Here is a 72,089-nt window from a genome sequence, read left to right as displayed (position 1 = left end):
ACAGATTAGTATTTCACCTCATCTATGATCACATGTTTTGTAGTGGACCAAGATAACCTCGACTGGGTCTTTTGAGTCAAGTGATTGAGAATTAGTCACTATCTAGTATTTAAAGATACATATTCTTTAGTATTTAGTCAGAAATTTATACTTGCCACAGGAAATTCACTTTAGAGTTAACAGTAAACATTTAATAAATGTTTTTATTCATTCAAACATAAACAGAAGCCTTATATATTATAAATTAATATTATGATAATTTCATCCTATATCTCTATCCACTCATTTCCTCCCCTAAAATAAAATAATCCCCATTGCTGAAAACTATTTGGTGGTAATGATCAGAATGTAAGCTCTCTGAAGATAGGAATGGTCTCTTAGTAGTACATTTGGTACAGGAAATATTTATGTATTGAATGATTTATAGGCTCGGAGGGAAAGGAAGGGGGCTTTTTATTAGTCAAAACTGCCGTTATGTGATAAGGAGCTAAATTTTATATCAGTATAGTAATAGTAAGAAAAAAAATAAATCCCACAGAACAAAAGAGAAGAATTTCAAGAGAAATCATAGTGGGGAGGAAGAGGACTTAGCAATAACAGATCTAAAAGTAGTAAATTATTTGAAACACGTCTATATCTTTCCCATTCCCCTTGATCAGAGGAAGACTTTGTGACTTTGGAAGGTCAAAGGATTTAGTCTTCTTCTTACATGCTAGTAATATCCCTATGATGATAGCAGCTAGCTACAATGTCCTTATCAGGCACCAAGGACAAAATTAGACACATTGAGGAAAGACAGCATTGAGTGTTCCTACAGAGAGCCCAGCAGAAAATTAAGGGGAATTTCATGAAAGCCTCACAAGTAGAAAAAAATTTCTTCTAGCTAATGGACTCTCCAGGGCTGGGAGTCACATCCTTTGCTCTAAATTTGAGCCCAATTTCCCTCAGATTCTATAAGTAATTGTAGGAAAAGTACATCACAGACTTCCAATAAGGGAAATATTTATACCAACTCTTAATACTAAGCCATCTTACTAAAAAAAAAAAAAGTCCTTTCTAAAGCTAATTAACTTTATCTAAGTAATGATATCAACTACTAATCATTGGGCAAGTACAACAGTTAGAGTTTATGAGCTATAATATTAGGAAACAACTCCTAGTGGGGCCAGAACCAGATTAAAATGTAATTGGGAAATATTTTTTAAAAATACAATAGAATACAGGTATGTTGATAGATGGTTTTTCTAGGTTAATATGTGTCTCAAAAGCATCCTTGGTAATGATTTAATGACCCTGTGTCTATTTGAGTTTCACCCCTAGAATATTACACAAGTTCCAACTGATTATTTACCTCAAGTGTCTCCCTCCTCCAATCCACCCTCCAAACAGTTGTCAAAGTAATTTTCCTAAAACCAGGGTCTGACCCCCCCCCATACATAAACACACTAAATCTTAATGACTCTCTACTACCTCATCATCACATATAAAATCTCCTGGCATTTGAAGTCTTTCTTGTTATAGCCTCTTTCTAGTCTTTTGCCAAGCTCAAATCACATTTTTTGCAAGAAGCCTTTATGTGAAGTAATGCAGAGTCAAAAGAAAAATTCATACACTGACTATAATTGTCTGAAAATTTTGAACAGCAATACTTTTGCCTTCAAAAGACAAAAAAATGGGCAGTTAGATGGCACAGTAGTTAGAGCACCAGAACTGAAGTCAGAAGGACCTGAGTTCAAATCTTGTCTCAGACACTTAACACTTCCTAGCTGTGTGACCCTAGGCAAGTCACTTAACTCCTATTGCTTCAGCAAAAATAAATAAATAAATAAATAAAATAAAAAATAAACATGGACACACAGATAAGAATAAAGACATTAAAGTTTTTGAAGGGCTTTATATGCAAAAAAATGAATCTAGTAAAGTGGTACTACATATTCAAATACTATTCAAAGTCGTAATTATGTAAAATATGATCATTTGTTCCTGACCAATGGAAATATACCATTCAAATTCAAACAATGCCATTAACTACTTCATGTAATTAACTATTCATCCTTATCAGAATCTAACTGTATTACATTTACTCCTCATTATAAACTTTCAAAGTATGCACTAATGTTATTATCACTTCCATTTTCAAAATAAAGCAACTGAGGCTAAGAAAAGTTAGGTGACATCACAGGATCATAAAATTATAATATCATAGATTCAGACCTAGAAGAGACCTTATTGACTATATAGTCCACTTCCCTTGCTTTATAGATGAGGAAGTGTGAGGACTTTATATATAGATAGGAAGGTGAGATATTTAATGACTTGTCCAAGATCACATGTCTACTAAGTGACAGGAATAGAACTTAAGGCCAGGCCATCACTACTACCTAGTCAAGTGCTTTTCCATGGCACAATATTGGCTACTATCATATTAAAGACAACATGTCCACCTTTGAGATTTGTTTAACTTTTGGATTCTTCTCTTCAGATGACTTAAGAATTAAAAACCATCTAGAAGAAGAAGACATGGATAGATTGAAACATATACTATAGTAAAATATAACATTGATAGGCTCACAGGTCTATTAAAATGCTGATTGTGTTCATTTACTTAAATTCTTCCATTTGTTAATAGAAATTTAAAAATTATATATTAAAAATAATGTTTAAACATTTCCTACAACTTCAAGGAATAAACACATATTATCTGACTTCATATCCTATTTTTATAGATAAAAGTGACATATAAGAGATTTTATGACCCCTGCCTGACTTTCAGGATAAAGGAGTAGCAGAGTTGAACGTGAACATTTAAATCATGGTTCATCTAATAACTAGAAAGATACTACAAAACTGTCTTTCATTTTTCTACTTAAAATAATAGCAGAAGCAGATGGATAGACTGTGCAGTGGATAAACTGCTGGACCTGGAGTCAGAAATCCCTGGTTTTGAATCCTGTTTCAGAAACTTATTACCTTTGTGACTCTGATAGAGTTACTTCGTATCTGGCTACCTCCATTTCCTTATCTGTAAAATAAGAATATTAGAACCTACCTCCCAGGTTATTGTGAAAATAAGGAAATATTTATTTAAAAACCTTTTCAAACCTTAAAATGCTATATAAATGCTAGATGTTATTATTATTACATTACTTCAGAGAAATTACTGGTTATTATTAGGATACTATACTATATTAATTTTCTCTTTAATGCCATTAAGTATGCCATTTACTTTTTCCACATCTTATCCGTCATACTGTTTTCTGACATTTTTAACAGTTAAAAAAGGTAAACTTATGCAATTGGATGAGATTAATATAAGAAGAACCCTGAATTACTCTCACTTGGGTGATTTTAGTATCTAAGTGTGAAAGTGGATTTCCTATACAGCACTACAATTAGTAGCTTCATATTTTCTTGGAGTAATCCAATCAGGTAACTTCTTCTATTCTAAACATCTCATTAATAATAAGATAAAGACCTGAACTAGCATATTACCAAACTAGGCTATATGGTCTACTTGGAGGGTGCTTTTATATCCCAATATCACTTAATAAAATACTAATTGCATAATAGGTACATAATTATATAGTAGATACAAAAATAGATCCATTCTCTGATACTAATTCAAGGAATTGGTTGTTGTGGGTTTTTTTTTTTAACATCTTATGATTTGTCATATATATATATATATATATATATATATATATATATATAAAGGGCTGAAACTCTGAAAAAGGTGTGCTTGAATCAGACAACCAAGCACTTAAGGCTAATTATCTATTCAATATAAGACAATGACTCTATTAGCATATGTTTGGGAAAATGGCCCTTCTCACTGTTTGGTGCTGGCTCAATGTTTGGGGTTAAAATAATCATAGGCAATAAAAAGCTATTTTAAAAAGTAAAAAAATATTTAGATAATAAAAAAAAAGAAGATTAAAAAAAAAAGATAATAGTAGGCAAGGATTAGAGGGTGGGGTGACAGAGGCTAGAGACTCACTTGAGAGGATGAGGAGGAGAAAGGTGGAGATTCTGGACTCCAGAATGAAGAGAAGATCTTTGGCCAAACTCTTGGCAGTTTGCCTGCTTCTCCCCCTAAAGACCAAGGAATTTTACTTATCCTGACGCTGGCTGATCCTGAGGCCTCCAAGGAGCTAGTCTGGACTTAATATATATAATGCCTGGAGCACTGAATGGGTAGTTAAATTACTAATATTGACCAGAGTTAGGACTTAGATCCAGGTTGACCAGAGCAGGTATCCAGATTCCCAGATCAGGTTCTATAGACACTAGTTTGGGATCACTCTATTTAATGAGTGTATATCCTCAGCAAAAAAATAAATAATACACTGTCTAGAGCATTGAGCCTAGAATATGAAATTCAAATTGAATTAAAATCCAGCCTCAGACACTTACTGTGTGCCCCTGAGCAGTCACCTAATCTCTGCCTCAGTTTCCTCTTCTATAAAGTAGAGAATAATAATAGCACCTACTTCACAAGGTTGTTGTGAGAATAAAATGAATTGATGTTTGCACAATATGCACTATGATATTTGTACAACATGTGAGGATTATACTCTTTAAATTCACTCCTGGGCTCAGTTTTGAAATACATTCTAATATTTGGCAGAATAGGATTTGTCAGGTTAGCCAAATACTCTGTTAAATACACCATTTTGTTGGCTTATACTCTTCCAATTTGAGAATTTAGCTCCTAGAAAATATTTGTTTGAAACTAATCCAAATAATTTGAACTTCACAAGGAAACTCATTTTTCCTAATAAATGGCAAAATCTCTAAATAAAGAATGAGATTTCTTCACATAAGAATCTCTTTTGGGAATTCTGGCAGCACTAAATTTTTAAATCTGATGAATTACTAATGTGGAACATATTAAATTGGTAGGAGTTGGATAAGATTTCTTGTCCTAGAAAAGGGAAGGCAGGGGAGCCCTGTGCTATTTCTGATGCCATCTTAGGCTAATTTAGTTATCATTAGAATTTTTAAAAGAGCTGCTAGCACAAAGCCTCAGTTGACAATTAAATCTTGAAGTAAACAAATTCATTTCCTAGAATCCAGGATAGTTGTGTCTTTTCAATTACATTTTTCCAATAACTCTCAAATCTTTGTTCCTTTGGCCTTTCTATTTTTCATTCACTGAGGACATTTGAATGTTTACCATTTTTATTAAAATCTTCCTTCCTTCTCGAAGAGGACCAGTGACATCATGAGGGTGATGTCTTCACTTGCACATGGACTGGATTTAAGTGAGGCAGCTGTACAGAGCTGTGTCATCAAAGTACAGCAGCAAATTTTCTTATAAAAGTACTGGTGCCCAGGATGCAATGGTTGACTTTGGCCTTTCTAAGTTAAGGTCTTTCCCAGATCTCAGTTTGTCTGAGGCAATGTCCATTCAATGAATAAGGGGTAGGTAAGAAATGAGACAAGATGGCCTTCACAAAAATATCAGTCTGGGCAGGAAGGACTCTCAGAGTTTCTGAGTAGAATAGAATTCTAAATTTTTGTATTCTAAAATAAAAAAAAAATTACTGGTACCTTCATGCAATATTGTGTGTGCAAGTATGATTATCCCACCCTCCCTACCCTGAAACTATCCCTGAAGTCACATTCGTAACAAATGATTTGTATACTGTCTTTTGGAAAAATGATTAGAATGTAGCAGCTATGTCCTTTGATGTGTCAATTCAGAAGAATTCTGCAACTTTAAACAACTAATATGGAAGTCAATTTCTTTTACAGGTTGTTCCCACTTTCCAGTGGGGGGGAATACCTTCATCCTTTGAATGCCTAACTGCTAAGAGATCTTAATTGTTATTTAAATTAAATATTAAATTAGTGAAACTATTGCAGGTAGTATCTATAGATATGTAATCTGGGTGTTCATTCCAATATTAAAGTATTTGTTTATATCAGACAGCATTCTAAGTTTGTAAAATATTTAATATTCATAGATTCACAAGCAAAGAAAAGGAAGAGAGCTCAGAGATAACATTGTACAGATTTCTTATTTTACAGATAAAGAAACCCAGAAAGAACCAAAAAAGTCAAACAACTTTTGTCCAAAGTCATCCAGATGGTCAATGACAAAGCTATAACATTTTCTCACTTTATCCAAACCACAACCAAATAAGATAATATGAGCATTATTAACCATGTTCAGAGAACTTAAAGGACTTGCCCAAAGTCACTTGACTAATTGAATAGCAGAATTCTGAATCCAAAGTCTTCTGAAGATATATTCACCAGGTTTCATTGTTTTTTTTCCCAAAGATGGCATATTGGCTCTCATCTGTAAGCTCTCTTCCCACAGTACAGATTGCAAAAACTGACAAAAGGAAATTTGGAGCTTGTGACATAAAAATTTCAAGAGACATAGTTTCTGGGTAATTAATAATTTTATTAATCATGCTAGCAGATAATTAATAAAAGGGGTCAGTGGTACTCTTGAATACCAAATACCCATCATGAAACCTCCTCACACCTCATATGCCCTTGGAAAAGTGAGTATTCCTGAAGGTAGAGATCAACTCTGGTTAACAATTAATGAGAGAATGAATATTATAATAAAAGATGATGAGATTCTAGGGGACATGACTCTGATCACTTAGTCTTAGCCAAAGAGACTTATTATTGCCCTGCCTAGGGTAATATAGACAAAATGGTGAATTCACTTTTATCTACGTGTATCTGACTAAAACACAATAGGCTGGAATCCCTCAATTCACCTAAACTAAAACTTCTTTATCTTTTGAACAGATTTGAGATCTGTTTAGTAGGATTAGTCCAAATTTATCTTTTCATCAGTCTTGCCCTTCAAAAGCTGAGTCTACAAGGAATGAGGAAATAGAAGGGGGCACGTATATATTGGGGGGTGAAATGAGGAATCTTTAGCCAAAATCCAATAATTGGCTGTTAATATAAGAGAAAAACCATCATTTCTTTCAAGCTAAATAGAATTCTTGAATTCTTGGTTAGGCCTGTTTTCATATCTCTGATTATGCCAGGCCAAGTCCCAGTCTTAGATTATTCACACTATTCATCACCTTTTTTGCTAAGCTCTTGCTGCTGAAAAAGAAAGTAAAGAAAACCACTCAAACATTCTGACTGACTCTATTGCAAATTTATGTTTTATACCATCAAATGTGCCCCTACTGTTAGCAAGCAATCCTCCTATATCTCCTTTATCAACTCACTATTTCACTCTTTACTGAGGCACTTCTAAAAGTCTCAGGTGACATCCTTTTCTCATATTTTACAGAAAAAAAATTTGAGCCTATTTGCCATAAATTTCATCTTCTCCCTCTTTCTCATCTCCTATTTCAAAAACCCCTCTTTCCTTCTTCACCTCTAACTCACATGAAGAAATGGCTTTACTCCTTACCATAGTTTACTTGTTCAAGTGATACCACTCTATCTCCTTCAACAGAAATCCTACCTCTATAATCTCCAGTCTTTCATTTATTTTCAATCTCTCTTTTCCTCTCTCTTTCTCTACTTCCTTCCTTCCTTCCCTCTTTCTCCCCCTCTTGCTCTCTTGCTCTTTTTCTCTTTCTCCATGTCCACATACATGCCCATGTCTCCTCTATTATGAAAAAAAAAATCTTGATCCTTCCATCCTTGCTAAAAATCATTCTATATCTCTTCTTTCTCTTTGTAGCTACATTCTTCAAAAAGTCCTCTACAAAAAATGTCTCCACTTTCTTTTCTGACTTCTGACCTTATCATTCCACTGAAACTGCTCTTTCTAAAGTTACTAATGATCTTTTAGTTGCTAAATCCAATGGTCTTTTCTCGATCCTCATTCTCCTTGACTCCTCTGCAGGCTTTGATATTGTGGATTACCTTTTCCCCTTTAATATTCTCTTTTCTCTGTTTCCAAGACAGAACTTTCTCTTGGTTTTCTGTTTACCTGTCTTCTTTGCTGGATCCTCCTCTAGCTTACACCTTTTGACCATGGGTAGCCCTTGAGATTTTGTCTTGGGCTGCCCTTCTCTTTTCCCTCTATACTATTTCAGTTGGAGACCTCATCAGCTCCCTTAAAGTGTAGCATCTCTATGCTGATGATTCTCAAATTTACCTGTCCTGCTCCAGTCTCTCCACTGACCTCTTATCTCACATCTCCAACTACCTTTCAGATATCTTGAATTGGATGTTTAGTGGACATCTTAAACTCAGTGTGCCCAAAACTGAATTCATTACATTTCCCCTAGACCCTACCCTTATATTATTATAAAAGGCAGTGTTATCCTCCCAGTCCCTCAGGCTCACACCCTAAGTGTCATCTTAAGATGCTTTACCATCTCTCATCCCTCATCTTCAATCTGTTGTCAAGGTCTGTGATTTCACCTTTATAACATCTCTGGAATACATTCCCTTCTCTCCTCTGGCACTGCTACCACTCCTTTGCAGGCCCAGTCTGCTTGCCTCAAATCTCTTCCCACTTTAATTCATCTTCCATTTGGCTACTACTGAAATGATTTTCCACTCCAGCAGTTTCCTATTGCTTCCAGAACCAAATATAAAATGTTCTGTTTGGCATTGTGATAGATGGGCCCCAGGATGGGGAAAAAAAATAGTTTGTTTTCCACAGAGAGCTAGAATTCTGAGAATTATGATAACAATCAACAAAGTTGCTAAATAGTGGCTCCAACCAATCAGAAATGGGTCCCTGTATCCTTTTCAACCATAGTCGTACCACAAACCCTGATCAGGCTCAAACTAGTTGGGGTCAATGACTTGGCAAAGACAATGGGGAATGAGCGTGCTTAATAGGCTAATTGCATTAATTAACCAACACATGCCATGTTTGAACATGGGATGTATGACAAGGAAGGGGAAACATCTAGGAGGGCATGAAGAAGGCAGAGAAGGAAGCACTGTTTGTTGGTCAGCAGAATATTGACAAATCAGGAACACTGGGAGGAGACTGAATGGCACATGAGAGAGATTTGATTAATATGTGTGTTCTCTTCTGTACCAGTAGGCTCCTTCACTTTAAGGACATGCCTTCTTCCTGCAGGAATGCAATAAATGCTCAGAGGGTTAGGTGTGAATTGAGAATAGTTAATCTAAAAAAGAAAGAAGTAGGATCATCAGTTCATTGGGACAGCAGGATGATGTAGATGGGATTCATAGCATAGTTTCCAAGAAAGTCAGAGTTTCAAGGAATATAGAAGTAATGTATTAAGAAATACATCTGCCCTTTTCAGATCTCCTCTGGAGTATTGTGCCCAGTCTCTACAAGCTATGGTTTAAGAAAGATATTGATAATCTGGAAAATGTCCAGTTGATAGGTAGTGAAGGGCCTTGAGTGCATACCATGTAAAATAGGTTGAAGGAATTGGATATGTTTAGTTTGGAAAAGAGAAGACTCAGGGAGGATGTGATGGATGCCTTGCCCCTTACTGTCAATGGATTCCACCACCATACCAATACACAGCCACTAACTTAATTCAGGCTTTCATTACCTTTCATACAGATTAATGAAACAGTCTTCAAACAGGTCATTTGTAATATTCTCTCTAAAATGTAATGTTCTCTTCGGTTCGGTTTTCTTGGGGTCTCTGGAGGAAGCCTTCATTTTAGTTCAGTAATCACCACACAAGTAGCCAGAAGTTAAAGTCCAAATCCTTTATTGTCTCCTTCAAAGTCTTGTCTCCTTCACTTGGGGCTCGGCTAGTTTTCTGGGGGCCTTCCGGAGTCTTGGTTTCAGTGGAGAAGCAAAGGAGGAGAGCCTGCCACCACTTCTCGGATTCTGGCTGAGTTTGTCTGAGCTTATATGCTCTCTTATCAAAGGTTTGAATCTTGTGGAACTATAATATTAAGTACATGTACTGAAATAGAGGATTGTTAAGCACCATGCTAAATTAGGTAACTGTTGTCTCTATCAATTCCACTGACTTTGTACCTTGTAAGAATCCTTTGTTTTAAGTTCAGAGTTCTGGTCCGTAACAGTCACTTCAAAGTATGCTTTACTCAGCTACAAAGGTACCTGTTTATAAGTATAGGTCCAACTATGTCACCCCCATCCTCAATGAGTTCCAATGCTGCCTCCAGAATCAAATATAAACTTCTGTTTGGCATTTAAATCTCATTATTATGTGGCACCTTTCTATCTTTCCAATTTTATTACATTCTCCTCTCTTTGAGGCAGTTAAGTGATACAGTTGCTGGAGTAAAGACCTTCCTGAGTTCAAATCTGGCCTCAGATACTTACTAGCAAGTCACTTAATCCTGTTTGCCTTGGTTTCCTCATCTGTAAAAATAAGTTGAAAAAGGAAATGTAAACTATTCCAGTAACTCTTCCAATAAAAGCCCAAATAGGGTCTCAAAGTCACACAATTAAACAACAGAGATTAGTTGGGGTGAGTAAAGGGGGGAAAGGGGAAATAATGAGGATAAAATTTACTCATCCTCATCTAAATGTAGAGGGAGCTTAGAATAATTATTGAAGAGAGGAGCTTAATTGGAATAAAAAGATCTTGTTCTAAAGCTCCATTTTCTATGTTGTCCAGATGTGATTCAGCATAAGGAATAAAAAGACTAAAATTTTGTTGATTAGTCCTAGATATGGTAGCAGAGCAATTTCATAAAAGTTACATAACATCCCCTTTGAGAAAGAAGCCCCAGCAGCAAAACACTGCTCTGGCAAAAAAAACAAAACAGGGAGAGATGTAACTAGTTCAGCAGAAAAGAAAAAATTCAGCAGCAGATGACCACAGATACATTTCAGAGAAGCAAAAATATATTGCAGCTACAAGGGTGCTTGAACCATAAATGCATCTAGGAAAATGAATTAATCGTTCAGGGAATCAATCAATACATATTAATTAAATTACTATTGGGAAGCATTGTGCTAAGTGCTGGGGATGATACAAAAAGAGGCAAAAGACTCTCGTCTCAAGGAGTTTCCAATTTAACACATACAAACATATACAAAGCAAGCTATATCACAGGATAACTAGAAAATAATTAACAGAGGGAAAGCACTAGACTTAAGAGGAATAGATGTACTGGGGGAGTGGGTGGGGAGAAGGAGGTGAAAAATTGGAACAAGAGGTTTGGCAATTGTTAATGCTGTAAAGTTACCCATACATATAACCTGTAAATAAAAGGCTATTAAATTAAAAAAAAAAAAAAAAAAGAGGAATAGATGTACTGGGGGAGGGGAAAGGGGAAAAATTGGAACAAGAGGTTTGGCAATTGTCAATGTTGTAAAGTTACCCATGTATATATCCTGTAAATAAAAGGCTATTAAATTAAAAAAAAAAAAAAAAGAGGAATAGATGTACTGGGGGAGGGGAAAGGGAAAAATTGGAACAAGAGGTTTGGCAATTGTTAATGTTGTAAAGTTACCCATACATATAACCTGTAAATAAAAGGCTATTAAATTAAAAAAAAAAAAAAAAAAGAGGAATAGATGTACTGGGGGAGGGGAAAGGGGAAAAATTGGAACAAGAGGTTTGGCAACTGTTAATGCTGTAAAGTTACCCATACATATAACCTGCAAATAAAAGGCTATTAAATTAAAAAAAAAAAAAAAAGAGGAATAGATGTAGGATACTTAAGAGATTTGTTACTTTCTTATAACTCATAACTGTTTTCCAGCAAAACTTCAACTTTTAATACATATGAGGTCTAATATTGTAGAGGAAATTAAATACACTGCCCTTCAGTGAAAGTTAACGTCTGTTCAACTGAGTCAAAATGAGCCAATTAAATATCTACTTCTGCAATGGAAGGTTGTTTAACTGGAATCAAACTGCAGAATTTCTTCAAGGAATTACAAAAATTGAGAACGGAATGATTTGTTTTATTCTAAATTCACTCAAGAAAATTTCACTATTCATATATTGTTCTAACTAATCTTTTTTGCAAAACCCCGTGGACCGTTATCTATCTGGTCACAACAGGAGCGGGTCACAGACATAAATCCTTTTAATAGTGGGGAGAAAACCGTCACGTGAAAGAGACAAACTACAGCCACGCAAAGGTTACACTTCCGGGGCAAGGAAGTGACGTCAGACGCAAGCACGCCGATGCCGCACGCCGAAAGAAGGAAATGCTTAGGGCGTCCTTTTGCGCATCTCGGCGTTCTCCCGCCGGAAGTCTCCGGTTGGAAAAGATAGTGGCTGTAGACAAATAGACCGGGGGTAATTTAGTTCCGGGACAGATGGCGAGTCGGTAGGGACTCCGCGGTTCGGAGAAGGGTTGGGGGCCGGAGGGAAGGTTCGGCCTTCCTTCCCGGCTGCCGCTGCCATGATCCCGATTCCGCTAGTGGTGCTGGTGATGGGGGGTTGGTGCGCTGTTTACCTGGCCGACACCTTGCTGAAGGTGAGGGCTCGGGCCCCTCCCCCTCCGGCTTCTCAGCCCAGGAATCCTGCAGCTCAGGCTGTGAAAGGGGAGGCGGAGGGTGGCGGGAAGGGAGAAGGGTGGTGGGAAATGAAGGTTTAAGAGAAGCCTGACCCTCTAGGACTGCTCCTTTCTTCCTCCTTCCTTATCCCTAGGAGTCCTCCTTCAATCTGAGTCTTTATTTGTCCCTCCTATCAGTCCTTCTTTTCCTTCCCCAGTAGTCCTCCCTTTTCCTTCCCCAGTAGTCCTCCTTTTCCTTCCCCAGTAGTCCTCCCTTTTCCTTCCCCAGTAGTCCTCCTTTTCCTTCCCCAGTAGTCCTCCTTTTCCTTCCCCAGTAGTCCTCCCTTTTCCTTCCCCAGTTGTCCTCCTTTTCCTTCCCCAGTAGTCCTCCTTTTCCTTCCCCAGTAGTCCTCCCTTTTCCTTCGCCAGTTGTCCTCCTTTTCCTTCCCCAGTAGTCCTCCCTTTTCCTTCCCCAGTTGTCCTCCTTTTCCTTCCCCAGTAGTCCTCCTTTTCCTTCCCCAGTAGTCCTCCTTTCTTCCCCAGTTGTCCTCCCTTTTCCTTCCCCAGTAGTCCTCCTTTTCCTTCCTCAGTAGTCCTCCTTTTCCTTCCCCAGTAGTCCTCCTTTTCCTTCCTCAGTAGTCCTCCCTTTCCTTCCTCAGTAGTCCTCCTTTTCCTTCCCCAGTAGTCCTCCCTTTTCCTTCCCCAGTAGTCCTCCCTTTTCCTTCCCCAGTAGTCCTCCCTTTTCCTTCCCCAGTAGTCCTCCCTTTTCTTTCCCCAGTAGTCATCCTTTTCCTTCCCCAGTAGTCCTCCTTTTCCTTCCCCAGTAGTCCTCCCTTTTCCTTTTCCTCCTCCTCCTGCTCTTCCTTGGCAGTCCTCCCACCTCCTTGTTAGTCCTGTTAGTTCCCTCCTTTCTCCCTCCCAATCCTTCCCTCCTCCCTTCTGCTCTCTCCCTCTTCCCGCATGTCCCAATCCTTCCCTCCTCCCTTCTGTTCTCTCCCTCTTCCCGCATGTGGGCTCACTTAATTGCCCCAGTATGGAAATTCATGTAACCTTCCTCTAGTTGGGTGGGGAGGGGGAGGATGCTGCAAGGTTTGTGGTCAAGCTCCGTGGGAGTTTGTTTTATTTGTCCTTTTGTCAGTTCTCTAAGAAACGTCCTTGCTAGTTCTATTTCTTAGCTTTGTAATGATTTTGATCAAGCTATTTAACTCCATTCTCCTCTTCTCCTTTCCTTTCCTTCTCCCAGTCCCCCCTCCTAGTGTATACATGGACTTTGAGTCAGTAAGATCTGAGATCAAGTCCTACATTTAAAGTAATTGCAGGGGCAGCTAGGTGGTGCAGTGGATAGAACATCAGCCCTAAAGTCAAAAGGATCTGAGTTCAAATCTGGTCTCAGACACTTAACACTCCCTAGCTATGTGACCCTGGGCAAGTCACTTAATCCCAATTGCCTCAGCAAAAAAAAAAGAAAGAAAGAAAGAAAGAAAGAAAATAAAAAGTAATTGCAGACCCTGCCCAGAAGCAACTATACATCTCTCGGCTTCAGTTTCCCCATCTGTAAAATGAGGACATTACTGTAGAACTCAATTGCTATGTACCCTGCACTGTGTTGAGTGGTTTTTAATTATGTCATGTAGCCCTCACAACCATTCTAGGAGGTAGATGCTATTATTGTCCTCATTTTGCAGATGAGTAAACTGCCCAACAGAAGTTAAATGACTTGTCAAAACTCACACAGCTAGCCACAACTTCATGGAGTTGTGAGGATCAAGTGAATTAACATATAGAATACTGTATAAACCTTAAAGCATTTATGTAAATCCTAATTTTTGTTATTAGGTTATTTTATGCATTTTTGAATTATTATTCTAAGATACAATCCATAGGCTTCACCAAATTGTCAAGAGGGAGTCCATAGGACACACATAAATACATGTACCCCCAAAGGTTAAGAATCCCTTTTCTGGTCCAGTGCTTTATTTTATAGAAGAAGAAATAACTTAGATGTGGCAATAGTACATGGGCAGTTAGCAGCAAATCAAAAAGCCAAGTTAGTTAATTTCCAATCAGTTTTTTTTTTCCTGATACATTAATCCCCTTTCTCAGTCCCCTAACAATGAAGGAAGAAAATTAGATCCTAATTTACATAAAGAAAATTCCATAAATAAATGCCATGATTGGATAGTCAGAGATCCAGTAGTCCTGGTGTTTATTGATGAGGAAACTGAGGCAAAGAATTTGAACAATTTGCCCAAGTTCACAGACCTATACTATATCGGGTTTTAAATGGAATATGATAGTTTTTATTTAGCCACATTAATAAAAATGAAATGGAAGATTGATACAATAGAAAGAGGCCTGACTTTGGAGTAAAAGGGCCTGGGTTTAAATACTGTCTCTCCTTTTTACACCATGTGTGACCTTAGAGATATTCCCTCACTCCTCTAGATCTCAGTTCCTCGTCTGTAAGTGAGAAGGTTGCTCTAGAGCAAAGTTTTTTCAAATAAGGATTGTGACCCTCTGTGGGGTCTTGTAACTGAATGTGGTCAGGAATTATGATTTGTTATCAGCAAATGTTTGATTTGTATATTTTGGGGTTGAGAGTGGGAAAATTTTAAGCCCTGCTCTAAGTGCCTCTTCTCACTTCTCAAGTGCCTATGAACAGCAACAAACACTTTCACTATGGTTATAGATTTTTAAAAAAACAACAAAACAATGCAGCATCTTTCCTTCACATGTCACAAAATGATCAGTACACTGGATTTAGGTTTACAAGCCCTGGGTTCAAATCCTCTTACTTCCTAATTGATTATTGACAATGCATGTAAGTTTTCTGTGTCTTAGTTCCTTTCATCTCTAAAAAAGAAAAATGTTATATATGATAACATTAATATTCCATACATCATAGAGTTATTGTGAGGAAAATCTAAACCTTCAGGTAGGTTATTAAACTTTAAGAAACCAAAGATAATCATTTAGTTGAATCATTTTTGCTTTGGAGCGTGTCAGTCTAACTCAGAGCATCAGAAAAACAAAATGCTGGATTGAAGTCAGGGGACTTATGTGTTGTTTACTCATCTCTAAAATAAATAGAGTTGGACTAAGAGATAACTAAGGTTCTTGCCAGCCTCAAATCTATTTTCCTGATTCTGATAATACCTAGGAAATGCTCTATTTATTTTCCTTAAAAAGTTGGTCTTCAAAATCACAGTCATTTCTTTCTCTTAGGCATCAGATTCTTTGAAGACTTCTTATGAAGAGTGGTTGACATCTTACGGATTGAGCATCTCCCCTTTTCACATACGATGGCAAACCTCTGTCTTCAATCGTCTCTTTTATGATTGGGGACGTTGGAAACCCAGGCTGCTTTACCAGTGGTATTCTTTGTGTGCTATTTTGGCTTTAATTGATGAAAGGGACAATAATATTATTTGTTACTTGAGTTAACACTAACATTTGTTAACCTTATAATTTTGAATGGCGATTTAAAAGCAGAATACCCAATTAACAAATGTAGTACAACTTCCTACAAATAACTGTACTGAACACTTGTATACTTATTATATTCAGGTAAAGTATGTACACATACATTACCAATATTCAGTAAAACAAATGAAATTAATGTATAAATAAATCCAATAATATTGTTTGATTTAGTGTCAAGCACTAATTGTTTTTTGTGCTTAAATTATAAAAGTTAGGTAGACTTGTCAATGGTACCCTTTTCAACAAAACATAAATTTTTTTGGTATAATTTATTTAGCAGATTGATCAGTTTCTTCTAATTCAGTAGACATATCTGAGGTTAATGCAGCAGAAATGTAACTACATTTCTTTTACTTGTCATTATTTTAAGTTAGTAAGTAAAATATATGACATCATTGAACCTTATGATGTTTGAGGTGTAAAGTACTCCATATTAATCTAAATTTCATTGTGACAGGTTCAATTTAGGAATGGTCTTTGGAATAATTGCCATGTTCAGTTCTATTCTCCTCCTTGGGAAAACCCTGATACAGACTTTGTCACAAATGCTAACTGAAGCTCCTTCAGCTCAGAATGATCGGATGCTACAAGTTGTGGTTAGTGGCTTTTCTTTTTCTTTTTTTTGCACTTACTTTCTTGAAATGTATATTGAAAATGGTTCCCATAGCTGTTTTTCACAACTACTCCTCCAAAGATAGATGGGAAAATAGAAGTCTCATAACTTTCCAAATACTGTAACTTTGCCAGAGTATATGTAGAGCTCTTTTTGAAAATGAGAGAAATTAATGTGAAAGTTTTTGGATTTAAGAGAAATAATTAATGGCTAGTGAAGACTAATAGTAATCATAATATTAGATTAATAAAGATAAAAATACTAGGAAAATTACACACTTGCATTTTTGTGCACCATTGCTGCTAAAGGTAGAAATTTTCTTTTACTCTTCAAACTTACCAAGAAGTTGAGTTAATACTTTGGGGAAAACACATTTCATTTATGTTGCTGTTTAAAAAATATTTTTGAAAGTGTTATAGTCATTTCAACAACAAGAGAATATTATTGTTCTATAAGAAATGACCAGCAGGATGAATATAGAGAGGTTTGGAGAGAATTACATGAACTGATGTTAAGTGAAATGAGTAGAACCAAGAGATCATTATACATTTCAACAACAATACTGTATGAGGATGTATTCTGATGGACATGGCTCTCTTCAACAATGAGAGGATCCAAATCAGTTCCAGTTGATCAGTGATGAGCAGAATCAGATACACCCAGTGAAAGAACACTGGGAAATGAGTGTGGACCACAACATAGTATTTACACTCTTTCTGTTTTTGTTTGCTTGCATTTTTGTTTTTCTTCCCAAGTTATTTTTACCTTCTTTCTAAATCCTATTTTTCTTGTGTAGCAAGACAGCTGTATAAATATGTATACATATATTGTATTTAACATATACTTTAACATATTTAACATGTATGGGACTACCTGCCACCAAGGGGAAGGGTTGGAGGGAAGGAGGGGAAAAGTTGGAACAGAAGTTTTTTCATGCATACGTTTTGTCAATAAAAAGCTATTTAAAAAAAAAAAAAAAGAAAGAAAGAAAAAAAGCAAGTGGTATAGTTTAGGGGAAGCTAGGGGGCACAGTGGATAGAGCAGCAGCCCTGAAGTCAGGAGAACCTTAGTTCAAATCTGGTCTCATATACTTAACACTTTCCAGCTGTGAGACCTTGGGCAAGTCACTTAATCCCAATTGCCTCAGCAAAAAAAGAAAGTGGTATAGGTTAAAAAAAAAAGTAGCATAATAATGGGACAATAGAGTTAGCTTCAGATCACTATACAGGAAAGTTACAATTTCATTCTTGATAAAATTTTATATCTCCCCAGTCCTTAGAATACATTTAATTTTTGTGAATAATGCCCCTTTTATTCATGTTAAAATGCTTTTCTGAACAAACATTGTTGTTTGTTAAGAGTCTCTCAGTGACATCTATTCACACTTTTCGAATATTTGAAAACACTTTTCTCAAAAGTTGCCTTTTGAAAGTAGATATTCCAAGTTTTATCTTCTCCATTTTACAGATGAAAGGTCTTAGGGATAGAAAGTGAATTGACTCTGCCATGCAACTATTAAATATCAGAGCTAAGACTTGAATTCTGACCTTCTAAAACTCAGATTATTACTCTTTCCATTGTACTCTTTTCTGAAGTCATATTCTGTCTTTTAAAGTATCTGTTTTTACATTTATGGATCATGTAAGTAGTAGCAGTGACACAACCTTACATTTCTCCTGTGTAAATAGCCTCTTCCCTGTTGATTTGCTTGTGTCAATTGATTTTTGTTAGAAATGTTTACATTTGTCATCTAAATTTCAATTATGGATTTTTGCCTTATTGATAAGATCCACATTAACTGAAAAATGTCTTTAATTTTTAGTAGCAGGTCTTTTTTTTTTTTAAACCTAGCAACTTGATCCTAATCTTAACTTGTTACTTATAATCACTAATAGATTATTACAGTTTAGTAGCAGTGAGAATGAATTTAGAAATTAGTTGCAGAAAGTGGAGGCAGTACAACTGGTAGATCATTTTATACCAAAATATTGTAATGATAATTAACTGAAAGACTTAGCTATTCTGATCACAACAATGTTCCAAAATAGTTCCAAAAGATTAATGTTGAAAAATGCAATTCCTCTCCAGATAAAGAACTGAGGATCTTTGCAAATTGAAATATAATTTTCTCACTTTATTTTTCTTGCTTTTTTTATATTTTCTGATATGGGTAATATATTTTGCTTGATTTCATGTATATAATTGCTATATTGCTTGCCTTCTCAGTTTTGGGGGACATAAGGAAGAAAGAATTTGGAACTCAAAAAATTTTTTTTCTCAATATTTTAATTTGTCAAATACATGTTAAAGATAGTTCTCAACATTCATTTTTGTAAAACTTTGTGTTCCAAATTTTTCTTCCTCTGTCCTTTAGTTCCCCCTCCCCAGTATAGCAAACAATCTGATAAAGGTTAAATATGTACAATCCTTGAAAAAAAATTTTAAAATGTAAAAATAAATAATAATTAAAATTTTAAAAAGAAATTAGTTGCAGAGAACTACAGAGAATTAGTAGTATCTAGTCAGTGGCTTATCTGGATGAGGGGATCCAGGAAAGATATTTGATTTTCTCTCATCTTCACATTATTCATGTGGAGAATAAGTTGTTTCCAAGGTTGGCCTCTCATTTTATTGAGTTAGCTAAAACATTTCCTTGTATTGCTAGATCTATATTTGGACAACTTCTAGGCTGACCTGAGATCCCTGTGTATTTTTATTTTTTTTATTGATATATTTAAATGTCTTATCTGCAGAATTAGATTAAATTTCTGAAACTGCAAGAATATGTTTTCTACTTACTTTCTAATGCTTTGTGGAATTAGACTAGTTTTATTACTGAATAAGCATTTGGGGTTCTAACTTGTTTAGAGATTAGTAATCTAGTACAACTAATACCTAGTGTGCTCCTGGCACAGACAGACCATAGGAAGGGTCAAATTAGGTGCTGGGCAGCTAAATATTATGACTTGCCAGCTGTTGTTTTTATATTGTCACAAGTGTATGCTTATCTCTCAGTAAAAGAAAATATGGCCTAGTTGATCCAGAAAGAAAGTTTGAGAACATTCATCTTCCTGCCTTCCCTTATCAATCTTTTTCTTAGAGTCGTTATCCCCAGGCACCCAATGTCATGGTACTACTTCAAGGTTGCTAATGTAGCCCAGGTTTTTCCTAGCCCTCTAAACTTTGTAATTAGCTTCTTTTCCGTCTTGCCAATCAAAAATCTTCATTCTTTAGCCATATTTGATCTTAGCCAAATGTTAATATTAAAGAAACTTAATTGAACTAATTTATAGTGATAAATGAATGACAGAGCCCATTAATCCTTCCATGGGTATTAACATGTCTAAAAGGATGCCATGGAATCAGGAGAATAATACACACACAGACAGAACTCTGGCAATGAAAATGGAAAGAACAGTAACAACAAACCAAATGTACATTTTGTACCATGGAAAAGGTATCTGGATTTGGACCTAGAAAACCTGGGATTAGATTTTTGGCTATACTTTCAGTAGTTGGGTGACCTTGGGCAAGTAATTTAATCTCATTGAGCCTCAATTCCTCCATTTAATCAAGAGGCTGGATTAAATGACCTTTGTTGTCCTTTTCAGTTCTAATGCTGTAATCATAAATATAATGATCAAGCTTGACCAAAAGAGGAGATTAAAGAAGGACTATTGTTGTAGAATATTACATATCTTGACTGATGTTTTGGATTAGGAGAAGGTAGAAAGTGGGAGAGAGATGCAGGGCATCTCACAAATCTTAGTGCAATTTTAAATTCTTACAGCATTTTTTGTATCATCTTCACCTATCATCTTTCTGTTTTGTTTTGTTTTGTTTTTTAACATCTTCTTTCTAGATACTTTAAGCTTTAATAATAAAACTGCACCAAGACTTTTGGGATAGCTTGATTTTGGAAATGGAGGTGATATAAAAAAGATACATCACTAATATTCTTTTCAAATAATTCATTAAAAGAATCTCCAATTGATAAGATTTTAGGCTTTACAACAAAGTAGAAATGGAAAGAAATCCAAGGCAATCCCAATAGACTTTGGATAGAAAATGCCATCTACATCCAGAAAAAAGAACTATGATGCTTGAATGTAAATCAACACATGCTATGTTCATTTCTTTTTTGCTTTTTTTTTTTTTTCTCTTCCATGGTTTTTTCCTTCTGTTCTGATTTTTCTCTCCCAACATGATTCATAAAGCACAATGCGTGTTGAAAGTAAAGAAACAAATCAATTTAGAGCACAAAATAAAGTAAATAAATAAATTCAAGTAACACCTTCTTTATAGGCAGGCAACCTGGAAGGACCACTCTTGTTGTCTGGCCACCTTGGTCCACTTTTGTGCCATTGTTGATTTTCCCAACAGGTCCTTTTCTGCATTACATATAGTTTCTTTGAGCAGATTGGAAGAGAGCCAGGATATCAGTGATCTTTACATAGAGAAACCACTTGTAAATGAGAATCTTAATTATAATTTTACAAAGCACATACATTAGGGATGATTATTTATACTAATTTTACCATGGTATATGCACACACACACACACACACACACACACAGCAAATATGTTGTACCCTTCAAATAGAGAAGCTCCTTGAGTACAGGGACCATTTCTTTTTTTTGTTATTGTAACCATGGTTTCTGGCACATATTAAGCACATCAAAAGTATCTTGAGGCCCAGGACTATTTTTTAATTTATCTTTATAACCCCAGGGCTTAGTAATGTCTGGCATATTGTAAACTATCAATAACTGCTTGTTGATCGATTAAAATTTTAAATAAATAAAATTTGTAGTAGAAATGAAAAACCGCCATTTATTTTCATGCCTATTTTAGCTATATGGCCATGACAGTATGATGATGATGATAAACTGAGGTAGGAACAACTTAAAATAACTTTTTTTTTTTTTTAATCACTTGATATGCTACTATGTGTTTTGTTGTTTGCTTGAACAGGTTCCTGGTGTAAATTTACCTGTCAGCCAACTGACCTATTTCTTTACTGCAATCCTTATTAGTGGTGTCATACATGAAATTGGCCATGGGGTGGCAGCTATCCGGTAATGTAATCAGACTTTTTCTTCTCTATTTTATGTTAGCAAAGCTTTTAAAAGAACTATTATTTTAAAGTTAATTGCTTAATTGTTAATTTATAACAATTTTTAAATGGAAAATTCAACTTACAGTCTTTTGTTACATTTTAAAATTGCCCTTTTACAGAATGTTATCTTATTAGATAATTAAGCTAGATCTAATGCTTTTATAAAAATTGGCAGTCCCTTTTAGTTTGCCTTTCACATAGATTACCTTCAGTTTTTTGTGCTAATGATAAGAACAAAAATTGAGAACTTCTTAAGGTAAAAGGGAATTTTTAGCAAAAGTTTAAATTTGTATATAGAAGCTTAGTATTAGTTCTTGATTTGTGAATTGAAATAACATTACTAAATTCTTAATCCTTTTTCTGTTTCTTAGAGAACAAGTTCGATTTAATGGATTTGGAATTTTTATCTTCATTGTTTATCCTGGAGCATTTGTTGATCTATTCACTACTCATTTGCAACTTATATCTCCAGTCCAACAGTTAAGAATATTCTGTGCAGGTAAGTGATTTGAAATTTTTCCTTTAAATATCAACTTTATGAGTTCATTTTGTATCTATCTCTTACAGCATCACAAATGAAAAAAATCATGTCTTTTTCAGAATTTGTTTCTTAATGATTGTCTATATCATACAACAAATATTACTGCTGTCAGTGGGAAAAGTTGGTAAGAAAATTAAATATGACTTGAACCTAAAAAATAAACTATTCATTTGTGCCAATATTTGGTTAGGGTTATAAGTTGATTTTCATGGTGCATTGAAATGCTCTTATATAAGCCAGAAGAGTATTGTAAATTACAGAATGTGCTTACTTGCTAAATTATAACCTGCAATTTGTCAATCTGGATATATAAATTAGAACCTTAGAGATTTAAATGGATGCCTCTGCATTGTAAATTATTTAAATGATTCATGTCTATCATGCTAATTTTGGTTTTTAGTTTATTAATAAGAATAATGATGATGATATTGGATTGTGAGTTTCTTAAGGTATAGACTCTCTTTTGCCTCTTTTGTATCCTTAGTGCTTAACATAGTACCTAATAGTGATATGATAGTAGGCACTCAAATGTTTATTGATTGAATGAATGAGTGATATAATAATAATGATGATGTTAATTAGTATTTCAGTAGTGCTTTAAGGTTTGCAAAATGCTTTGCAAATATTATCTTTTATCCTCACAACAGCCTTGCAAGGTAGGTGTTATTATTATTCCTGTTTTACAGATGAGGAAAATGTGGCAAACCAGTTAAGTGACTTGCCCAAAATGATATAGCTGGGAAATGTTTGAGGCTAGCATTGATCTCTAGGTCAAGCCAGTTGCTTCTAATGTAGTTCACTAAAATTGCTTCTATCCCTCCTGGTTTTTGCGCGCACATGCGTGTGTGCGTGCGTGTGTGTGTGTGTGTGTGTGTGTGTGTATGTGTGTGAATGTGAAAAGCATCATAATGTAGAGAGTTGACTTTGGAGTCAGCAAAGCCTAGAGTCAAATCCTGCCTCAGACACTTAATAGCTTAGCAAATTTTGGAAGACTATAATTATGCAAATTAAGATTGCTAATCTGTGTCAGCAGAGTCTCCATACTAGGAATTACATTCCCGACCATTATAAATCAATCTAAATCCCTTGTTAATTTTTAAATTATCATAAGGTATTGTTAACTGAGGAGTTTGTAAATTTTGCTCCAAGGTTGAAGCAAATATTTACTGCAACATCCTAGTTGGACCCCCTACGTCAGGTGTCTTGCCACTCTAGGCTGCTGCCAAAGTAATTTTCCTTAAGCATAGATCTAACCATGTAATTCCCATCCTTAGTGAATTCTATTAGATTGCTGTTGCCTCTAGAGCAAAATAAAAACCCCTTTTTTAAACTTCTAAAGCCTTACTCAACCTGGCCCCAGCCTACCTTTCTGACCTTATTGAACTTGACTCTCCCTCCCTCACTCTGTAATCCAGTCAAACTGACCTTCTTTCTGTGCCCCATATGAGCCTCCCATCTTCTGTGTGCGTTTGCATTTGCTTTTGTGCATACCTTGCATATGTTCCTTCCTTTCCTCCTTCTCCCAGAATCCCTCACTTCTCTTAAGATCCAGTTCAGACAGTCTTCTATGTGAAGGTTTTCATGACTACCCTGTTTTCTAGTCCCGTCTCTCCTTGTATACTCCCAAACCAAATTATGTTTTAATTTGATAATGAATATCTTTGTATACAGAATAGTAAAAAAAAAAAAAAAAGTACATATGTACACATACATATACATATGTACAAATATAAGCTTTATATTTTTACATATATATTATGTAGATATATATATATATATACACATTATACATATATAATGTATAGCTGATATATTTATCTACTCCATTAAAATATAAGCTCATTGCAAGGAGGCACTATTTCATTTGTATCCACATGACTTAGCATAGTGCCTGGCACATATTTAATAAATACTTGTTGATTGATTAGTTAATCAGTCCTTCTCTTTTGGGAAGTTAGGGAGGAGTTTTGAGTACAAGAAAATAAATTTGAAAAGATAATGGTGAAAGTAGAAGATATACTACATAAAAAAGGCTGCCTAATTTTATTTATTTACAAATAAGTTAAACACTTCTCCTGCATTGCTCGATCATCTTACCTCTATAAGAATTAGAAATCACCTTCAGAGGAGTCTGTCAATGTCAACTTCCTGAGCAGAAAAGAATCAACATACCCAGTGAGTGCAGAAGCAGTAAAGCAGGATAGCTACTGGCTTGGGCATTTGCAGGAGAGTGGAGCTCTTGGTTTGGGTTCTAGGTCAGAGGAGAAAACTGAAGTGAAGCCAGAGGCACCATTCCCCACCCTCTACCTCAGAACTAGGATGATTACACTAATAAGTTTTGTTGGTTTTGTTTTTTTTGCTGAGACCAAATTGGAATTAAATGACTTGCCCAGGGTCACACAGCTAAGAAGTCTTAAATGCCATGAGTGGATTTGAACTCGGGTCCACCTGACTTCATGGCCACTGCCCTATCCACTGCTCCATCTAACTGCCCCTATAAGTTATTCCTTTTTTAAAAATTAGCAGACAAAGGAGAAAGAACCCAGTCATAGAAAGTTACTATGGGAATAAGGAATACAAGTTTCATCTTCAAAGGAAGATACTGAAGTAAAAAGTGCGCCTCCCCTACCCCAAACAGTGACATTTTAAATGATTACCTGCCATGATTTCAGAGAGGTCTGGAGAGACTTAGGTGAACTGATGCTAAGGAAGTGAGTAGACACAGAAGAACATTGTACACAGCAACAAGATTATATAATGATCAATTCTGACAGACATGGCTCTTTTCAACAGCGAGGTGATTCAGGCCAGTTCCAGTGGTCTTATGATGGAGAGATTCATTTGCACCCAGAGAGAGAACTGTGGGGACTGAGTGTAGATCACAACATAGCATTTTCACTCTTTTTGTTGTTTGCTTGCATTTTGTTTTCTTCCTCATTTTTTTCCTTTTTGATCTGATTTTTCTTGTACAGCATTATAATTGTGGAAATATGTATAGAAGAGTTACACATGTTTAACATATATTGGATTACTTGCCATCTAGGGGAAGTAGTAGGGGAAAGGAGAGAAAAAATTTGAAACACAATGTTTTGCAAGGGTGAATGTTGAAAATTATGCATGTTTTGTGAAAATAAAAAACTTTAATTAAAAAAAAATTTAAGAAACATTACCTGCCTCAAAAGAATTTATAGAAGAACTCAAAAAAAAAATTTTTTAAGTGAATTAGAGAAATTAAGGAAAATTTTTTTTTTTAATCTGAAAAAAAGATTATCAAAAGAAAATCAACCAACTAGAAAGGGAGATCCAGACTCTTAAAGAAGAAAATGACTCTTTGAAAATTAGAATTGAGCAAAGGGAAGTTAGAAAAGCTTTAAGAGACTAAGAAATAACAAAACAACATATAAAGAAGGAAAATATGGAAGAGAAAGTGAAACATCTTTTAAGAAAAACAACACTGAGATACCACTACACACCTGTCATATTGGCTAAGGTGACAGGAAAAGATGTGAGAAAACTGGGACACTGATACATTGTTGGAATTGTGAATGGATCCAACCATTTTGGGAGAGCAATTTGGAACTATGCTCAAAAAGTTATCAAACTGTGCATACCCTTTGACCCAGCAGTGTTTCTACTAAGCTTATATTCCATAGAGGTCTTAAAGAAGGGAAAGAGACCCATATGTGCAAAAATGTTTGGGACAGCTCTTTGTGTAGTGGTAGAAACTGGAAATTGAATATATGCCCATCAATTGGAGAATGGCTGAATAAATTATGGTATATGAATGTTATGGAATACTATTGTTCTGTAAGAAATGACCAGCAGGATGATTTCAGAGAGGTCTGGAGAGACTTATGTGAACTGATGCTAAGTGAAATGAACAGAACCAGGAGATCATTATATACTTCAACAACAGTACTATATGATGATCAATTCTGATGGACATGGCTCTCTTCAACAATGAGATGAACCAAATCAGTTCCAGTTGTTCAGTAATGAAGAGAATTGGCTACACCCCAAGAGAGAACTATGGGAAATGAGTGTGGACCACAACATAGCATTTCCACTCTTTCTGTTATTGTTTGCTTGCATTTTTGTTTTCCTTCTCAGATTTTTTTTTACCTTCTTTATAGATCCGATCTTTCTTGAGCATCAAGATAACTGTATAAATATGTATACATATATTGTATTTAACATATACTTTAATATATTTAACATGTATTGGACTACCTGCCATCTAGGAGAGAGGGTAGGAAGGAGGGGGAAAGTTGGAACAGAAGATTTTGCAAGAGTCAGTGTTGAAAAACTACCCATGCATATGTTTTGTAAATAAAAAGCTATAATAAAAAAAAAAAGAAAAACAACAGATCTGGAGAACATGTCAAGAAAACATAAGAATAATTAAGACTACCTGAAAGCTATGACCAAAAAAGAACTTTGACACAATAATGCAAGAAATGATTAAGGAAAATTGTCCTGAAGTAAAAAAACAAGAGGAAAAAGTAGAAATAGAAAAAAAAAATCCACTGATTACTACATCAAAGAGAAAGGATCCCACAAGAAACTATATTGGGGGGGAGGGGAGGCAGCTAGGTGGCACAGTGGATAGAGCACCAGCCCTGAAGTCAGGAGGACCTGAGTTCAAATCTGGTCTTAGACACTTAACACTTCCTATCTGTGTGACCCTCGGCAAGCCACTTAACCCCAATTGTTTCAGCAAAACAAAAAAAAAATTTATAGGAACATCACTACTCACTTAGGAACATTATTGCTAAATCTTGAAATCCCCAGATCAAAGAGAAAATTTTACAAGAAACAAACAAAAATAATTAAATATGCTGGAGCTACAATTAGAATTATACAGAATTTATTAGTAGCTAATGATAAAATTATTATTTTTATCAGGCCCTAGAATACCAAATATTGACAATCAAAAGAGCTAGAGTTGCAGCTGAAATGATCATATCCAGTAAAATTAAATATTATATTGAACAAAAAAATTGACATTCAGTGAACTCTCAGATTTTTATGATTTTGTCTGAACCTGAATTTGATGAAAATTTAACAAATAAGAGCTAATGTCAAAGATTAATTTCAAAGGACTCAATAAGGACAAATTATTTGTTTTATGCATATGTCAAAGACTGACACTAATTAGGTGGTCCAAAAGAAAGATTGGGATAGAGCCGAGCTAAAAAGCAAAACCATCTAGGAGAAGGTAAAAATCATAATTATGCTATATGAATGAGGTGGGAGAGCAAGAGCTGAAACAGAAGAATTAGTTGGGAAAGGAAGGCTGGTAGTTCAGAAAACCTAACATTGGGAATGGTTTAAAGAGGTATACCTTTTCCAAATTCTATAAGAAATAAGGTAGGAGGGAATGGGATAAGGTAGGACAAAAAAGGGTGTGTAGATTAACTGGAAAGGAATAAGATGTATAGAATAATGGGAATAATTTATCATCTTTGATAAAGATGGAGGGAAAAGCTGAAGATAAAGGAGGGATCCATGGAAAGCTTAATAATAGCAAAGTAAGTTAAGGAGTAGAACTAAAGTAGAAGAATTAGCAGGGAAAGGAAACCATATACAAACACAATAATGATCAGTAGTAGAATTTATTGGGGAAAAAAAGTAGGGTTAGTAATCTTTGATTTCAAAGTCAAACTTAAAGATTGAATTAAGGGAGGACTACATTATATGTCAGTGATATTGATATTGTTTTAGATGTGTATGTGTATGTCTACATATGTATATATGTAAGTGTATGGATGGATAGATACAGATATAGTAAGTGTACAAGTATATATATATATATATATATATATATATATATATATATACACACACACATATGCATGTATGTATATATGTAAGCATAAACATATCTGATTAATTGTAACCTGTTTCAGGGAGGAGAGGGAAGACAAGGAAAGGGGAAAAAAAGAATGAATTACACAGAAGAGAACAAAAGAAAACCTACAAGGCAGCAAAGAAAAGATAGACAGTCATGAATATAATGTCTTTTATTGTATTTTCTTTCTTGAAATGGAAATTTATCATGATATGTTTTAAATTCTTCCTGATCTGCTGGGCACATGACAATTTTTTTTTCTTTCTTTTTCTATGTTATTTTTTCTTCTTTTACATTTAAGTTTTAAATAAGTATACTTTAAAAAAAGAAATAAGGAGATAGATCAGTTTCTCAAAATTATTTCACTTGCAATAACTTGTATAACGCAATCAAGATGTCTCTTAAGATGGTGTACATTTCACTGTTGTCTGCACATATTCATAGATTTTACTTTCTTTTCAGGTGTCTGGCACAATTTTGTACTTGGTGTTTTAAGTCTTGTGGCTCTCTTTCTGCTACCTGTAATTCTTTTCCCACTTTACTACACTGGAGTTGGGGCCCTTATCCTTGATGTCACTGAGGTAAGACCAATCAGGCAGATTGTTTAATTAATAGCAGCAGCAACAAAGATTCTGCCAACCTTTATGTAGTATCATATTCTTTAATGTGAATAATAATTCTCTATATATCCTTATGTACAGAAGACTCAGTTTTGTTCAAGAGAAATTGCTCCATGCCTTATAGTTCTAGCAAATTACTCTATGTAAAACAACAGATTTTTTTTTTTTTTTCAGACAGACAAACTTATAGAATCATCAAAGGTAGAATGTGGTGCCTTTTGTTTGTTGATGAACATAGATGATTTCTCTTTGTTTAAATTTGTGGCTAAATTTTTCAAATATGATGATTCTTAAGGAATAAAGAAATTAAACTGAAACTTGTTTTATGGTAGATTTAATGGAGGGCAAGTTAATTCCCTAAATTCAAAAAATACTATACGTGTTTATATTAAAGTTTTGTTTAGGTTCTAGGTGGAAAAAAAAAAAAAAATAATTTCCAGACAGATAATGATCAGTGAATCATAGAAAGTTTAATCAAAAGGAAAAAAATCTTAAAATTTATATCTATTGAAAAATGTTAAAGAGTTTTAAAACATTGTCCTAGGGGGAAAGGATAGGGGAGAGGGAAGAAGAAAAATTTGGAACACAAGGTTTTGCAAAGGTGCATATTGAAAACTATCTTTGTCTGTATTTGGAAAAATGAAAAGCTATCGTTTTTTAAAAGCACTTGTCCTGTGGCCCTCTTCGACAATGAAATGAACCATCAGTTCCAATAGAGCAGTAATGAATTGAACCAGCTACACCCAGGGAAAGAACTCTGGAAGATGACTATGAACCATTCCCAATCCCTCTATTTTTGTCCTCCTGCATTTTTGATTTCCTTCACAGGCTAATTGTACACCATTTCAAAGTCCGATTCTTTTTGTACAGCAAAATAACTGTTTGGACATGTATTTAAAAAAAAAAAAAGGCACTTGTCCTTTCATAAAAACAATTGTATAATGTGTACAAATTATAGTTAGATAAAACTTTTCAGTTTACTACTACATCATATTAAATATATTTGATGTTGCTAAAAAGTCTAATATTGATTTAAATAAAAATATTCTTCGATTAAAATTAATCCTCAAATTTTCTGTAGTAACAAAAATATTCCAGATAAATTAACTCATCTTTCTTTAAGTACTATATATTTATGGTACTTAGAAATTGATTTCACATGTTATATGTAAATGGAGTAAAGTGAAAATACTTTTAAGGATTATTTCCAACCTGTTTTTCTTTCCCTCCCCCTAAACTCTCCTCCCCATTCTTATTCTTAAGGATTCACCTGCTAATGGACCCAGAGGTCTCTTTGTGGGAGACCTAGTCACCCAGCTACAGGACTGTTCAGTTCATAAAGTGGAAGATTGGAATTCCTGTTTAGGGATCATTTCACAGGAACCACAGATTGGTTACTGTATAACTTCAGCAACTTTGCAACAGTTAAGCTTCCCAGCCAGAGGTGTGTATATGCTGAATATAATAAACTCGTAATGTTAAGCATATAATTTCTTTAAGGTTTCTTTGTTCAAAGATAGATTTCTTAAAACTCAGTAGCACTGAATTAAAAAAAAATTCTTGTGGTCTTTCTCTACTAAATTTGATAGTGCCATCCAAACTTTCTTTTTCATAAATCCATTTCAACCTTCTGTTGAATTTTTCTATTTCATTCTTAAATCTTGAAATTTCTAAAGTTACTTCCCTATACTTTCAAAGATATGTATGTATAGTCAACAGTGATAAGGAAACTAGAATAAAAAAGTTGAACTTAATATTGCCTCTGTCAAAAACGTATCAAAACTTAGACAAATAATCATTATCTTAAGGCCTAACAATATGAATAGTGGCTATGCAGAGAGTAGCAATCAGTTTTTACAGTTCTTTATAACTCACAAAAGTTTATTCACAATTATTATGGGAAATTTTCAGCAACTTTATGATCTTGGCAAAGTGGGTATTTTATCCTCATTTTACACATTAAGAAGCAACGCCTAGATGAATAAAATAATTTCTCATACAGTTAGTAAGTGCCAAGGCAGAGAAGCAAGCCCTGATTTTCTGACTCCCCAACTTTGTCCACTCTATTGCGATGTTTGCTGCTTGAAGGAGCATACACACATCCATAGTCTTTTGGGTAATAGGGATAACTCTGTCTTGATGATACTGCTCTGGTTCTTAGGATCACATAGCTATTGTGGACTAAAGCTGAAGGAGACCATCTTGCTATAGGAGTTAAGAACACAGCATGTATCTTTGTTGCTAGAAAGAAGTATCCTACATTGACGTTTATGTTCCTTTTAAAGCAAAAGCAGTTTGGAGTAATTTGAGAAGTTTGGTTAAAAATCAGTCCTATAAAATCTAGAGATTGGAGTTCCAGCCTATATCTGCCATAATTAATTATATAACTTTGTATGAGTCCCTTAACTTTCCTGAACTTCAGTATTCACATCTTCAAAATGATGTAATACCTCTCTTGTTAATCTGTGAGATTGTGAGAATCAGATCAGAAAATGGATATTAAAAAGCATTTTGTGACATTAACAATATTATAGATGAAAGATTAGATGATAATATTACTAGTTATAGCTTATACAAAACAAGATAAATGATGAAAGCTTAGCTTTAAAAAGAAATTCTTGATTACAAAGATACCCTATGATAAGGATGTTTTTCCCTATGCCTAATACAGTTCTTTAAGGTTGATATTTTAATACATTTTTCTTAATCTAGACTCAAAGGTGATCAAAAAAGGACACCATATTCTTTTAAAATTCAAATAACTGAAGACTATTAAGTTACCCTTTTGTTCTAATATTTAGATAACTGGATAAATAACTAGTTATGTCAAGCTTTGTTCAGAAGTTTTGTTTTCAGTCCTTTGTCATCTTTGCTTTCCTGTGATTCATCTCCATCTTAAACTATGAAATCTCAAGTGACTTAATAATCTAATAATAAATCTGACCAATTTTGAACTTAATAAGAAGTTTTATAAGGATGCCTGCATTGCCAAATGCATTAAAACTCTTTTCTTATTAGATAGAATTTAGGTAAGAATTTTCTCAGAAATCTTTCTAAAAAGTTTCCTTATTACTTTCATGGTTCAAATGCTTGAGTAATAATTTTGCCATTCTGGTGTAAAATTTTCAAAAAAAAATATAGAGTTGAAATCAAAAAATATTTCTATAGACATCATTTTATCTACTTTTGGGTGACAGTATTCGTATTTAACATGGAGCACTTAGGATTTTAATACCAGCTTCATTACTCGTTATGTGGTTTCTGATAAACATTTGTTGCAATTTAACCATCTATTTTTAAAAATGTAGATAATTAGTTCATTTATAGAAATATAATCCATTCTTTTAAGAGCTATAAATGGCTTTAAAATTGTATTCTGAAATAAATATATTTCCATGTCACATGAGTAGGCAATAATAAACAAGCCTCATATAAGCATTGTACCTACATTTTGGTTAAAAATAGATTTTCTGCCCTTTTCAATAAAATGAATTATAAGTCATTTCTTAATGTGAGTAGAGGAAAAAATTAGAGGCTGTTTTTCTAAAAGTCATTTATATTAAATATAGAATAAGCTTTTTAAATTTTTATTTTAATATTGTTACATAAAATTGAGAGGATGATATGTCATAATATTTCCACTCATTAAGCTACTATGGAAAGAATTACTGATTTTCCTAGTTTGTCTAACTTACCTGATTTCTCTTCTTGACTCTTTCATCCCCACCCTCACTCCATTTCTTTGTGTTGATACATTGGAAATGGATTGTTATTTCTTAGTTTGATACAAATTACTAAACTCTGGTCTTCCTTAGGTAGGAAATAGAAGTAATTAAGTACTTTGAATAAAGAAATGTCTATTACTGGGCCACAGAAAATAAGAGACCTGTATGAAAAGCTATAGAGTACTTGGTTAATCTAAAAGGCATTCTTACAGAGAAAGTTAAATTTCTGATAAGTAAGCTCAGGTAAATAATTTACCTAACTATGTATTTTATAAAAATTATTAAGATCAATTTCTTGTTATCTTAATTTTTACTCCCTTAATTTCGGTTAAATATCATATTACTCTTAATTATTGCCATCCCTTACCCTTTAAAGAATAGTCCAATCTCAAGTGATTTTTGGAGTTGGGGGTATGATATAATGCTGGGTCTGGGAGGATTTTCATTGGTCTTTCATTTATCGATTTCAGAATAAATTTTGGGAAAATTGAGTTTCTGGATGGGCCACTTCTGTAAGTTGTCTGTTGGGGTTTGTTGTAGTCCAGACCTGTGACTTCATTGATGCATGAAAATCCTAGAGAGGAAATTTAACTCATACCAATGCACATTCTTCAATTTTGCCTTAGAGAGTGATTTGACCATAGTGATAGTGCCAGTCTTTATAAGAGACTTGAATCCATGTCTTTTTAACTCTGCAGCCAGCTCTCTACCCACATCTCTAACACTGCCTCTCAGCAGTCGTAGACTAAAGCTTCCAGTGTATCTCTGAAACAAAAAATTTCTCAAAAGGACTTTTCTATATCTATTATGGGCAGAACAAATAGTAGGCAAACTCTTCCCCTGAACTTAGCATCTAGATCCAAATTCCTGAGGATCTGCTGGTAAATTAGCAAAACCCTTCTTGACACTGTTTTGATTGTACACTCATCTCCCACTTAGTATTTTGAATAGAAATGAAAGTTAAATGCTATTCTAATTCTTGGTTGATTGATTTTGAATTTTTGTTGTATTTTTATCTTGAAGATAGTTTACATTTTCCCCTCTTTTTCATTATTTGAAAGGCATTGCATTTCATATATTTATGGAGTTTAAATTCCTTTTTTCTTTTTTGAAAGCACTGTGTTGGCTAAAAGGCAACTTATTCAGCAAATCCAGCCTCGATGAACCTACTATTTTAAGGAGAATGGGATTGAATACTAAAGGAGAAAATTGAGACCCCTAATTGAAGCTATGAGTCAGATCTCACGTATCCCACTTGGACAACCTTAATCCCCATCTAAAGGAGGTGAGGGAACCCTTGGCATATGCCTCAATGGAGTGGGATAAGACTATTATGTCGTCCAACTTAATCTTTACCAAAGGAAGTAACATAACAAGAACCATTCTAACTTAACTTTAGAACTAATAAAACTAAAACTCCTTGAACCCTTGTAAGCATCACTAGTTGTTCCAGTACCAAAATTTTCTCTAAATCTGGAGAGTATTTCAGTGCATAATAAATGGGGGTAGGAAAGTCCCAATAATGTATCATCCTAGTTTTATAGACATTTGATTTAATTTGTATAAGAATGTGTAGCATAATTTCTGTTTCTTAAAAGTTTTTTGATTTGGGATCTCAAATGCCATGTCAATAAAGAAATGCCTATTAGGTGATCTAACACAAATTTGAGCACGTTTCAGCTAACATTGGCTTGTTTTTACATCTCCTTTCATCTGCATTTCCTTGGTACTTTACATAAATGCACAGTTTTTTTTTCCTTGAAAATCTTGTTACATGTGCCCTTATAGAATAAAGCAACAGTGATGATACTGAGTTATATATATTAGCATATATAATATATAGATATTAGCATTTATTTTCTTCAGTTTATTGTGAGCCAGATCATCTCCGAATAAACAATCATAGGCAGTATATTTGAGCTAAGAATACTAAAACTTACCCTACTATAGAATTATGGGCCTGATTAATTTTGTTTTTCAAAAAAGATCACCCAAATTAAATTATAACTTTCCACAGGCAAAATAGATGGAAGAATAATTCTAAGGCTCATTTCAGTCCTATTTTAATTTTTACTTCCTGGGATAGAATTAGATTTATCTTTCCATTCATTTAAGTATTTATTAAGTACCTATCATGTGCAAAGAACTGTGCTATATACTTGGAATACATAGGCAAAAATGAAGCAGTCCCTGTCCTTAAGCAGCTTATGATCTTTAGACATTCTTAGGAATGAAGTAACATTAGCTAGAAAATTCAGGGATTACATGTCTGGTACCTCTTATTTTAGAGGTTTTAAATTAACTTTAGCTAGATTACTTGGTTTTAGTTCTGCCAACCAGAACACACATTTATGTGTATATACATATATGTACATGCATACACACATACATATAGTATACCGAGACTACAGTTATATCAATATTTTTTGTGTGTGTGTTTTTTAAAAGAAACATGTTAATGAAAAATGGTAGATATCATTACAATTCCTATTCACTATTAGATGGAAATTAATTTAGGTCTTAAGCATAGATCTATCTGATAATACTCAATAAAATATAGTAGATCCTTATTGTCTCTAGGAATAAACTTCACTGCCTTTTAAAACACTTCACATCTGTCTCCAGTTTAACCCTAGCCTCATTATACATTACTTTCTTGCAATTTCCAAGTTCTAGTTCTTGCTATTTCTCATATACCTTCTATTTACCTTTTACCTTCTATCTCAGTGCCTATGTATTGGTCATTCCTTGTACTTAGACTGATTTGCCTCCTTGCCATCACCTTATAGAATTCCTTATTGCCTTCAATACTCATCTCAAGCATCACCTTCTACAAGAAGTCTTTCTTGATCATCTCAACAAAAGTTCCTTCTCTTCCTATACAAACATGTATTTATTGTGTATACATATGTTTTATGCAACCTGTCCCTCTTTGTAGAATGTATGTTCCTGGGAAGCATAGACTATTTGGTTTTTGCTTTGTGTCTTCAAAACCTAGCACAGAGCCTGGAAAATAACAAATACTTGGTAAATAATTAATAATTGATTGGTATTTGAGGATTGAGTGGTAGATAAAATTAATCAAGTAATTGTAAGCATGGCATATACTAGACATGTCTGCCAATAGATACTTAGGAATTTGCAATAAGAATTTCAAGTAGGTGAACATCAACAACTTCCATTAAAATCCTACTTGAATGCTTTATTTCATCTTAGTGTAAAGGTTCCTAAAGATTATTTTAGCTTAGTATACACTCTGACAGACCCTCTCAAGAGCAAATGGTTTTGAGTCCAATCCTAGGGTGATCACTAGGCCTTTTGTTTGAGAACTAGACTACTTAAGTTCAGAGCATTTAGTGGTCAGAAGGTTGCCCACTCACTTTTTTTTTTTTCTTTTTTTAGCCTTAACCCACAATGATAAAATCATGGGTCCTAGAGGTATTTTAAGCATCCTTAAATTCTTATATTTTTAGTTATTAATTAAAAGGGAAAAAAAGCATGTCTTAACAGTCAAAATAAAGTGGAAATTTAAAACGACAATTGTCATACTCAGAAAAATCTGAACATGACTAACTGGCCTGAATTGCCTTACTATATACCTGTATTTTGTACTATGTTTTCATTACAGAGAAAGAACTACTCTACATAGATGGGAAAGACTGGAAAAAATGTTTTTCCAAAGTGTTCCATTTAAAATGAGTTTGTGTGTATCCTTGCACACATGTACAAGCATGCTTCCTTGTATACATCCTGACACATCTAAGACCTAAATCTTAGACCATTTACATTTCTTGTTTAATTAAAATGTTACTAATTCAGTTTAACAAAATTACATATTCAAGAGTAAAGCTCTCTTTATAAATGCTAAGTTTAGCTTTTTTATCAGTGTAAAAATCCAACATGTTACAATCTGAGACTATTCAGTATCATTAACAACTGCTTTATGTCAGCATGAAAATTTTAACTCTTCTAGTCTCCCCAGATCTAATACTTAATACCTCTGTCTTGGACCTCAATTTCTTCATTATTAATTAAAGGTATTGAATTAGATGATTTTGAAGGTTCCTCCTAGTCATTTTATATAATCATATATTCATTTACTAATACAGCTTACATAATATTTTCTTTTACATATATATATTACATATATATATATTTGGATATCATATATATCAACATCTAATACACATAAATAAAAGAACTAGAAACAATCTTCAGAATCACCTTCAAATCATCTCATTTTACTGATGAAAAAACTAAGCTCAAAAGTTATAAAGGTTTTAAGTATCCAAATTAAACTCTAGGAGACCTCAGAATTTTTGTGCAATGCCAAGAACTATTGAAGTAAACCATTTGTTGATGGTATTAAAGAAATTCTTGAATTATATAATAGTTTAGGCTGACATTAAAACTGTACCATAATCCAAGAATTATACATATAAAAGATAGAGCTCTCTTCTTGAAATATAGTGTTAGTCTGAGGATGTTGAGTTTTAATTAAATCTGAAATTCTGATTACTCCTTTGTATCTAATACATTTGAAATTTTAAACATTTATGAAGTGAAATGTCTTTTTCCCATGTGGACTAGCAAGCTAGCTTTTTTTACATTGTCCCAAGAGGAATTGATGTCTACTTGTATTATACCAAAGAACATTTGGGGAAAAAAAATCCATGGAGATAAACAGTCTACCCTTCAGCATATCATTCTAAAAATGGTGTCTGAGACTTTCTACATAAATGGCAGCAAACAGTTCAATTTAGTCAAAGTAGGCCCCTGTGAGAAAGTTAACCAAGGTGAGCAATAGTGGCAGACTTCACAGGATCTAAGAATTCGAAGGGACCTCAGAACTCATTCAGGACAAATTGACCTGAACAAGAATCCTCTCTCCAACAGATCTGACTACTAGTCATACAACCTTTGCTTAAAGAGCTCTAGTTAAAGGGCTTCACTACTTCCTAGGGCAGCTTTTTCTACTTTTGGACTGTACCTTTATGAGTTTTTCTAGACATCGAATCTAAATCTGCCTCTTTGAAGCTTCCACCTTTTGTCCCTTCTTTACTTTAAGACTAAACATAACAAATATAGTATATCTCTTCATACTTTTGTAATAATGTCTATAGTTTTAGATAGTCCCTAGACATTATCTTTTACTATGTTCTGAATTTAGCAGCAATATGGTACTTAGAGCTAGGGAAAACTTGAATGTATGAAGTCCAAGACACATTGAACCTACTATATTAGGTAATGAGGAAGAAAACTTATCACTCTTCGCATATGATATGATGATATATTTAGAGAATCTTAGAGAAACAACTAAAAAATTACTTGAAACAATTAACAACTTTAGCAAAGTTGCAAGATATAAAATAAACCCACATAAATCATCAGCATTTCTATATGTTAATAAAAAAGCCCAGCAGCAAGAAATCGAAAGAGATATCCCATTTAAAATCTAAAATATTTAGAGCTGTATCTGCCAAGACAAAACCAGGGACTAGATGAACACAATTCTAAAACACTTGAACACAAATAAAATTAAATCTAAACAGTTGGAAAAATATCAATTACTCATGGGTAGGTCGAGCTAATATATTTAAAATGACAGTTCTACCTAAATTAATCTACTTATTCAGTGCCATGCCAATCAAATTGCCCTTAAAAAATTACTTTAAAGAACTAAAAAAAAAAATAAAATTCATCAGGAAGAATAAAAGGTCAAGTATATCAAGAGAATTAATGGGAAAAATGCAATGGAACGTGGCCTCGTCATATCAGACTTAAAATTATATTACATTAAACCTACTATATAATGGATACATGAGTATTCAATAAAGACTTGTTAGTTAATTCATTGGGAGTGATATGGGAGTGATTTTGGTAAAATATCCTGAGACTTTAGAGTATAATTAAATTTCTATAATTAAACCAAACCCTAGGTATCAGTCCTATTTATCAGTTAGAAAAATGGGCATATACCTCATAATATTAATAAACTATCAAAACTAGACTATAAAAAATCATTAAGCTAAAATATAAATTATGATATAGCAACTTTAGAAGCCATTTAGTTCTTTTAACTTATAAAAACCCTTTCTCTTTTCAATCTTGAAGAAGTTTATTATAAATGTGTTTTTCATGTAACTGATTATATCTTTCTGTAGTGTACAAAAGGCTTGATGGGACAGTTGAATGTTGCAGCAACAACAGCCTCACCGATATCTGCTTTTCCTACAGTAATAATGTGGATACTCATTTGGTAAGTAATCCCTGAAGTGGACTAATAAATATTTATCTTAGCAGAAACAGAATAAGGAAAAACAAAATTTGAACTAAGTGTTAGAAAATACCTAAAGTAATGACTATGACAGTGGAAAAACTAATGAAAGATATGATTATTTTAAAATGTGTCACCTTCATAAAAATAATATCTTGTTGAGTAATGCCTTGTTGAAGAATGCAGGTAACTCCAACTCTTCAAAAATTTGTCATTGGAGCCCAAACTTAGTACAGACTCATTAAGCTAAAAAAGGATTCAAGTTCAGCCTTGATGATAGAGAACCAGCCTGCCTAAATTTAGAGTTGTTGCTCACTGAAAAGCTGCCCGACTACCAATAAAATGATTTTTTTTTTTTTTTTTTTGCCATAGCATCTTATGAAACCGTCTACAAAGTAGAGTTAGTGATCTACACTGATGGAGAAAATATCCACCCAGATGAAATCATGGATCTTTGGGAATGTTTAAAGGATAAAATGAACATGAAGAATTAAAATAGAATTTTTATTGCTATTACTTCATTTTTGTCACTTAATATTTAGTCAAAAATGCAGTACTCTTTGCACGATATCATATTTTAATTAGATGTTAATTTTGAGCTTCAGGGGTATCAGAAACATTTTTGTGCTATGCAGTTTTACGCAATGCTGATGCAATGCATAAGTGTCTTTGGCCATCTAAGACTTGAATGTAAACAGATCCCAGTGCCTTGGGACAGAAGTGTTTCAGGGGCAACACTCCCAAGTGGGCTAGGAACAAATTAAAATATAATTATTTAACAAAATAAATTTAAAATACAGCAAAACATGATAATATGTGGTTTTCTAAGTTTAATGTTCAACCCAGATGGATCCTTGTATACAGTTTAGTTTCCTGTTTCTATTTGAGTTTGACATCATTTATCTTAGAAGACCTGAATAAATAATCCAATAAATAAGGTATGGAACTGGGATATGGTCTTGAAGACCCTAGATAGCCACTGTACCAAAATATGATTGACATGGTTCCCTAGCCCTATGTTTGTAAAAATACATTCCTGGATAAAATATAGTGTGCTGCATTAGAGAAAACTAGAAAGGGAAGGAATGACAAGCATCCAGGCTTCTATCACCTCCACAGATGCATAACATTGCATGATTTTAGTAGCTATTCTTCCTAAATTATTGTGACTGAAATCTTTGATCACTTAATGCTCAAACTTCTGGATGATAAATATCTCTGAACTTAACTAAGCTGGTGCTCATTTTCTCTGCCTTACCAAGGCCTTTGATTGGCAAAGAACATACTCATATTAAATGCCAATTTATTTTACCAAAATGATTTCTGTATAGGCCAGACTTGCAATTTCAGAACTTTAAAACTGCAACTCCTTTTTTTTTTTTTTAATTCCCTTATTTAACAGATAGTTAAACTGATACCAAGAGGAAAAAAGTACTGGTTAATAATGATGATTGATGTCTTTAATAAGAATATTCCCCATAATTAGGTACCTAATGGTACCATTCTATATTTATGAAATGAGTTTGTTTTACAGCTTCTGAAGCATTTAGGTTAAAATAGTTATGGTATAAAAGACATTATCAAATGTATAAGTATCACTACTGAAACAAGATAAATTGGTCAGATATGAAGAATGAAAGATAGCTACCGTGATACAATTGTATCTTTAGGGTATTAAAAGAATCTGAAGATTTTTCCTATGTGTTGGGTAGAGCTTCTGTGAAAGGCACAGGATAAAAAACCTGAAGAAGTGCCTAGACCTATGCAATCACAAATTCTTAAAAAGCAGAAGCTCTTAATCTGGAGGTCTGCAGAATTGCAAGGAGTCCATAGATGTCAGGTAGTTTAAATTTGGAACTGAAAAAAAAATCCTTTTTAATTTTTATTAATTTTTTATTGAAATATAGTATTCCTTCAATTGTGAATTAAAAAAAAAAAAGTGGCCATGATTTTAACAGAATTACAAAGGGGCTTATTCTTGCCTCTCAACAATGAGGTAGTTCAAAGCAATTTCAATAAACTTGATGGAAAGGGCCATCTACATCCAGAAAAGGAACTATGAAGACTGAATGTGGATCAGAGCATAGTATTTTTACCTTTTGTTACTGTTCTTTATTTGCCAGTTGCTTTTTTTTTCTTATGGTTTCTTTTCCTTTTTTCCTTTCCTTTTTTATTTCATGGCATAACAAATACGGAAATTTCCTTAGGAGAGTTGCACATGTTTAACCTATATTTAATTCCTTCCTGTCTTGGGGAGGAGAGAGAGAGGAAGAAAAATTTAGAATACAAGATTTTGCAAAGATGAATGTTGAAAACTAACTTTGCCTCTATCTTATTTGGAAAAATTGAACTACTATTGAAAAAAGAAACAAAGGGGCCTGTGGCACAAAAGAGTATCAAGATAAAAGATGTGCTATATCATCTAGTATGAGAAAATATAACTTGCTACATTTTTCCTGAAAATGAATCACTTTTGTTTTTATAACAAGACATAATTGGTATGATTATGACTCATGCCTAAGATATAATGCTTTTGATTTTATGACTAATTAAAATTTAATTTGTAGCATGCCTGTCTACCAGCCCGGAAAACAATTGAAGCCAATCAAGTTTGTCGAAGTAATGCAGATTGTCAAAAGGACTTTACTTCAAGTTTGTGTGTAATACCATCTTTGGAAAATCAAACTCGATTAATAAGAGTGAAACACTCACCTCAGATTGACATGCTGTTTGTTGGACATCCACTGCATCTTCAGTATACAGGTTAGTAATTATTATGTTAGGACCTTAGAGAATCTCTGAAATCCCAAATACTCTTGGAAAATCTTTTGCACCGATTTTATTCTAAAATGAACAAATTTTTTTTGTTCAAAGGTGCTCTGAGAATGTATTCAAAGCAAGCCAAACTAAATATAGGTGACCAAACCAAAAGCATTCTTAGAATGTTTGCTTGACTATTTTTCTCTGGGTCCTTGGACTATATATAATAGTGAAGAGGGGAGAAAAAAATCTTTTTTTCACCAACTGTAGCTCTCCTATATATCCATTTCAAATATAGAGTCTTTTGTGTTAGCTGGCAGTGTGGGACAGTCACCAGTTCATTTAGTTCCCCCAGGAACCCCTCAGAGACACTTAAGAAACTAGTACATGGAACAGGATAACACTGTGAGTACAAAAATCAAACAGACCTAATTTATGGAGCTTTACATTCTGTTAGGAGAGAGAACATGTCTCTCAAAAGGTATGAAACAATCTGCCTCAAAAGAAATCTATGCAAAGTTAACATGGGAATTTTGGAGAGGGGCACTAGCATGCACATGTAGAATAAGCCTCATAATATTTTAATTCAACTTTAAAGGGGATCTTAAGAGGCAGAAATTAAGAGGAAGGGTAGCATTACTAGCATAGAGGAAAGTTTTTACAAAGTCACAGAGACAGAAACTAGGGCACCACCAACTAAGGAAAGAAAACTTATAAGAATGAAATTCTGAAGACACAAAGGAAAACCACTCTGATGTATACAGGAAAAGGGCTAGTTGTCCAGAGAGAGCCACATATGTATTCAAGGCACTCAGCAGTCAGTTTAGATTTGTTTCCATTTCCTTAAGTCTCCCGCCTAGCAGCACACAGGGTCATAGCTTTATAACTAGAAAGATCTTAGGTGAGGAAAATGAGACTCAGAGCGTCAAAACCTTTATTGAAGGTTACACTGGAAAAGACAGAATCAATATTTGAACCCAAGTTTTTTGATTCCGAATCCATTTCTTTTTTTCCACTGTAGTGCTGTAAGAAAATTCTTCGGTAACTTCCATCATTAAATACCTGAGAGGTTCTCAAAGGCAGACCAACTTTTTCTTTCCTTCATCATTCTAATGTGGCACAATCAGATCCATGGTTTGTTTATTTTATAATCAGGTCCTACTGATACCATTTGTCCATACTTCCTGGTAGTTTCCAAAGTAAAAATCTCTTCCCTATCTAGATCAAACCCTTTCTTAAAGAAAAAATTAGCAAAGAAACCAGTTATGATGACCCTATTTGTATATAGCCTGTCTGCTGTGAGGAAAGACATTCTAAACTGTTAATTGGTTTTCTCATTATTAGTCCTACTTTTTGATAGTGATACATTTACATTAAGGTAATCCTTGTATATATTGTTCTTTTGAATCTGCTTTTTTCACTCTGAACTATTTTCTCTATTTTTTCCATATTTCTTTGAATCCCTCATATTCATCATTTTACTCCACAGTAATAAATGATATCCAAATTATGGTTTTTGAGGGTTATTTTTCTCCTATCAAAGATCATCTACTTTCTAATTCTTTAGAACCCAAAAGAATGACATGTGTTGGATCTTTGGTTCTATCTTTGACTTCTTGAGTAAGCTTCAGTGGCATTCCTGGTTCAGACATTATAGATGGTTTCAGATATTTGTTTTAAGAAGATTGATTTACTAGGAAGGTTTTTAACTCCTTTCAGTCTCCTAAGATTGCCAGTGATTTCTTAACTGCTGTATTCATTGTGTCCTTTTGTAAGATTTCATTTAACTCAACTTTTCTGAAGCTTTTGAATACCCTCTTTCTTGGGTATGCTTTCCTTGTTTATATTTTGTTAAACTGATTTTTCTTGATCCTACTTTTTCACAACCACAGTTTCTCAGTCTCTCTTTTTGGCTTATTATCAATCTCCTATCCATTAAGATGGGACACTTACAGCTCCTTCCTGAACTTATTTCTCATGGTTTTCTACAATTTTGGTTATCTTACCACCTCCCATCAGCTGAATTATTAGTTCCATCTAGATAATTCCCAAATCTATATGCCTAACCCTGTCTCTCTCCTGATCTTCATTTCTGCATCCCAACTGTTTGTTGGATATTTCCATTTGGATATCCTTTTGCAAGTATCTTAAACCCCCGCAAATCCGAAATGGAACTCAAAATGATCCAAAGCTGGAGAGGTAGCTAGAACAATAAGTCAATTTCCAAAAAGATCATGAGAGGCTAGAACTTTGGAATGAATCAAATAAGATGTAATTCAACAGAGATCTTATTGAATCTTATATATAGATTTTTTTTAAAATCAACTTAATTGATTAGCCATTATTTGATAGCATTTTGAATACTATCTGGTAGTCTCAGTAACATGAGGCAAACAACATTGTGATATGAAAGAAAGCTAATGAAATTGGGGGTTGTATTAAGAGAGTTATAACTTCCAGAAACAAAGTGATAATACCTTCATACTCTGTCCATGTCAGAGTTTATCTGAAGTTCTGTTTTCAGTTTGGGACACCATGGTTTAAGAAAGACATTATTTAGCTAAAGTGTTCAGAGGAAGCCAACTAGGATGGTATTGGATCTTGAATTCATAAAAAAGTATGAGTTGAAGGAACTGGGAATATAGCCTGGAGAAGAGATGACATTGATGAAACATGATAGATGGCTATCTTCAAGCATTTGGAGGATTGTCATGTGGGAGAATGATTAGACTATTCTTTTTGACTTTATGACTTTTTGACTGATATAATCAGGTATAGTACTTTGAAGTTGCAAAGGTATATATATATATATAGGCTTGGTTTGAAGAAAAATATTTCCCAACAATTGCCTTGAAATGAAAGGACTTCTTTATCAGCTTTTAAAAAGAAGCCTAAAAGCAAAGTTTAAATGACCAGATTGTGATAGTGAGGATTCCTTTTCAACTATAAATTGGATTACAATGTCACTGAACTCTGTTTCAACTCTAACATTTGATATTTTAATTCATTGTATTTCCTTGAAACCAATCCTTCCTCCAGTTTTCTCTATTTTTGTAGAACAGTGGTCTCTAAAGTAGGGCTCATGACTTGACACCATGGAGTGTATTATCTCCAATGAGTATCATTTACCCAGTGTGTATACTCACCCAGTGCAGTGTATCATCAATCAATCAGAGTGAGAGAAAGTGTCTTATCTCACTCTCCTTGAGATGTGTAATTGTGGGACTTGTTTCTAACACAGCTAACTCCTTCCTCAACTATTCAAGTTCCCAACTCCTCATCCCATGCTGGACATTGGCCAGGGCAAGTATAACCTATTACTCAGGAAACCACAACCACAGCTATACAATGTTAAGAAAATTTCAAAAGCACATAGCTATCCCCTCTGCCTACTGGATCATCTTATGACTGTCTTAAATAAGACCTTCTGGGCAAAGATCAATGAGGAAGAAAGGGCCCAGGCTGCCTGTCCCTCCTTCTTACTTTTTCTGTAGAATAAAGTAAGTCACTCAGGATGAGTCACAGACAGACAGATTGTAATCTACATCATCCTTCTCATTACATTATCTTTATTCCCAAACCCACCCCTTGATCAAATTTTCTGTTATTCTTCAGGGCACTGTTGTTCCATTCTTCAGGTTCACAACAACTTCATTATCATTTTAACTTCTCATTCTCCTTACTCCAGAGAATCAATCACTTGTCAGACCTGTTATTTTATAATATTGTGTGTGTGTGTGTGTGTGTATACACACCCTTCTTTCCACTCATATATCCATCACCCTTATTTGGGTTCTCATTACTTCACACCTGGAACATACTGTAGTCTTTAAAAAAAAAGAAAATTACACATATATACATATATATAGTTAAATATTTCCTGATTATATGTAGAAATTTTTTTTTTACATTTTTAAAAATAAACTTCCAAATTTGCTCTTTTCTTCCCCTTCCTTAAGAAATCAAGCAATTTAATGTCAGTTATACATGTAAAGTCATGTTAACAAAAAAAAGCCTAGGGGAAAAAAAAGCACAAGAAAAATAAAGTAAAAATGTAATTCTTTAGCCTGCATTAAGAGTTCATCATTTCTTTCTCTGAGGTAGATAACAGTTTTCATCATGAGTCCTTTGGAATTGTTTTGGATCTTTGACTTGATCAGAGGTAGCCAAGTCTTTTGTTACTGATCATCTTCACAATATTGCTATTAGTATTTAAATGCTCTCCTGGTTCTGCTATAACCTTTTCCCCCCCTTTTATGATTTCTTTTTAAAAAAAAATTTTTTATAGCTTTTTATTTACAAAACATATGCATGGATAATTTTTCATCGTTGACCCTTGTGAAACCTTCTGTTCCAACTTTTCCTCTCCTTCCCCCTCACACCCTCCCCTAGATGGCAGGTAGTCAAATACATGATAAATATGTTAAATACAATATATGTATACCTATTTATATAGTTATCTTGCTGCACAAGAAAAATCATATTTAGAAAGAATGTAAAAATAACCTGAGAAGGAAAATAAAAATGCAAGCAGACAGTAGCAGATAGAGTAGAAATGCCATGTTGTGATCCACACTCATTTCCCATACTTCTTTCCCTGGGTGTAGCTGGTTCTCTTCATTACTTAATAATTGCAACTGATTTGGATCCTCTCATTGTTAAAGATAGCCACTTCCATCAGAACTGACCCTCATATAGTATTGTTGTTGAAATATATAATGATCTCCTAGTTCTGCTCATTTCACTCAGCATCAGTTCATGTAAGTCTCTCCAGTTCTTTCTGAAATCATCCTGCTGGTCATTTCTTACCAAATAATAATATTCTATAACATTCATATACCATAATTTATTTAGCCATTCTCCAATTGATGGACATCCATTCAATTTCCAGTTTCTAATCACTAAAAAAGGGCTACCACAAACATTTTTGCACATGTGGGTCCCTTTCCCTTTTTTAAGATCTCTTTGGGGTGTAAGCCCAATAGTAACACTGCTGGATAAAAGGGTATTGTGCTATAACCTTTTAATTGATTTCCCAACTTATTTTCTCTCCTTTCTCTAATCCATCTTTCACATAGCACCTAAATAAATATTTCTGAAACACTTATCCAACAATGTCAGTCCCCTACTCAAAAATCTTAAATGGTCGCTTATGTCTAGGATAAAATACAAATTCCTCTGCCAAACACATTTAAAGCTCTCGACAAGCTTATTCTTACTTTTATAATAGACATTTTATATTATTCTCTTTTATTCACTTCATGTTTTCATTCCAGATCAACTATCAATGTGTCATCTCCTACCTTTATTCCCACCCTCTGGAATGTATTTCTCATCATTCTCTTTTATAATCCTTGTCTTTCTTTAGGCTTAATTCTCTTACCAACTTATTGTTGCTGACCCCCTAAAAGGGCAGCTGGATGACTCACTGATAGAATACTGGGCCTGAAGTCTGGAAGACTCATGTTCCTGAGTTCAAATCTGGTCTCAGATACTTAGTACTTGTTTGACCCTGAACTAGGTATTTAATACTATATTATTTGCCTCAGTTTCCTCAATTGTAAAATGAGGTGGAAAAGGAGACACACCAGTATCTTTGCCAAGAAAACCCCAAATGGGGTTATAAGGAGTCAGATACAACTGAATATCCAAAACCCATCTCCCTCCTGAAATTATTCTGTATGCACTTGTTTACATATGTATTTTATCTCCCTCCCAGCATGATATAAACTCCTCTAGGGCAAAGATTCTTAGTTTTGTCTTTGTATCTGGCACCTAGCACAGGACTTTGCACATGCTTTAATAAATATTGTTGAATTGGGTTAAATTTTCTAAAGGGGGTGTACTGAAAACAGAAATCAGGGCGGGCATGAATATGTAAGAATAGCATGGTCCTTTAAGAATAATGTGGAGAGCTAAGTCTCAGAATGATCTGTGCCTGTTAAAGAAAGCTAAGAAAAAGATTTGGATATTTTAAAGGATAACACTCATTTTTGGTGTCTGGTTTCTGGCATTTTTTAAAAATCACATCCAGTATACATTACCTTTATCCCATTTCTCTCCTAAAATAGGATTATATGTTGGGAATTATACCTTGTGTTCTACTACTCTATATTACTCCAAAGCAACACCCTAAGAAAATGGGATTCTTTTCTTTTTTCCTATTTCTATTAAAACTCCTAACCTTCCTAGGTATATTTGATGAACTTCCTTTCATGATTTATTTTTGTCCAGTCTCTGATTGAGAGGTTGGAAATTACTAATCAACTTTGAGTAAATGTATATATCATTAAATATGTGCTATCTGATGACTCATTAATAATACTCATTATTACCATTTTCCTTTATTTTTTTTAGTGAGCCTCAGCAGTTTCATCCCACGATTCAACTTTCTAAGCATTGATCTACCTGTGATAATAGAGACATTTTTCAAGTATCCTTTCGAGTATGTGTTATTTTATACAAAAGGTTTGTATGACAAGTGTGCTGCATAGAGTATGAATACAGAGTAGTTAGGCAGCAGGGCATAGGACCAAAAACCCTCATTGGATTTGAGTCCCAATTTTATCAATTATGACGTATCATAAGGCAAGTCAAATAACTTTTATAAACCTGTTTCCTTCTCTATAAAGTGAGCAGGATAATATTTGCCTTTGTCGCAAGGATCAACTGAGACCATGTGTATTGAAATGCTACCTCAATTTATGTTTTTAATCTTTAAAAGTAAATAAAGAACTGACAGGAATCCCTGTGAAGAAGGAAGTCACTTTAAAATTGGAGAGGGATTGAAAGTCTGCTTGAATATAAAACAAGATTGCTAGGGAGAAAAATAAAGGATAAGATATTTTGGAAATGTCTGAAAGACACTTAGAGTTGGATGGAGAGATAAATCAGAAACCTTTCAATTGATTTGGCTTATTGCTGCTTACCTCACATGGATAAAGTATTTGTGTTGTTAACGAGAGCAGAGATATACTTTCTGCTCCCATTTGGGCCAGTTAATTTGTTGACTTTTTGTCATGGCTACAGACTGTAAACACAGCTTGCTCTTTGTCTTATCTGTGCCATCAAGGGGGAGCATGCTCTAAACAGGAGTGTTTAAGATAATAAGCAGAGTAGCATTGATCTGTTACCACTGCACTGCTTGAAAAATATATCCAATCACATGCTATATCAGTAAGACCTTAGCGGGGGAGAATGAATACAGTCCCATGTTTTAATAAGCTTGATGGCAACTAGAACATATATTTTGAAAAGTGCATTAATTTATATTAGTTAACTATTTTCCTGTGTTTCTAATTTTAAAGGTTTAACAGAGAAAGAAAAGGAGAAAAGCTATATATGCAGTTAATTCAAAAGGTGTCAAATTTGCCATCTTAATTTATATAGCTGCCATAATTAAGAGAATTATTCTCTACACCCTGCCTTTAAGAAGTTAAATTGAATAATGTTAAAGAAACAAAAACTTTCATTTGTCCTATCATAACATACACAAGGTCAAAAAGTAGTTATTTTTTACTTCCTCTCCCTCCCTAACTGTTCTCCTCTTTGTATCATTATTGTCAGAATTATACAGACTAATGATAAAGGAAGATATGTTATCTTCTTTCATTACCTCTGTCTTTAAGCTAATCATACTTTAAAGTATGTTCATTTGATTGTCAAAAAAGACATAGCCTCTTTTGTATTGCAAAATCTTAGGGAAAAGAATGATTTTACTTTTAAGGAAGAAAGACTACTATAGTCTTAAATTCAGTGGTGCTGAAAATTTTCCCTCAATTACGGTTTTCAATGGAAAACACATTGTTAGAACCTTTATTATTTTTTCTGCTTAACTACTGATAACCAGATACCTGATTTCACTCTCAGGGGCACTGGCTGTCATCAATGCTGTGCCCTGCTTTGCTTTAGATGGACAGTGGATGTTAAACTCTTTTCTTGAAGCCACCCTCAGTTCACTGATCATAGATAAGCAAAATAGAGATTTGCTAGGATTTTTGATCTTGCTTGCTGGTAGTACACTTTTGGCTGCCAATGTGGCCCTGGGACTCTGGATGGTGACAGCTCGATAATATATAGGGATATAGATGATATGTATAGATATCTATATCTGGACTGTGTCAACAAAATCTTTGAGTTATAATGTGCAAAAACAAAACCCAAACCTCATAAAATTTGTTGCTGATTTAAAAGAAAATTTTTTTTGCTTGTTTTGAAATATAAAAAACTTCATTAAATCTATTTCAATCAGCAACACTTAATGAGATGCTACTAAACCTAGAGGTTTATGCTAGGTATTCTCCAAAATATCTTGTTATTCCAGTAACAAAAGAAATAAGAAAGACCTGATCTCTGACCTCAAACTATTTCAGCCTGGTTATGATAACATGTACATTAATTTGGACTTTATAAGTTCATCTATAAAAATTGTAGTATAATATCTAAGTAGTGTGTTATCTTGGGGTAAGGGAATGATTGGAGGCGAAGAGATGAATTTTATCAGGTTTTGAAGGAAGCAAGAGATATTTTGTAAACCACATAGGAAGGCTGAGAATTTTCTAGGCTGGTCACAACTGAATCAAACCATCTTTTATCTTCATTGTTTTCAGTTTAGTGTTGGATTATGTGTCACAAGACAAAGCTTGGGTAATAAAGACAGATCTGGCTTCTGAATCAAGAAGACTTGAGTGCAAATCTTGAATCTGCCATATAACTGATTTTGCAACACTAGACAAGACAATGTCTTAGTGCCCTATCTAGTGTGCTAAGACTGAAAGTTGCAGAATTGTTATTGATTAACATTAGGAGAGGGAGTTTCCTCATCCTAAGTTTTCCACACCAGTGCACCAACAGATCCAGACCAAAAATTTTGTTTCTTTAAAGCAGCTCTGATTAAACATTATTCTCTTGATAAAATTTTGTTTACATAGATGTGGTATTCAGAAATTTCCCTGAATTGTTCAGGGGTGTGTGTGTGTGTGTGTGTGTGTAAATTGACAACAAAAAAAGAAAACATCTAGACATTTTTCAAGCCCTGTCTGTGACTCTAAATATGCTTGGAGATTAAAAAAAAGTAGAAGCTGGGATCCACCACATCATGAGGTTTGCTTTCTAGCGCTGTAACAGTAGGTAACTCTTGGATAAGGTATCATCTTATATTTAAAAAACTATTTTATTGTGACCTTGTGCCACATTTTATCAGTATGCCTTGACAGTGTTTTTAAACCTGCTACTCATAGTAAGGCTGCTTTATGGACATTATGTTCTTTCAGGGTCTTTCCTCTGCCGTGCCTGGCAAGTTTGGCTGGAGTCTGATTTTCCCCTAGAGTAAAGGCATTTGTGGCTGCTTCACTTAGTCTTGATGTCAGACTTCTATAACAGGAGCTACCTTTCCGAGGAGGCAGTTAAGTGAGAACATAGAAATGGGAATGGCATTCCATCCCAGCCCAAATGGATTTTTGAGTTTGATATCAAACACAAAGTAAAGTCTTAAGACTTTATTAGGGCTAAAAGTCAGTATGATTTATCAGTATGATCTGAGCCATTCTGGAAATACATGGCCTCACAGCTACTAGATTTTACAAGAGGATTGTCTTTTCTCCCTGAAAGAGGGAGGGTTGATTAGTCACTTGGGAAGAATTCTTTGAATCTACTTATCTCCTAGACACTAATAGTATGACCATTTGTCACAATATATGCATAGAATGAATTTCCCTAAATTTTCTGTGGCCATAATTATTACAGAGTTCTTGAGAGCAAGGGTTCTTGTTGTTCAAAACAACTTGATATTTACCGTTTCTTATATTTCTTGAATCCTTTCTTTGGTCTATTCAATATGGATGAAATCCTTGACAACTACAAGCCGTTCTCTTCGTTTCAAATTCTCCCCTTGAACATGATTCTTTCCCTGTTTTAGGCTGCCTTTTTTGGGTCACAATCTACCCTGATAACCTGGGAAAGTAGCTAAGGAAGAAATGGTCTCCATGATTGGACCAGTTTTTTTTAATCAGTCACGAATATGTCAAAGTAGAAGTTCTGGTGTCCTTTATAATGATTTTTGAGCTTAGAGACATTTCCAAGAATATGCTAAAATCATTTCCACTTTAGATTTACCGATGGAATCTGGCTTAAAATAACTTAGTCTGACAATCACCTGAGGAATCTGAGAAAGGTCTTTTTAGTAGATCAAGGTAAACATTTTTAGCCTGGAAACAACTAAAGAATGCTCTAGAGAGGTTAATGCAAATTCAGAACCAAGCATTTAAGTATTATGTGAGTAATAGTCAGCCTCTTGAGATCTTCACAGAGTCCCATTGGTATAGAAGGCTTAAGCTAAAATGGCTATTATATGTAAGAACAATGTTTTATGGAGGCCTAGAAGTCTTTTATTGAAACAACCACACTGGTTCTATTATTCCAATGGGGAATAGTAATAAAAAGTTTTCTCAAATCTCCAAGGCACCATAAAATGCAAGGAAAAGAATTGCATCAAAAGACCCTGGATAAACTGGAGGACTAGAGAAATAAGATTTTTCAAATTTAAATAAAAACATAGATGACGACTCATCATAGTTATTCTGAGTGAAATCATAGAATTATACACAGTTCCAGGAAAACATCCCTTGATGCCACTTTGAAAAACAGAAAACTAAAAAGAGATCATTTCTTTGACTATGGAATTTGTTTTATCAAATGAGTTCACTAGTGAATTGTGTAAAGGGTGGTATTTGATAGAAATGTGTATGAGATGATCATGATTAAAGAGAAATTTATGGAGTAGGAAAACATGCTTCTGTGTTTAAAATGGCAAGATATGCCTTTGTGCACAAGATGTAAAAATTATAGTTCTCATGTTACTTGTCTTATGGGATAATGTCCATTTTTTAATTGCTTAGCATGATTATGAAAATGAATTATTTTAGGGATAAAGAAAATTGTCATTGTGCTACTATTTAATTTAAGCAAGGAAACCATTACTTTCCAAACTGTGTAGTGTTCCAACTATGGTGCCATATTTATACCTTTTTTTCTTTTTTCTTTAAAAAAACATTCTTTATATAACAAATTAAAATTTTGTTTTCTGTAAAACATCTCCATTTATCAAAACATTCTGAATTTTACCTTTTTGATACTATTTCTATAGAATTTCTGTAGACATTCTGTAGATGTTTGTAGAAATCATTACCTTATTCCAAACTGAAATGTGGTGAACATATTACTTGTCAACTTGTTGAGCTAAGTCATCAGATTGCATGTATTAAATGTCTATATGTTAGTAATACATAAGCTCCTAAAAAGCCTTTTGACCCTACTGTATTATATGTACAATAAAACCTTTTTCTTAAAAAAAAAAAAAATAATAATAATATCCATCTAGGCATGATAATGTATGCCTATATTCCCTGCTTCTGGAAAAGTCAGAAATTCAGAAATTCTGAGCTGTAGTAGAGCCAAAGACAATCAGGTGTCTAAACTAAATATGATACCAACCTGATTAGCCCCTTTGAGAATAGAACTATAGGTTGTCTAAGCAGGGTCTAACTTGTCTCAAGTCAGAAAAAGAGCAGGTTAAAGTTTCCATACTGATTAATAGTGAGAATAATCCATCAGTGGCTGCTGAATGTCCATCCTGTGCAAAATAAGGAGAGCCAGTTTCTCTTCTTCCCCCTAAAAAAAGTTATGCTTCAAATTGAAGACAACTTAATTGCTGGCAGCTGATGTTAATAAATAATAACATGAAACAAAATTTTGTACTTTATGTTTATACTGACTTGATTCTACTTCCTTTTGATCATATTTTCTCTTTTGTTGATTTAATAATGTCTTAATGCCTATAATATTTTCATATTTTTGTCTAAAATGAAAATATTCCTACTAAAAAACAGATACTGGTTCTCTGTTAATCTCAGAAATTTCTTGGTAAGAACTCTGAAGCCTATTTTAAATTCTATTCTTTTGCAATAACTACTTTTATGTCTATGGTGACCTTTAGATATAACAATATTTTATTTGCATATAAAAATAATTTTTAAAAATATTTACATCAATTAACTTTTTTTAATGTTTCTGTTTTTTAGGGATTTTCAGGAAAGAGATTTTAGCTATTTGTTTTATGTTGTATCAATTTCTTAAACCCCCATATATAATATTTCTTTCAAAAAGTTTTCCACCCAAGCTTTGCCTGTATTTCATAAAGCCCAGTAAGTTGCACTTATCAAAACAGATTAGAAACAACTGTAATTTTTCTTTGTGCAAATGGGACAATTGGCTGGGGAAATTTTCATGCCTGAAACATTTTATTTTATTATAATAAATGACAATTTTTTTCTGCTCTAGGCAAATCCTTTTATATTCCTGAGCCCTTTTCAAGTGTGAGCTCTATGTTTATGATGGGACAGAAGAAGGAATAGGACTTCTCTAGTAAATGAAAGTTAAGTAAGAAAGAAAATCAAAATGTAATTTCTGATACTCAAAGTTTTTTTTTTTTTTCATCTTGCTTGGATTAAGTAGAGAGTCTGTTTCTTTCCAGACTGTTAGCTTGCTGATGAATTAAATACTTCATCATTTCAAAAGAATAGGGAAAATCAAATAGGCTATGTGATTACATTTTATTTATGAGACAATAAACCTATTTTAATCTATGTCTCTAAAATGTTTATTTTACTTGTGAGGCTTCACTCATTTGAATGATCCATTGTATATTTTATCAGAGCATGGCAAATGAATTCAATGAAAGGAAAACCTCTTTTTCTGACCTTATTAATGGTACAATAGGTTATACTCCTTAGGGTGGAGATAGAGAAAAATGGATCCAGGAAGCTGCAACTCTAGTTACCCAGGTTCACTATTGTGTAATTTACTTTAGTGTTAAGGGGGGGAAGGAGGGTAGGGAATGCCTTTATTTCATGATTCCCAGTTTCAGGAGATGATGAAAATTCTGAAATTTTCATGTTCAGCTGAGTTTGTTTGGTTCAACAGAATAATTGTGAGACATTTGCAAGTATTACTTTGTCTTAGAAATAGTTTTTGACTAACTACTTCCCATGGAATATGTAGAATATACAGTTTTTTTTCCCCCCAAGAAAATTGCCTTAATACTTTTTTATATCACATTCATTTTCTTAAAAAAAAAAAAAAAAAAAAAAAAAAACTTAATTCAATTTCATTTTTGTTCCCATCAAATTTATTTTCAAATATATACTTCTTTCCCTATCAGACTTTCATTCTAAAGTATCATAAATAACATATTTAAATGGAAGAAAGGAATAGACACTTATTAAGCACCTACTGTGTGCACTGTGCTAATAAGCACTTCACAAATATTTCTATTTAATCCTCATAGCAATTCTGGGAGGTAGTTGTTATTATTATCTCCATTTTACAGTTGATGAAACTGAAGCAGACAAAGGTTAATTTGTTGAGGTGTAGACCAAATGTTGAGGTCTAGATTTGGGGTACCTAAATGAAATTAGGGTTTAGTTAAGGTCTAGTGGTAGGTTTGGGGTACAGGAAGTCAAACAGAGTTCCCCTGCAACCCCCTTGGATTCGGCGCAAGGATACTGCGGTAAATGAGGTCTAGTAGCGGCGCAAGTCCCCAATAAAAGCATTTATTAGCCCGGAGAGCTAGATTGATAAAAGAGGTTTATTATTGAGTTTAGAAGTAGGAGATAGGTGAAGGTAGAGATAAGGAGGGCACTGGACAGAGGGTCCAGTGGACAGAGGGTCCTCACATGGCTGGCATGTTTGGAATCTCTGCAAAGAGGGGTTCCCAGCGTGGCCCTTTTATAGTAGGAGACTTAGCTCGAGGAGCTTTTGGGTGTAGCCCCAAAGTTGGTTCAGATCCGGGTGGGGCTGGGACAAGTCCAAATCTTCTATTGGAGTTTAAAGGGACCAGGATTTGTGAGTCAAAGGGTAATTTACATTAACTAGGGGGGGTTGGGAATCAAAGATTGGAATCTTTCCCACATCAAATTGACTTGCATAGGATCATTCATCTAATAAGTTGTTTCTGAAGTCAAATTTGAATTCAGGTCTTTTTGACTCCAGATTCGGTGCTCTATCCATTGTGCCCATCTAGGTGCCTCATCACTATAATCAATGAATACTTGATTTGGGTTTTTATTAATACTCTTATTTGTCTGTAGACTGATTGATTTTGACTCCAGAATTTTTTTTTTTTAAAGCTGTAAGCCAACACTTGCCTGGATTACCCTCTTTCAACAGGCATTAATTTATTTATTAAAGTACATTCTGTGTACCCTAGGGATACCAAGATAAAAAAATAAAACAATCCCACCCACACAGCTTACAACTTGCTCTGTGGTAAGTTACATAATATGTTCAGAAATATAGTTTAAGGTAGAATATGATAGGATCAAAAAAAAGAGCCAAAGTACTCCAGGAATATTGGAGAAGGAGATGATCACTTTAAAATTAAAAAGATCAGAAAAAGCTTCTTGGAGCAGATAATGCTTAAAATATTACCAAAACTGGATTCTGAAACCAATTGTTCTTCATGGACAAACTATGACGTGATCCAAATATGAAAGCATGCAGTCTATGGAATATTATAATTGAAAATTTATTGGTAGGAAAAGACTTTTTTGTCTAGGCAGACCATGGTTTATCAAAATGGACCTTTGTGCTGTTCTAAAGATCCAAGTCATTATTAAGAATTATAAGGGAAATATGGTAGTTCTTCTCCTTTATCTATTAGAAATCTAAATTGAAACAAGAAAAAAGAAATTGAACTCTGTAAATTTTAAATTTTATGGGAATTCTCAAAAGTAAAGGTATCTTCATATTAAAGAAGTAAAAATACCAAAAATGTGAACAGTCATTGGAAGAAAAGGACCATAAACTTAAAAACTAGAGAAATGGCATCAGGTTTCTTATTGGCAAACCAAAAACTACATACCATGGTTAAAGATTAATAGGCATCCTTCAGAAAAAAAATCAAAAGGAATAAATAAAAGAAATTTTTGTGCTGATGCAGCAGTTTCTAACATGTTAAAACTGTCTCATGATGATTAACCATTGCTGGGGGAGAAGAGACATATGCCAAAATAAAATAACTTGAAAAGCCCAGCCTCGTATTACAGATTTTTACATTTGAAAAAGAGTGAGCAAGTAAAGAAAAATCTCAGCATAAGAATTTAGATATGTTCCTATAGCTGAAGTTTCACTTTCTTGTCAAAAGTTGTTCCTTTCAGCCCAGTAGGTTTGTTTAGTTTTTTTTTTTTTTTTTTTTTTTTTTTTAATAAATCAACAAGTATTAAGAGCTTACTATATGCTAAAACTAAGTGAAGTACTCAGCAAGCAAAGAAAGGCAAAACAGTTCCTGGATAGTAAGTCAAAAAGTAAATAACTAGGTGCATACAGAATCATATAGGATAAAAAAAGGTGAATCTCTGAGAAATAACACCAACAGCTGTGGGGATTAAGGAAAGGTCTCTTGTAAAATATGGGACTTGAGCTGAATTTTTAAGGAATCTAAGTAAAAAGATTCCAAGGTAAATGGCAGGGTATTCCAGGTATAGAGAATAGTCAATGCAAGGTCAAGGGAGTCATCATTTTTTTAACCTGTGCCTTAATCCCTCCAGGAATTTGCTCTCTGAAACAATTAGATTGATTCCTCTCTGTTAAAAATGTGTTAGTGAATATGATAGTGAGTTAATTTGTTACTATTTTCTATATGTTTACTAAAATGTTAGGTCTAATTATTAAAATCTAACAAAAAATATATTCACTGTTTATACTTAAGGAAATGAAAAATATTCTTTCTCATATTGTAAAGAAACTTCACTTGGAAATTTCACCCCTTAACAGATAAAATAATTCTTGTGTAAAAGAGGCTATGTTTGAGGCTTTTCTGTACAATTCATTTTTCTCTCAGTTTAGCATCTAGAAATACATGAATTCTTCCCATCATACTTGGCAATAAAGTTTAAATCTTTTCACATATGTATGTTAACATTCTTGTTGGCTCAGTAATAACTTCCCCCCCCCCCCCCCCCCCCCGAAAACCTCAAATACTGTTACATACATATGGAAGAATATAACATCTAGTATTTTAAAATGTTAGAAAACATTTAAATGATTTTCCCTTTAACCACATTTCATTGAAGTACAATAGAGGTCGTTTCCAAATGTTGGGGTATTGTAGTCTCAATTATATACATATATACATATGTCTTTGTGTGTGTGTGTATATATATATGCATATATATACTTAAATATGTATATAATTTCAGTGTTATTAATTGGAAAATCTGCTTGCTTGCATGTGCTTTCTGATTTTACCTTTCTCTGTGGATTGTCTGTCATTCATTTTAAATGTATAAAATCTATGTGTGGATGGTTCTTTAAGTTTGAAATAAATATGTAATCTTTATCTTCATCTATTTGGGTATTCTAAATGAGTAATTCTGAAATACTGCATTTCTGGATTAGCTGTCCCGTACATATATTGTTTATTTGTAAGTTTCAGAGGGTGATACATTCTGACAATGTTAAAACTAAGATAATTGAGTATATGTGTTTGAATTGTATTTGTTGCTATTTATTTTAGTATTTTTTCTACTTATAATAAATTTTCTATCTAAAATTCATTTGGGTTTTATTTCTGTCTAACGTCTTTGAGACAAATGTTGCTTATTTAAATTTTTTTAATTTACCCAATTCTAACCTCCCCTAAGAGTTAGTGTTTTATTGCTTTACTACTTATTGCTAAGAAGACTGGAGTCTTAGAATATGAACTCCCTTACCATCTTTCCCCATCTTTTTCAAAGCCTTCACGGCATTGTTACTCCTGGCCACAGATAAAAAGTGTGCCTTATTTTTCAATAAGATGAATGCTCTCTGACTAAGTCTTTGATGCCATAGTCTCTATCCTGTGCTCCAAACATATTCAGTCCTCTCTCTACTGGCAACTTCCTTTTTGGCAATTACGTCAATTCTTTTTTTTTTTTTTTTTTTTTTTTTTTGCATATTTTATTTATTTATTTATTTATTTAATAGCCTTTTATTTACAGGTTATATGCATGGGTAACTTTACAGCATTAACAATTGCCAAACCTCTTGTTCCAATTTTTCACCTCTTACCCCCCCACCCCCTCCCCTAGATGGCAGGATGACCAGTAGATGTTAAATACATTAAAATATAAATTAGCGTATTGTCAATTCTTAAAAGGCCTTCATTGGATAATTGTGTCTCATCCAGTTAATGTCCCATGTTCCTACCTGACCTCCCCTTAACTGCTAAACTTTTTAAAAAGGTTTCTACCTCTAATTCCTCCTTTCCAACCCTACCGATTCCTCAACCTTTTACAATCTGCATTTTCCCTTTCAGCTCTTTTCAAACAGCTCTTTCAAAAGTCATCAAAGACCTAATCACCAAAGCAGAGTCCTCATCGTCCTTGACTTACACTGTTGATCACCTCTTCCTGAATGAGGCTGTCTCTCTTCCTCTGGCTGCAAAAACAAATGACAGTCCTGGTCCTCTTACCTTACACACTGTTCCATCTTTTTCTTAATGTTCTTCCGAGCCATTAATGGGACTGTTCTCTGGCTTTTCTGTCTCTCTCTCCTATCTCACTCTCAGTGGTTTCAATTGCCATTTCTATACAGTTGACTCCCAAATCCAAATCACCAGTTTCTCCTGAACTCCAATCCCACGCCTCTAACAGCCTGCTGACCATCTCTATCCAGATGTCCCAGAGACTTCTCAAACTATCCAAAATAAAATCAATTACCTCCTAAACTCGTCCTTTCTCCCAATATTTCTATTTCTTTTGAGGAATTACCATTTTCCAGTTGCAGCTTTGAAAACTAGAATTTTTCCTTTACTCTTCAGTATCATTTCATATATTCAAGCAATCATGCATTAAATCTTGTCAGTAAACTTGATCCATTCAAGGCATCTGTTGTGTCTTTGCACTTCTGTCTACTTAAAACCACATCCACCCTAATTCAGGCTCTCATTACTTCTAGCCTAGACTATCCTCAATCCATCTTACACACTGCCGCCCAGGTGAGTTCTAATAATCACTCACTCTGTGCTCATGAACCTTTGGTCAGATCCCTTTTGACTTTAAGTTAAAATACAGCTCCTGTTTGAGAACTTGGCTTTAGCCTGTCCTTCCAGAGTGATTACCAATTACTCTCCACATTAAAATTCCAATCAAACTAGTCTACTTGGTTTTCTATCCCTTATCTCCTTAACTTTGCCCAGGCTGTCCCCCATGTCTGGAATATTCTCACTCCTCACCTCCACCTCTCAGAAAGTTCTCTTTAAGGCTCAGGCGACACGTTCAAGAGTTTGTTTCTGATTGTTCCACTTAGTGCTCACTCATCATCCTCCCAAAAAAATACTGTAAATGTCCTCTGTATTTATTTATCTGTAAACATTCTACCCAACCCGGGCAGAATATAAGCTCTGTGAGAGCAAAATTATCTCACTTTTCTATCTCTAGCACTTAACTTTTATAAAGCCTGGCACATAAGAGATAGTGTAGTGAATAGAGCACAGATCATTGAGTCAGGAGAACCCTAATTCAAATCCTACCTCTTTTGTTTACTAATCTATGAGACTCTGAGCAAGCCATTTCTATTCACCTCAGTTTCCTCATTTGTAAATAGCACCTACCTTTTGCTTTGTTGTGAGGACAAAGTGAGAAAATATATGCAAAGCACTTTGCAAGCTTTAAAGTGTTTATAAATACTATCTTTATAATTGCTGATTATCTGATTGTTAATCTCATTAATTGTCACTATTATAACTCTCTGTATTTAGGGTACCTTTTCCCTTGGTTAATTCTATATTAACTCTATACTCATTGAAGCCAAAATTGGTACCTAAATTAATATCTCCCCTTGGGCAGCTAGGTAGCACAGTAGTTAGAGCAGCATCCCTGAAGACAGGAGGATCTGAGTTCAAAAATAGTTCTCAGACACTTAACACTTCCTGGCTGTGTGACCCTGAGCAAGTCATTTAACTCCAATTGCCTCAGGAAAAAAAAAATTAATATCTCCCCAAGCCTCAAAGAGCCTATGTGCTTGCTATTAAAATTTATATTTGGTTGAAAGCACAAATTATGGGGAAATAATCCCTCTAGCTTGATTACTATCATATCAATTCTTTATTACTAATGGGAGCTGATGAAATGCATTGTGAAAGGGAAGGAAAAACTCAGCATTGTTTTCCTTGGCTAAAAAAATTGGTGAAATTAAAGGGCCTGCAATGTGGGCTGTGAAGTATCTGAACTAATCAAAGATGCTATTTCCATCATTTTAAATGGAAAAAGTGAAGGACTGGAAGGTTTGGCTTACACCCTGTCAGCTGGGTGTGTAATTTATAAATAAGCCATTTTAAGAATTACTTACTGAAATGCTCCTTAAGTTATGGAAAAGCACAGCCTATTTTTATATGGATTTTGTAGCTGACAGACAAAAGGAGATTCAATGACTAAAATAAATTTAAATGTAATTTTCAGAGGGCATTAAGTATATGTCAAAGTACAATATTTCAAGAGCATAAACAAAAGTTCTTCCAATTCTCTGAGGAATTTTAAGTACTATATAGGCAGACATAATAAAGATATGGGTAGATCATAAATAATAAATATGAATTTGCCTTTCTTTATTGGATCTCCCTATGCATATATACACAAAAATACATAAAACATACATATTTGCACTAATTATCTATTGAGACTTGGAGAGATTCCATTTTCTTATTGTCTGGTCTTAAAAATGGAATGTGCATGTCATAAACCTAAATCATATCACCCATTTAGAAATGGAAATCAGGAAAGTGAAACAGATATCCATAAATGGAGATTTACTTCACAGACAACATGGTTAGAATATAGATATTACATAGGTTGTTAGATACCTCTACCCAGAAAAATACTATTACTTAGGTTATTATTTTAACAAATTTCTTGTGAACATACTCATTGAACTTTAAATCTGTGATTCAAGGCAGATCTGGATTTAGAGTCAGGTGATAAAGTTTCAAAGCCAACCTCTACTACTTAATGTCCTATACAACCTTGGACAAGTACTTCAATTTCCTCATCTGCAAAATGAGGGAATTAAAATAGATGACCTCTAAACTCTAGATCTAAATCTATGATTCTATAATTATAATGGAATTTGCCCTATATTTAGAAAAAGTATATATAAATAGGGAGTTAGATGTTTGAAATACTGTAGTAAATCTATTCTGTTATAAAATATTAGGCTATATTCTTGTAATTCTTGATAGTTTTTCTTTATCATTGTTAAAATTTAATAATGAGTAGTTATCCCAGAAAATTTTTCATGATGCTCCTCTGAAGCATTAAACTCAACATATAAGATTTTAGTTCCCTTTTCAGACAACTTGATTAGTATGCTCAGTTACGTTGTGGTTCAGTCATTTCAGTCATGACCCCATTTGGACTTTTCTTGGCAAAGATATTGGAGATACTGGAGTGGTTAGCCATTTCTTTCTCCAGCTATTTTACAGATGAAGAAACTGTGACAAACAAGGTTAAGTAACTTGCCCAATGTCATACAGCTAGAAAATGTTTTAGGCCAGATTTGAACCTATGAAAATGAGTCTTCCTGGTTCCTGGCATTCTGTTCACTGTGTTCCTCCTAGCCATCCTATGTTCAATTACCGGTATCACATTTTAGGAAGAACTTTGATAAACTAGAGACTATCTAGAAGAAAGTAACAGGATGGTAAAGGAATTTGATTTCTTTACTTTAAGTGATTCTGTTTAAGGATCTCTGTATATTTACTCTAAAGAAGAAGAGGAATATCTAAGCTGCCTTTAATCATTGCAAGAAGTGGGGGCAGGAGAGAGGGACAGTCAAAGAAGGGATATATAGAACAGATATTAAGTTTGTTCTTTTGAGGCTTTAAAGGGCAGATTTAAGTGCAATGGGATGGAGGGAATAAGAAAGCAAATCTAGACTTTGTGGAAAGAAAAGCTTGCTCCAGCAATTATAGCTATTTAGAATTGGAATGGACAAATAAATGGGAGAGATTCTTCCTCCTTGGAGGTCTTGATAATCTTGGATTATTCTGACCTGAAGTCTTCAGACAAAGGTTGGATGACCAACCATTCCAATTCCATCAAAAATGGAATAATGGTTAAATTGCTAGGCTCTATGAACCAACATTTACACTATCAAGTCCATGAGGCATTGCCTTGTACCTAAATTTATTACAAGAGAAATAAACATGCAGGTGGAATTCAAAACCAGAACAGAGTTCACAATCTATATGGAAGTTTACATGTTTATAATATTACAACAAAGGATAGAGGTACCAGAAATCACCTCCTAAGAGGAAGTGGCAGGAGCAATAAGGGTAGAAAAAGGACAAAACCCCTCCAGAAGGGGAAGAGTATGGTGACAACAAAAGTAGCATTCTTTTTCCTTTGGAGCTGTTAGATCATGAAGATAGAATGGTCTGCTTATCTACAAGGGTCCCAACTGTCCGAGCAATTTCTCAGTCTGGCACAGGCTGACTGGTGCTTGTTGTGACTCCCAAGGATACAGAAAGTCCGGTTTGGGAGGCAAACAACAAATTATGTCAGCTCAGGGGAGTACCACCATCACAAGGGCAGAGTACATAGGAATTGCTACCACCTTGTTCCTAGAATAATGCAATCCAAGTCAATCCAAGTTTAATCCAAGTTCCTCTCAATGCAACCCAAGTTATGTTAACTGGACAGCCATAGTATATTGCTTATTTACACTGAATCTAAAATCCATTAAAACCTCCAAAGTTTTTTCCGATGAATTGTTATATAGCCACAGCTCCCCTGTGTACTGGTGAAGTTAATTGTTTAAACCCAAGTATAAGACTTGACATTTGTCCTTATTGAATTTCATCTTGTTTGATTCTAGATCTTGACTCTATTATCTGTTGTCAGCTATCCCTTCAAGCTTTGTGCCATCTGTAAAACTGCAATGGCTCTTTAGTAAATCACCTTTTCTCTTCTAGATGTCTATTAATTATTTCTTTAATGATCTATTCTGGAATGAAGAGTCAAGTCAAGCTCATTGGCTTATAGTTTGCCAATTCTGCCCTCTGTACAGAGGTTCCTTTTTATGAAATTTATGAAATTTCACCCTTTTCCAGTCCTGAGGCACTTCTCCCACTCTCTTTTTTCCAGTTGTGTCTAATTTTTTGTTACCTCTTTTGGAGTTTCCTTGGCAAAGATACTGGAGTGGTTTGCCTTTTCTTTCTCCAGCTTATTTTACAGATGAGGAACTGAGGCAGAATTAAGTGACTTGCCCAGGGTCACACAACTAGGAAGTGTCTGAAGCCAGATTTGAACTCAACTTCTCCTGTCTCCAGGCTTGGTGGCTCTATGCACTGTGCCATCTAACTGTCCCTTCCCATTCTCTACAATTTTTCAAAAATCTCTGTTAACAGAGTCTCAGCAATAACATCTCCTACTTCTTTCATATGAATATTCATGTGAATATATAGGAACGATATTACTATCTTCTTATTTATCTTAGCTATCAACTCCCTGTTAGACTTTTGTTTAGTCATTTTCAGTGAAAAGTTTGATGGTGTAGTGAGTAACATCTGGGACTTGGAATCTGAAAGAATTCAAAATTAGCCTCTGATATTTACTCTCTTTGTAATCCTGAGCATATATCACTTAACCTCTGTCTGCTTTTGTTTCCTTATTTGTAAAAACTGGAGAAAATAATAGCACCTACATCATAGGAATATTGTGAAGATCAAATAAGATAATATTTGTAAATCTCTTTGCAAATTACTATATAAATGCTAATAGCTATTGCTATTGTTGCTATTAGTAATAACAATAATAGCCACCAGCAGCATCATTATTATTAACAATAACAGCCACTAGAATCAGCATTATTATTAATAACAATAACAACAGCCACTAGCATTTATTATTTATTATTATTACTAATACAAAGGTCATTTTTAGAGATAACAGAAAAATAAGAAGTGACAAGTTTTTCAATTGTCAATTATCATAGTTCTATCTATTCTAATTAACAGTTTTATCCCTTATTTGATTCTTTTCTTTCTAAAAAACAAAACACAAACACAAACACACACACACACACACACACACACACACACACACACATCTCCTAAATAGTTTGGACAGAGTCCTGGATATCCACACTGATACTCTTCAGAAAACTCTCCCTTTCCCCTTGTCTTTAAAATTTTTTTCCCCTTTGTGTCTTCAGAATGTTATTCTTAAGAATTTCTTATCCCTACTGGGCTGACTTCCATTGTTGTTATTATTGTTATTATATCATGTCCAACTCTTCATGATCCCATGGACTACAGGATTTCAGGTCTTTGCATCTTCTACTATCTCCTAAAGTCTGTCCAAGTTCCTATTTGTTATTTCAATGACACATTCTATCCATCTCCTCTTCTGCCATTCCCTTTTCCTTTTGTCTTGAATCTTCCCAAGTTTAGGGTCTTTTCCAAGGAATCCTTGTCTTCAGGACCTTAAGCTTCAACTTCAATATTTGACCTTCAAATGAATAGTCTGAATTAATTTCCTTAATTTCCTTTGATCTCCTTGCTATCCAAAAGATTCTCAACTTTCCTTATAGTCCAATTCTCCCAGCCAAACATTTGCTAGTGAAAAAAACCATAGTTTTAACTCGAATTTTGTCAGCAAGGTGATGTCTCTGATTTTTAGTATGCGGTCCAAATTTGCCATAGCTTTACTGCCAAGAAACAAGTATCTTTTAATTTCCTGGAAATTGAAATAGGCATTTTCCAGAACTCTTGGATCCAAAGAAGCTTATATATTGTCTAGAAACTGCTATGATCAAGGAGAGTCTATAACAGTGAAGTTGTTTGGAGGACATTTTATTAGGGTTTTTTTTTTTTTTAATTGAGATGTGTTGCTTTATTTTTATTTATTATTGGCAATTTGGTGGTGCAGTGCTGGGCCCAGGCAGGAAGAACTTAATTCAAAACTCACCTCAGATGTTTATTAGCTGCATGAGTCCAGACAAACCTCTGTTTCCCTCAGTTTCTTCAACTGTAAAATGGGGCTAATAACAGCATCAGCTTCTCAGAGTAGTTGTGAGTATCAAATAAAATAGTATTTGTAAAGCACTTAGCACATTGTCTGGCACTTAGTAGGCATTCTCTAGATGCTCCTCCCCCCTTCCCATTATTGTTACTGATTCTGTACCAAAAATAAAGTATCCAAACATGCCCATAAGGACTGAACTCTATGAAATAAAGCAAATTCAGAGAAGAGGTGGGGTTTGTCAGAGACAAGAGCTGGAGTTCTAATTAAGTAGATCCACAATAATTCTTATTCCCTAAGTGACAAGTCAGTGCTGCTAAGAGTCAAGACAAATTCAAGATCATTTTTGTCTACTCCCTGAGAACCACTGAGAACTTGACACTGCTCTTCTAAGTAGTCAATGCGTAGAATAACCAAAATGAGCATGGAATATCAGCACTAGAGCAGGATCAAGGAAATGGCTATTAATGCCACCTAGTGATTAAAAAGATTTCTGTATATTTTTTCAAAATATAACAAAAAAGCTATTGTACATATTCAAGGTGTAGTGACTGATTAATAATAATTTATAGAACTTTTTTTCCCTTGAGGAAGTAGCAGAGATTAGACACACTAAGAAAATAGATAATGGCCATTTACTATAACTTGTACAACCTTGGCCAAGTCACTTAACTCCTGCTTCAGTTTCTTCATCTGTAAAATGGGTATGTATTATAAATAGCAAAATGTAACTTCCAGAATTGTGAGAATCCAATGAGATAACATTTGTAAAGCACACAGTTCAGTGCCTGGATCATAATAAGTTCTAAATAAATGCTTATTTCTTATCTTCAAATACCCTTTCTTTATCCTGCAGACCCTGGGGGATAAACTGATAAATGTTTAACAATAGTCTCTGACAAGAACGGGGAAGTATAAGCATAATATATTTTTCAGTTTAATCTGCATTAATAATATTTTTTCATCATTTTATTAAATTTAAATAATAAAGTAAATAAAGTCCCAATTGGTAGAATTTGCTGCTTTCCCAAGGTGTAAATGCTCATAGGCTAGTGAGTTAGGGTTAATTCCAGCATTTCATCCCCATCAGAACCATTAATACAACTGGAACTTGTGAGAGAAGGAACTCTCTTCCCATTTCTAATATGTTCTCTCTAGTAATCCAACACTATTGTCTCCTACCACTTCTTCAGTGAAGCAAGTCAGAAGAGAATAGACATATATCTATTACCTAAAAATGAGTCATTTGTGACAGCTGAAAAGCTGCTACTAGACAGAACTGGTTAACCCACCTAAATCAAGAGGCCAGGTGCCCTTGTGATTAATTAGTGCCAGTAAAGGTCAATAAAGGCCTCTCCCTAAATAAAAAAATAAAAATTAAAAAAAATAGGGGCTTCTCCCATGACCAGATAATAAACTGGTCTGACTCAGCTATGATGGAAAATTGTAAGGGTAGGTTCTCTGATGCTGAGTGAAATGAGCAGGACCAGGAGATCCTTATATACTTCAACAACAATACTATATGACGATCAACTCTGATGGACCCTGCTATCTTTAGCAATGAGATGAATCAAATCAGTTCCAATAGAGCAGTAATGAATTGAACTAGCTACACTCAGCAAAAGAACTCTGGGAGATAACTATGAACCATTACATAGAATCCCCAATCCCTCTATTTTTGCCCACCTGCATTTTTTATTTCCTTCACAGGCTAATTGTACATTATTTCAAAGTCTGATTCTTTTTGTACAACAAAATAACTGTTTGGACATGTATACTTATATTGCATTTAATTTATACTTTAACATATTTAACATGTATTGGTCAACCTACCATCTGGGGGAAGGGATGGGGGAAGGAGGGGAAAAATTGGAACAAAGGGTTTGGCAATTGTCAATGCTGTAAAATTACCCATGCATATAGCTTGTAAATAAAAAGCTATAAAAAATAAAAGAAAAAAAAAGCTATCTTTTTTTAAAAAGGCAAATTAAAGGCATAAGGAAAAGAGATGTGAAAACGGGTAGGTTGTTGACAAAAGTACCAGGCCCTAAAAACTAGTAAGGATTAGAATGAAAAACTAATTTGACGGATGAGTCAGAAGGTCAGAGTTAAGGCATATAGATAGAAAAGCAAGATAGCTGGTAAAAGTTGAGTTAAGAATGAGTAGGAGACTTGTAGGAAGTGAGCACCTTTGGATGTAATGACCAGGATTCTGACTTTTTTTGTGTCTGTATCAGGGGAGTCCTCTTTAATTAAGTCTATGCTTGGCCTACATGGAATTAATATTCTTCCAAACTGGGAGCTGCTCTGGAGATGACACCAGAGATTTGTGATGAGTGCATTACTACAAGACATCAATTTGGTGTCCATAAAGATGAAAAGGCCAGGAAAGTGATTGCTCTCTTTCCTCCTTCCCTCCTTCCCTTTCCCTCCTCCTTCCCAAATAAACAAGTAAAAGACACACTTGGAGTATCAGGGAGAAGCTGAGAAATACTTGAGGATGGTGAGTGAGTCTAGTGCAAGGAAATATTGTGAGACCAGCATCTATTTGGAAGTTGCCTCCTAGGAGAGATTTTCAACAATAATAGACTTGTAGTATAAAGAGTAAGATTCCAGATCTATGTAGTTCAGTTCTCTTAAGAACTTTAGAATCAATTATATGACCTGGGAGATACTGGCCAGTGTCTTAAATGAAGATAATCTTACGTGCCCTAAGACAGAGATATCAAACCAATAGCCTGTGACTTAGAATGTTAAGACTGGAGTTAGGAAGACCTGAATTCAAATCCCACTTCATACACAGAGAGACAGAGACACAGAGAGACACACAGAAATAGAGACAGAGACAAAGAGCTTTGAGACCCATGTAATCTCTGCCTCAGTTTCCTCAGTAAAATGAGAATAATAGTACATGCTTCATGGGATTGTTGTGAAGGTGAAATTAGGGATTTGTAAATCACTTAGTACAATGCCTGGCATATAGTTGGCTGTTAGCTATTATGCTAGCTGCTAGCTAAATATTATATGGGTTATAAAACTTCCACTACATCTAGTGATTGAATTGGATTAAAAGATAATTGGGAAATATTTAACAAAATAAATAAAAATAGAGTAAAATATGGTGTCAATATGTTTCTAAATCAAAGTGAGACTACAGGAATCCTTATGTACAATTTAGTGCCTGCCCTCCTCTATTTGAGTTTGATACCACTGTCCTGGGATAGAGATATATTCATTCATTTTCCCTTTTCCTCAGAATGACAGATTTAGAGTTGGGAAGGGCCTTGAAGATCATCTATGTAGTCCCAGGTTCATAACCTTATTTTGCAGATAAGGAAATTAATACTCAAGAGAGCTTAATTAATACTCAAGGTCATACAGCTAATGATGTTCGATTGTTTCATTCAGATTATTTCTGACCCAGTTTGGGGTCTTGGGTGGAATGATTTGCCATTTCCTTTTCCAATTCATTTTAAAGATGAGGAAACTGAAGCAAACAAGGTTAAGTGACTTGCCCGGGGTCACACATCTAAGTTTCTGAAACTGGACTTAAATTTAAACTTAGTTCTTCCTAACTTCAGCCACTGTGCCACCAAGCTTTCTCACAGCTGGTAAGTGGCAGAGATTAGATTTAGAACTCGGGTTCTCTGACTCCAGATCCCACTTCCTTTCCATTTTACCAAGTTGCTAACACTTTTTTTTGTGGGGGGAAAGGGGGAGGAGAGAAGAAAGAAAAGGAATAGCCTGTCTTGCTTATTTTTTAAACAAATCACTTAAAGCCTCTATTGAATTTTTGTAATAAACCAAAAACTTTTATTGTATAAACTTGTCAGATTGTTGGAGAAAAGAGGAATTTTTTTCAATAGTATTTTATTTTTCCAAATACAAGTAAGGATGTGTTTTAAATTTTTCTCCTTATCTTCCTTGTCTCCCTCATCCCCAAGACAGCAAGCAATCTGACATAGGTTAAATATGTATAATCAGAAGGAAAGAATTTTTAAGCAAACAAGAAACAGAGAACATTATGAATGCAAAACGGATAAATATGATTACATTAAATTAAAAAGGTTTTGCACAAATAAAACCAATGTAGCCAACATTACAAAGTAAACAGAAAGCTTAGGAACAATTTTTAGGCAGTGTTTCTGATAAAGGCTTCATTTCTAAAATATATAGGGAACTGAGTCAAATTTATAAGAATACATGTCATTCCCCAAATGATAAGTGATCAAAGGATATAAAGACAGTTTTCAGATGAAAAAATTAAAGCCATCTATATAGTCATATGAAAAAATAAATCACTATTTATTAGAGAAATACAAATTAAAACAATTCTGAGGTACTAATGAGATTCTAGTACCTAGGTGGAAATTGGCAAAGAAAACCTGAATTACTGTATACAATCTGGAAGTCTAGCTATTCTTTGAGGCAAGTAGAGAGGAACACTGATAAGATCATCTTGACCTTAGGTTTGGCCTGCCAATTATTGATGTAAACTTCAACTTGCCACACTTTAATGCCATTTCTGCTAGGAAATTTGCTTTCCCCCCTTTTCCTTGCTAAAATCCTTAGGGATTTAGACTGCTTTTAGCAGCATAATAAAATCTTTGCCCTGTGATTTAGAGGATATCTAAGCCTATAGATTCTTTTGAGACAATCCATGGCACTGATCCATAACCTCAATATACTTTTAGCATATTACACTCCATAATTTGGTAGCTAAAACCCATCATTTTGATGATCTGATATGGGGAGAGTCTACATCCTATAACCTCAACAGTACCATCTTACACCTATCAGATTGGCTAAAATGACAGGAAAAGATAATGATAAATATTGGAGGGGATGTGGGAAAACTGGAACACAAATACATTGTTGGTGGAGCTGTGAAATGATTCAGCCATTCTGAAGAGCAATTTGGAATTATGCCTAAAGGGCTATAAAACTGTACATACTCTTTTTTCCAGCAGTATAACTGCTGGGTCTAGATCCCAAAGAGATAATAAAAGAGGGAAAAGGACTCACATTTGTAAAACTGTTTGTACCAGCTCTTTTTGTGATGGCAAAGAACTGGAAATTAAGTGAATGCCCACATACTGGGATATGAGTAAATAAGTTAAGGTATATGCATATAATGTAATATTATTGTTTTTATAGAAATGATGAGCAAGCTGATTTCAGAAAATCCTGGAAAGAATTACATAAACTGATTCTGAGTAAAATGAACAGAACTAGGAAAACAATGTATATAGTAAAAGCAAGATTATGTGATGATCAACTCTAATAGACTTAGCTCTTCTCAGCAATGCATTGATCCAAGGCAATTTCAATGCACTTGCTAGACAATGCTATCCACATCTCAGAAAGACAATTATGAAGACTGAATGCAGATAAGTATACTGTTTTCACCTTTTCTTTTTTTGTTTGCTTTTTCTTTCTCATGATTTTTCCCTTTTGCTCTGATTTTTCTTTCACAATATGATTAATATGGAAAATGTTAAAAATTATTTTACATGTATAACCTATATCAAATTGCTTGATGTCTTATGGAAGGGAAAGGTAAGACAGGAAAGGATAAAAACAATTGGAACTCAAAATCTTACAAAAATGTTGAAAACTGTCTTTACATGTAATGGAAAAATAATATATTATCGAAATAAAAAATGCTACCTTTCAATTAAAATAAAATAAATTCGTGGAGGAAAAAATACTAAATACTTCATCTAATTCTTCATGTATTTATAAGAGGAACATTCTATCAGTATTTTTCTTCTCCTTTATCCTTATTCAACTCAAGCATATCTGTAATATGCTCAAGTATACTTTACTTATAGAAAAGTAAAGAAAAAGGAACATAACTAGAGACTTTTTTTATGTAAAACTTATTGACATACTTTTGGGAACAAAGCCCAAAACGCTGTTTTAGTGAGGAAGGAACAAAGAAAGGAATTGGCTTTGACCATGCACACAAACCTTAAGCATTTGGGGGTTTTCTTGAGGATGGGCATTTAAATGTGTTCTCTATTCAATCTTAAAGGAAAAAAAAAACAGGGTTTTAAATTGTTCTGATTTGTTGAGGAGGGAGAGGAGTAATAAATACTACATTTTGTATTTGTGTTGAATCCAACTATCCAATTTTTGTACATAGAATACATGAACAAAGAAACTTTGAAGTTCTTTCTTTAACTTCTTAAAAATCCCAGATGTCTGACCTTGTATCTTGTTTAATGAAACAGCCTGGTCACACTGATAAAATATTACTGTTCTCTTGTAGTTATACAAAAAGGTCATTGTTTCTTCACTGAGCTTGGCTAGAGAACTGTATTCATTTTGCTTTTATGTTGCTATAATCTATATAAATACTTATCTCAGAATTTTAAGATTTAGAACATTTTTTGCTTAACTCTATTAAGAGATTGTCTCCATTTTACTTTTGTTCCTAAAATATGTATTCACAATAATTTCAAAAGGTGTCAACTTTAAGATTAAAACATAGAAATACCTTAATATGAAAACAGTAAAGGGTTATACTCCTAGCCACAAATACATTTCCATCTGTCTTTTTTATTCATTTTATTGATTCCTCAAGATAAGGACTATGTAAAGTTAAATATGCTATATGGATACATAAAAAGATGTTTACAATGTAACATTAAGTTATTCTTCATTAGCAATCA

General features: G+C 34.1%; 1 protein-coding gene across 3 annotated transcripts; it reads left to right on the top strand.

Annotated features, from left to right (window-relative positions):
• The first annotated feature begins 12,047 nt into the window (after positions 1 to 12,047).
• On the top strand, positions 12,048 to 54,000 carry MBTPS2 (membrane bound transcription factor peptidase, site 2). Of its 3 annotated transcripts, none has more exons than XM_031959490.1 (11): positions 12,048 to 12,351; positions 15,595 to 15,743; positions 16,310 to 16,448; positions 21,441 to 21,544; positions 21,957 to 22,084; positions 28,440 to 28,558; positions 29,861 to 30,041; positions 38,487 to 38,581; positions 41,167 to 41,362; positions 47,717 to 47,827; positions 53,696 to 54,000. In XM_031959490.1, the coding sequence occupies exons 1-11, from the start codon at positions 12,277 to 12,279 to the stop codon at positions 53,767 to 53,769; spliced, it is 1,371 nt and encodes a 456-aa protein (XP_031815350.1). In that variant the 5' UTR covers positions 12,048 to 12,276; the 3' UTR covers positions 53,770 to 54,000. The 3 variants fall into 3 exon arrangements, with proteins under 3 accessions (XP_031815350.1, XP_031815349.1, XP_031815351.1); XM_031959489.1 differs by lacking the exon at positions 53,696 to 54,000 and adding an exon at positions 49,209 to 50,510 and having other exon boundaries at positions 47,717 to 47,792; XM_031959491.1 differs by having other exon boundaries at positions 12,049 to 12,351; positions 47,717 to 47,804.
• Positions 54,001 to 72,089: the final 18,089 nt, after the last annotated feature.

Source organism: Sarcophilus harrisii, chromosome 3 (assembly GCF_902635505.1).
Source record: "Sarcophilus harrisii chromosome 3, mSarHar1.11, whole genome shotgun sequence".
Taxonomy (NCBI): Eukaryota; Metazoa; Chordata; class Mammalia; order Dasyuromorphia; family Dasyuridae; genus Sarcophilus; species Sarcophilus harrisii.
This window is presented reverse-complemented; position numbering and strand designations above follow the sequence as displayed.

Coding starts and splice junctions, on each gene's coding strand:
- MBTPS2 (XM_031959489.1), top strand. CDS start 12,277: ATGATCCCGATTCCGCTAGTGGTGCTGGTGATGGGGGGTTGGTGCGCT. Junction 28,559..29,860: donor TTATCCTTGATGTCACTGAG/GTAAGACCAATC, acceptor CTTATTCTTAAG/GATTCACCTGCTAATGGACC. Junction 47,793..49,208: donor ATAATAGAGACATTTTTCAA/GTATCCTTTCGA, acceptor ACTGATAACCAG/ATACCTGATTTCACTCTCAG.